Consider the following 72,089-nt stretch of genomic DNA (forward strand, 5'->3'; position numbering starts at 1 on the left):
TGTTTACAGCAATTTCTGGTAGATAATTTTCAGCAAGTCAAGAAAATATCTTTCCATTTATAGAAAATTAAGAGTTCTTTCCTTGTTTAATCAGAAATGAATACTCAATTTTAACAATATCCTATTAGTGGGTCCAGCTTTGAGTCTCTTAAATGAAGATGACATTCTATTTTTATATGGCTGATTTACATATTTCAGACACTATTTACTTCTAACGTAGATACACTTTATACTTTCCTCTTCTTCTTTACCACACAAATTCAGACCTATTAAACCATGCTCCCTGAATTGCAGTCCCAATTGTCGACCCAGATGGAATGTTCTGACATTGTTTTGTTTATTTGTGTGGTAGGACCACAAATAGCCAGGGAGATTCAAGGCAATCTCTCTGTAAGCACAGTGACAGAATTTCCTTTATAATATGCATTCAAAATTTTTATCCAACCTAAGTTGTTGAAATTGTGAATCGGGTAATTCCGCTCCTGTCCCACTTTGTCTTCTCCACGCTGCACATCAGAGCTTAACCTCCTTCTTACTGACAACACCTGCCACATCACCTCAACTCGTCTTAAGGGACTGCACAGTTTTTAAAAAAAGCAGAGGGGCACCTGGATGGCTCAGTTCGTTGAGTGTCTGACTCTTGGTTTCCGCTCAAGTTGTGGTCCCAGGGTTGTGGGATCGAGCCCCACTGAGCGTGGAGTCTGCTTGGGATTCTCTTTCCCTCTTTCTCTCCCCACCCCCCTCACGTGCTCTCTCTTTCTAAGATAAAATCAAATAAAGCGCAAAGAAATAACGAAAAACAATTCTCAATTTTACTTTTTACATCCTATCTTTATCACATTGTGATCCTGGTAGCACCACTACCCAATCTACTTATTCAGTCGAAACCTTGAAAGTCACAACTGAACGCCTTTTACCTCAAATCCTTTCACACCTTTATCTCCGCTGTAGCACATCAAGAACCATGGTGATATAACTCCAAAATTTGTTCTGAACCTGATCACCTACTTCTCCCTACACTATGGCTTCCCCCATACCCTCTGATACCTTCTCCCCCACCTCCACCTGGACTCCTGCGATGGACCCACGCTGCCCTCTCTGGTGCCTTTCCATCCAGTCTACAGAGCAACGAGGTCCTCAACTTGAACTATGAATCAGCCGATGTCTCTAGCCTGCTTAAGACTTTTCTCATGGTGTGCCCAGCCCAGCACAGCCTGGTCTCTACGTAAGTTTTCACCTTCATCTCTTACCTCTTTCATTCATTTTGATCACAGTTCTCATTTATAACAAATCAGAGTCTTTGCTGTATGCCTGTCACCACTTAAACACTTATTATATTTTATTTTCTGTTTCTTGCCGCCATTACTTGTAGTGATTCTGTTTGACACTCCCCACACACATCCCCCTTATGTATTATACTCTGCACTGGTTTGACTTTTCTTTTTTTTTCACTTGACACTTTATTTTTGAAATCTGCTCATATTTTATTGGAGTATTGATTTGGTTACTTTTTAAACTCTATAATATTTTATCATTTGTATATGGCAAATATTCTATGAAATATTCTCCTTGATCGGGTCATATTCTTTCCTGAATCAGGCCCTTTATGGTTGCCTTGTCTCTTCCTGGAATCTAGCCTGTTCAGAGAGAGTAATCTTAAGAGAAATATAGTCAAGGCAGTGAGCTCTACCATTAATTCCAATCAGAAAAACTGTCAGAGAATCATCCTAAAAAGGTTAAAAATATAGTCCTAATGCAAGTACTTAATGAACCATGCCAAAATTTCAACTTAGATATTACATTAGATAGTTCACACTAGATACTGCATTTTTAGTGGTTTCTACTATGCATATATATATTTGTATATTTCAAAACCAAGAAAATCGTCTTCACCCAGTCTTGCTTACAGAAACTTTAATGTGGGTAACTTATTCTCTCTTGCATTCCCCCAAATCTGCTAAAGCTTCTGTTGTGCCAGAAAGTGACTTTTCTTACTTTGAATGCTTCAAGCCCCAGAAGAGATACTATATCAGTTTCCTCAAAGGGCCTCATAGGCACTGGTCCCACAAAGGATTTACAATAATATGCATCATCAGCTTTTCAAAAGAGGTGTATTTTCAAATAGAATCCTTTGTTGTATAATTGATTTGTCTAGCTATAACCTGGCCAAAAAGGGACAGATTCTTACTGAATGCATGGAAATTACTACATTACTTTGAAAAACAAAGTCACTTAGTAGAAGTATTTTTGTGGAGTCAGTGAGAACAAGATATAAATCAAGCAATGCTTCACTTCAGTTTATACAAGCAGAGTCTACTGAAGTTGTAAAAAGGTCAGGAAGAATGTAAACAATGTCTTCGTATGCCTTTCAGAATATATACAGTAGCACAATAACAATAATATTCAAAAACAGATAACCACAATTATATTCTCCCTTTCTTACTATTATTACTGTCCATGTGATTATTTTTCAGTAAGATCTTGGATTCACAATCAGCTTTCATTAGGTCTTCTATTTTGAAATTGAAAACGAATCATGGAAATCCTCACTCAACCCCCTAAAGTCTTCTGACCATGTACTGAAATGATGTCAGTTCACACTGAAAAGTTTGCATCTGTGAGCCCATTCCTTGTAGTATGATAATGACAAGTACTTTGTTACAGTCCTTTATGCTGGTCTCTGAGATTGTCCTTTCTCATTTGGGAGAAAACAGATGTCACGTGTTGATGAAAAGTTAGATGTGCTAGTTAACTTATTAGAGTAATTAACAATATCTGAATGGAATATAGTAAAATTTCTGTATAGACAGGATAGAACTGAAGATGATGAAATAAATAAAGACTAGAAAACATGCTTGAGGAATTTTGCTGTGAATGAGGGTAAAAGGTCTGAAGGTAACATGGGGAAGGTGAGGGTTAAAGAAAGGGGTTTGGATGCTCTGCTGCTTTTTTTCTCCTTGGCTGCAGCAAGTTTAATAACAGGTGGGAAAGAACTACTTGAAAGGCTTAAACTATATAAGAGATAAGGGATATACTTTGGGTAAGGTCTATGAAAGAGAGAGAGATACAAGTTTCTGAGCAAAGGGATTAGTCTTTGATAGGAAGAAAAACTCCATTACTTTATCAGGTGAAAAGGAAAATAGGTTTCTATATTTGGTATCATAAAGTGAGAGCACTCCTGTCTGGGTCATCCATTTTACTCTATGCAATGAGAAATGAGGTCATGTTCTGTGAAAAATAGATGAGAAGGTTTAGAACTTTGAGGAGAGTAGGTAAGGCTCAAAATCATCAGTGTAGACATTTGGTGAATGAACTAAAAAGCACATATTAGAGAAATAGAGGCTAGTGTGGGAACTCATGTGAGTTTCAGACCTATGAAATTTCAAACGCAGATAGAATATTCACATATGCCTTTCATAAATAAAGTGTAAGCTATAAAAACAATTCTCAGTATATTTAAATACATTAATATCATTTAGAGTAAGGTCATTGACCAAATGGAATTCAATTAGAAATAAATAACAAAATGGTATGTAGAAAGTAACCAAATACTTAGATATTAAGTAATATAACATTATATAACACATGAATAAAAGGGGGATTCACTCAGTAATTTACAAATATTTTATTCGAGTGGGAATAAAAACATAATACACCCAAATCCATAGGATGCATCCAAAGCAGTGGTTGAGGACAATTGGCTTATCTGATACTTAAATAAGAAAGTAAGAATTCTCAAAATTTGTTATCTAAATTTTGACTTTAAGATGCTAGGTCAACAAGAAAAAATAAACCCAAAGTATAAAGTAGAAAATCGTAAATAAAGGGGTAGAAATCAATAAAATAGAAAAGACAAAAAATAGACCTAATAAACTCAAAAGTTGTTTCTAGGGAAAGATCAATAAATATGATAAATAACTTGATGGAGGAATTTGTTTTTATCTAGGATAATGTTGATATCAGGAAAGAGAAGAGAAAATCAGTAAACATTTTATAATTATTAAAGTTATAATAAAATAAAATTATGAACAGCCTTATGACAATAAATGCAACAACTTAGAGGGCAAAAGAAAATTAAAAGTCAGAAATTTTAAACTGACACAAGAAGAAATAGAAACTCTGTATATCTTTACATCTTTGTTTTTTAAGTTTATTACTTATTTTGAGAGAGAGAGAGCATGTGAGCAGGAGAGTGAAGAAACAGAGGAAGACAGAGCAAAGCCCAAGCAGTTTCTGCACTATCAGCATGGAGTCTGACTCAGGGCTCGAACTCACAAACCGAGCCGTGAGATCATGACCTGAGCTGAAATCAAGAGTCGGATGCTTTACTGACTGAGCCACCCAGGGGCCCCTGTAGATCTTTATATCTTAAAGACATTGCATTTCTATTAAAAACCTTTTCACTGAGAAAATTACAGGGCACAATAACCTTACTAGTGAATTATGTAAAATATTTTTAAAATATACAATATGAAGCTTACATAAATGAATCAAAAATAAGAAATTGAATCTTTAAGAAACCTATTTCCAAATAAGATCACATTAGGAGGTACTATAGGTTGGGGCTTTGATATATCTTTTAGAAGGGCACAATTATTCAACCCATGACAGGAACCTCCACTGTTAGCATGCTATAGAAAACCATCAAAATTTGAAAAATAAAATACAATGTTCCATCTTTTTAAAAGAATGCAGAGTGCTCAGACAAACTCTAACTGGAGATATAAAATGAAATATAAGCCAGCTGCTCTGGGAAGTCTCTATTGATCTTTCCTGGGCATATTCAAGTACTTGCAGTCAGTTGACAGAGTGTCTGGGACAACATAATCTAAGGTGGCCTCACTCTCCTGTGTGGTACCTGGTCACTGTCCAACATGCTGGCCAGCCTGGCTCCTTCCAATAGCAGTAAGCTTCCAAGAGAAAGCAAGATCCAAAGAGCATTGTTTCAAGCCTCTTCTTGAATCACATCTGCTGTTATTCCAATGGCCAAAGCAAGTAAACACAACGGAGGCCAGAATCAACCCAAAGGAGTAAATAAAGAGGTGAAAACAAATAAGGGGCTTGAGGCAGACACACCCTGCGGTGAAACCCAATGGATCCCACCCTAGGCAAGCCACCATTTGAAGACGTGTGGCTCCTAACCAATAGAACCGGGAAAGGGTGATAGAATGCCACTTCCTTGATACTTCACCACAGATGACAAGTTTGATGGGATATCGCTGCCATGACTGACTGTCTGTCTTCTCTGACCAGAAAGGAACATCTTCCTGCAATTCTGGAAGAATCAGACAGCCGTGTTGCGAACTACCTATGAAGAAGGCCACAGAGCAGGGGACAGTAGATGACTTCAGGACCTGAAGCTGGCATCAAACTAAGAAGGCTAAGACTCCCAGACGTACAACTGGAAGGAAATGGAACATTTCTAATAACCTGAGTGAGCCTGGAAGTACATTCTTCTCTATGTAGAGACTCCAGATGGGCACACAGCCTTGCTAACACCTTGACTGCAGTCTTGTGAGAGCAGAGCAGGGTGCGGGGCAGGGAGAGTGCATAGGTAAAACATGCCTAGATTTCTAACAGAAACCTCGAGCTAATAAACTGTGTTGCTTTATGTCACTAAATGTATGGTGACTTGCTTCCCAACAGTAGAAAACTAATACAAGAAGATCAGTAAAAACTGTCTACCACAGTCAGTTATCAGCACGAGTCCCTATCCTTCCCTGCACCTGTATTCCTACGGTAGACTTCACGGTCTCTTTCTCACTGGGGTCATCAAAACATCAGCTCACCTTACAGCATCTCCAGGGAGGGCTGTTTTCTCTCCTGCACACTCATTAGGTTCCGCACACAGAAGCCAGGGCAAAGCTACAATTCATTACTCCTCTCCTGCACATGCAGCTGGAAACACACACACACACACACACACACACACACACAAATCTTACTAATTGCAATCATAATTAATTCATGAACGTCAACAGCCAGAGGGCTCTGAAAGAAGCCCGGCGACGTTTCTATCGTCCATTCACGCCTCTGCTCTCTCAGGTTAACTATTTTATACCTTCTCTGTTTTTCAGATGTCCAAAACCCTTGCCCCCATCTTCCCTCTCTACTGATGACCTTGTGATCTATATCATTGAGAAAACAGAGCAAGTGAAAGTTCTCTTAAGAGAATCTGTGCATACACACCCTACTTCAGAGACACCAGTAACCCACAGTGTCTCTGTGTGATTCAGAATCTCCCTTTAAAAAAAGTTTTTCTGGTTTTTGTTGTTAAATTAGGCATATTGTTCGTTGTGAACCAGAGCAATCACAGTAAACACAAAGTCTTTACGTTTACATTTTTTGAATTAAGTTCTTAATTAAAAACAGAAATCTAAAAATTCCATCAGCATTTTGATCTTAATGTTTGATTTGGAAATTCAAAGTCATTAGGGTCGTTGTTAATTTTTTTACAAAATGCATTTATGGATGTTGAATTGTCTATATGTTCTTAGAAAAAGGTAATAAAAGAGACCGTGGCTCGGGAACAGCAAACTAAAATTATTTTTCTTTTCTATAATTTCAGCTTATGCTAGACCTAGTAGTTACTTTTTATTGTTTGCAGCAACTTTTTCATGCTACAGTAGAGGGACATTTGCAAAGATATCAAGAGCGGTGTGAGTATTTGATATCTCGGAGGCCTGGTCTGAAACCTTTTTGGTGGAAAATTCATTAGCAGTTGCTTAGCAACCGAGGTATTTGGATGTACTATGAATCACTTGACATGTTTTCAGTGGAAAATATTGCCACAGGGAGTAAAAAATTGAGATTTGGGATTTAACTGTGAAATTTGGAAAAGCATTAATTGTTCCTTATTAGTAAAATATTGTATTTGAAAGACATTTTGGAAGGAAGATATTTAAGATTGAGTCGTATTGGATACACACACACACACACACAACCAAAGAAAAAAATTGTCAAGTAAAAAGAAAAACACATATTTCCTTATGAACCCTTGAATCTATATATAGATAATATCTATATATTATCTATATAATATCTATATAATATCAGGTTATTTTTAGAGAAAATAGTGTCTTAAGATTCACCATATAATAGGGAAGAGTTACAGGTTCACAGAAAATCAATGGCCACTTAAGGGGTGGAATCTCTCTGTAGATAATTACAAAGAAAGAAACCTTATTGACAGGAAATATCAGATCTTGATCAATCTATGTATCTATGTATCTATCTCACTTAGAACAAAAGCAATCGCCATGGAAGATGAGTTTGAGGAGAATAGGAATGTAGAATTAAAACCCCCAACTTGGAAAAAATGCTGAAAAATACAGAGGTTCTTAAAAATTTATCTGATTTCCTTAATAGCTGTGCTAATGAAACATAGATACTATTCTAAAGCATGTTTGTCCTTAACTTCTAACTTGCCACAGTATTTGCAGAGTCAGAAGACAGAAAACAAGCAAGTTCAAATTGCCTGCTAGGAGAAAAAATAAGCATCCACTTCCAGCAGGGCTCTCACTTGATCTCCGACTGGACGCTTGTGCAGAGTGTAGGGGAAACCCGGATAACCTGAACAAAAGAAGAAAAGAACAGAGGTGCTGTGATTTAACCAAAATCATCTTCAGAAAGGGAAAGTCCATCTAAGCGTGAAAATATCAGAAATAGTTGTGGTAGATCCAATCACCAACAAGAAAGCGTTTAACAGTACCGAGAATCAAAGAGGCAGTCATGCACAGGCATCAGTTGTCAGACAGTAAAGGCTAAAGGGAAATACGAAAAAAGAGAGAAAAAGCAAGGAAGAAGGTACGACGTCCTTGCCACCTTTCATGAAATGGCTCTGATCAAGAAAATTAAGTACTGCTGCAGCACTAGAAGAGAATATTCTCAAATGAGGAAATCTTGTACTACCGATTCCTATCCACAGCATGCAATCACAGAAATACGGACACACGAAGTCTTTACTTAGCCAAAGCATCTATTCGACTAAAACGGAAAATGAAAATCTAAGCACTTGCGACAGTAAAATTACCTTTGCCCTGCCACCAAAAAAGAAAAAAAAATAGAGAAGAAAAGTGTGTGTTAATCAAACACAACAATTTGATTAAATATCTTAAATAAACAGTTGGAGGTGTGAAAGAAACCTGGAACCAGAATTTCCAAATTGAAAATAGAAATGCAAAACAAAGGAGAAAAATTAAAGGAGATTAAATTATTTAAGGAACTATGAGGCAGAAAAGATCAACATAATTAAAAAATTGAAGATAATGTACAAGGTGCCCAAAGGAGAGTAGAATTAACTGCATATTTAATAAGGGATAATGAAGAAAGCCAGGAAGGGAAAACAGAAAGCAAGGATGTAAAAATGAAGAAAATAAAGAATTAAAATATTTGAGAGGAAAGTAGTTAAAATGGAAGGCAAATAAAAGGATACTCTAAATGGAGTATTCAAAGGAATTGAAATCATTTAACTATTAATATTTATAATTATAATTAATTAAATTTTCAGAGATAAAGGACATCTGAATCTACATTTTGAGAGGATTGCTGGAAACCATTCTTCAGAGCATCCTGTTTTTTCAAAGATATGTATATAGCATACAGTTTGGAAGCTAGATATGGTGTCTGTTTACAGAGCAAGTCAGATATGCTTACTGCTCATTATACAATATTTTCTCAGCTTCCTCTCCCGTAACAGAACCCACTGAAATGTGCAGGTGCCATCTGGCCTCTGTCTGTCTCACCCCGTAGGAGCTGTGGCTGTGGGAACCAGTGTCAAAATTTTGATACTCTGTGTACTGCTATTCCTGTGAATAAGGAATTGCCCTTCTTATGTGACCAGGAATCTTGTCTTGTGCTAGCATCCAAGAAACTGGCAGGCTAATTCATTAGCAAGCAGACAAATAGCATGATATCCCAGAACATTTAGGGTTTTTGATATAATAATGGTAAAACAATTAGACTTTAAAGAGGAGGGGTGTTATTTCTATACCTTAAAAGATGAAACGAATTCCAGATATGCAAAGTTGATTTAATTTAGGAAATCTAATAAAAATTATCATATTAATAAACCTAAGAATCCACAGATTCTTAATCCAAAGTATCCACAGAATCCACTTAATCCTAAGTATCCACATGAAGAATGTCCTAACACCAGCATTTTTCTTCATGGAAATACAGTAGATTTATATCCTCCAAGATGAGAAGCTTCCTACACTACAATTGAATATGTAAGGGGGAGGGTTATTAGGTGATGGAATTTGGAAAGATTAATCAATTAGTATGAAATCACCACCTTTTGTGGATATGTTTGTTTGGAATATATTGAGCTGGCAAGATATAAATTAATGTATAAAAACTGACAGTCTTCATATACATAAATAGTAACCAATTAGAGAATATAATGATAGAAAAACCCCATCTCCAACAGCAACAAGGAATGTTAACATTGAGGAATAAATTTGAGGAGAAATGTTCACAAACACACAGGAAGAAAGTATTAAAACACTACTGACAGATGGAAAGTAGCAATGAAAAATTAGAATGACATAACTGGTTCTTCAACAGGGTGGCTCTACATGCTAAATAGATTAATTTTCCCAAGCTTATTTAGAAATTTCATATAATCTCAATAATTTATACCAACCAGGTTTACTAGGTAGCAGGAGACAGTGAGAGAGGAATGTGAATCCCAGCCTGCTCTTGTGAGCCTGAATTCACATAGGTCCTGGTTTGTCTTTTTCCTACTTCAGAACTTTCTCAGAACCTTCTCTTTTTCACTGCCTGCCCAGCTGACCTCGTTCCCCATCACCCGATGCAGAAGTAACCATCTAAGAAATACTGTTTCATCAGTTCCCACAATTGCATAAATTCTAGTGATTTCATAAAACCCTTTTTACTTATCATATCATGATTCTGTTTCTCTGATCACACCCTGACTGATACAGCCATAGTTGTAGAACCTTGAAAATATTCTTAATCATGAAATGACCAGGTCAAAATTGCTCTCAATATTTATAAGGTATGCTGATTACTGCAGGAAGTGTTTGAGAAATCCACAAGAGTCCTCTTCTCCTTGTGAATTTCTAATTTTCAAGTATATGCATTTTATGGTGCAAGTGGTGATAATTTTTTTTCCATATGACTTAATTTCATTCATATATCAAATGTAACTTTTGTCTAAGTTTCATGTGTTTATACTTTTCATTGAACCTGATATTTTCCAGTCTTTCTTAAATAACAATTTCTGAAATAATAAAAAATTACTTATTTCATCATTACTTAACAATTACAGATTCTAGGACAAGAGTTCTTAGAAATAAAGCTGAGCAGAAAGATAGTGCCAGAGTAGGAGGGGCCTAGGCTTGTCTAGTCCCACAAAAACAAGTAGATAATTATCAAATACTTTTAAATACCCAAGAAATCAACCTGAAGACTTTCAGAACAAACTCCACAACTAAAGGGAGAGAAGAGACCACATCAAAGAAGGCAGGAAGTGAAGAGCCATGGTTCAGGAGAGAAATGTATCATGGGTGCAGCAGAGGGGTTGGAGTTGTGGTTATAGAGAAGAGCAAAAGACAGAGGAATACACAGGGGAATGCACAAAGCCATCGCTTGGTAAATGAGAGGGGATTTTTTTTGTGAGTCCTTGCAACCAGTGGGGGCTTAAAGCCTGGAGTTTTAAAGTTCACAGACTTGGCCAGAATTGAGCCCTGAGGGCACTGCACTAGTCCTGAAAAGAAAGCTTGCAAGCAACCCTGGGGGGCAGACAACCTGTAAACAGCAATCAGAGAGCACCTGGAGCACACAATGGGGAAATTATTTGGTCTTTTTGAAGTGTGTCCCTGAGAGAAACTTCTCCAGGAACAAAGGAGCTGGCCACCACCATTTCCCTCCCCTGCCCCTCAGCATAAATACAAAGACACCTGTGGGAAGTAGCACAATGTGGACACTGGTTGCCTAACTTGCTTAAACTAAGTCCCAGTCCCCTGCAACCAGGTGAATCTGCCCTTCTTGGTCATGCTTGCCTCAGTCCCAGTGCACAAGAACCCTCCCCAGAAGACCAGCAAAAACCCCAGCCCAGACCATGTCTCCCAAACAGAGTTTTTCAGGGCCTCAGTTCTAGTGGAAGTGGTGACAGATTTCATTTCACAAGCAGACCAGAGCACACCTAGTTAAAATTCACCGCATTCAGACTAGGGACCAAACACTGCCCACAGCAGGCAAGGAGAGCTTCTGCAGATTACTGGCCTGAAGGATAGAGCAACCAGAACACAATAATAGACATGCAGACACACCAGAAACACTCTCTGAAGCAGTAGGCATTGGGCACTGCATGACCTCTTCTTCATAAGGATACCAATTTCAAGAATAGGAGACATAACTGGCTTTTCTAACACAGAGAAGGAAGAGACTTAGACAAAATTCAAAAACAGAGGAACATATCCCAAATGGAAGAACAAGATAGGCCATAGCCAGAGACCTAAACAAAACAGACATAAGTAACGTGCCTGCTGGAGAATGTAAAGAAATGATCGTAAGGATACTCACTGGGTTTGAGAAAAGAGTAGAAGACATCACTGAGATCCTTACCACAGAGATGAACATTATGATAAGTGAGATTGGAAACTTGCTTGATGCAATCACCAGTCAACTGGAAGAAGCAGAGGAATAAATTAGTGACATAGAAGAGAAACTAATGGAAAGTAATACAACTGAAGAAAACAGAGAAAAAATAATTATGCAAAATGAGAATACACTTAGGGAACTCAGTAACTCCATCAAAAGTAATAACATGTATACTATAGAAGTTCCAGAAGAAGGAGAGAGAGAAAAGGGAGCAGAAAATTTATTTGAAGAAATAATAGCTGAACACTTCCCTAATCTGGGGAAGGAAACAGACATTCGTATCCAGGAGGCACAGAGAACTCCCATCAAAATCAACAATAGGCCAACAATAAAACATATTGAATTAAAGTTGCAAAGTATAGTGATAAAGAAAAAAATAGTAAAAGCAGCAAGATGAAAGAAGTCCTTAATTTACAAAGGAAAATCCATAAAGCTAGCTAGAAATTTTTCAGCAGAAACTTGGCAAGTCAGAAGGGAATAGCAAGGATATATTAGAAGTGCTGCATGGGAAAAATCTGCAGCCAGGAATACTCTATCCAACAAAAGCTATCATTCAGAATAGAAGGAGAGATAAAGAGTTTCCCAGACAAAAAAAATAAAGGGATTTGTGATCACCAAACTAGTCTTGCAAGAAATATTAAAGGGGACATTTTGAGTGGAAAGGAGAGACAAAAAGTGAGTAAAAAGACAGAAACAAAAAGCTATACAAATAAATATTTGCATCAAAAAGTTCACACACACAAAAAGGATATAATATAGTAATTGTGGGGAGGAGAGGGGAAAAGAATGGGTTCAAACTTGATTGAACATCAATTTAATGTAGATTGCTACTTACAGGAGAGGTTATATACGAACCTAGTGGTAACCATATATCAAAAACCACTAATAAACATGCAAAGGATAAAGAGAAAGGAAAACAAAAATACTGTGAAAGAAAATCAGCAAACCATGAAAAAGGGGAAGACAAGAAAGGATCAGAGAAAATGTCCAGAAACAACCACAATACATGTAATAAAATGGCAATAAATACATGTCTATCAACAATTACTTTGAGTGTAAATGGACTAAATGCCCCAATGAAAAGACACAGGGTGTCAGAATAGATTAAAAGAAAAAAAGACCCATCTATACATTGCCAACAAGAGACTCATTTCAGACCTAAAACACCTGCAGATTGAAAGTGAAGGGATGGAGAAACATTTATCATGCAGATGGATGTCAAAAGAAAGCTGGGGTAGCCATACTTGTATTGGACAAAATAGACTTCAAAACAAAGACTGTAACAAGAAACAAAGACGGGGAAATACAAGAAGATATAATAATTGTAAACATTCATGCACCCAACATTGAGACACCCAAATATATAAAACAAATAATAATAAACATAAAGGAACTAGTCAATAATAATACAATATTAGGGGACTTTAACACCTCAATCACATCAAGGGACAGATCATCTAAACAGAAAATAAGCAAGGAAACAATGGCATTGAATGGTACATTGGGCCAGATAGACTTAACAGATATATCAGAACATTCCATCCCAAAACAGCAGGATACACATTCTTTTCAAGTTCACCTGGGATATTCTGCAGAATAGACCACATATTAGATCACAAATCAGGCTTCAACAAATATGAAAAGATTGAAGTCATGCCATGCACCTTCTCTGACCATGATGCTAGAAAACTAGAAATTACCTACAAGAAAAAAAATCTGGAAAGACCACAAATATATGGAGGTTAAATAACATGCTTCTAAACAATAAATGGGTCAACCAGAAAATAAAGAAGTAAAACAAACAAACAAACAAACAAACAAACATGAAAACAAATGAAAATCAAAACACACGAGTCCAAAACATTTGGGATGCAGCAAAAGCAGTTCTAAGAGGGAAGTATATAGCAAGACAGACTTACATCAAGAAACATGAAAAATCTCAAGCACACAACCTAACCTTATACCTAAAGGTGCTAAAAGAAGAACAATAAATGAAGCCTAAGCCACCAGAAGGAAGGAAATAATAAAGATTAGAATATAAATAAATAATATAGAAACAAAAAAAAGAGTAATTGAACAGATCAATGAAACCACTAGTTGGTTCTTTGAAAAAATTAATAAAATTGATAAATCTCTAACCAGACTTATCAAAAAGAAAAGAGAAAAGACCAAAATAAATAAAATTACAAATGAGAGAGGAGACATAACAACCAACACTACAGAAATGCAACAATTATAAGAGAGTATTATGAAAAAAATGCCAACAAATTGGACAACCAAAAAGAAATGAATAAATTCCTAGAAACATATAAACTACCAAAACTAAAACAAGGAAAGAAGTAGAAAACGGAGAAAGACGAATAACTAACAAATAAATTGAATTAGTAATCAAAAAACCTCCTAACAGACAAAAGCCCAGGGTCAGATGTCTTCCCAGGCAAATTCTACCAAACATTTAAAGAAATAGTGTGTACCTATTCTTCTCAAACTATTCAAAAAATAGAAAAGAAGTAAAACTTCCAAATGAATTCTATGAGGCCAGCATCACCCTGCTACCAAAATCAGATAAAGACAACACCAAAAAGGAGAACTATAGGACAATATTTCTGATGAACATAGATGCAAAAATTCTCAATAACATATTATTAAACCATCATTCACCACAATCAAGTGGAATTTATTCCTGAGTTGCAAGGGTAGTTCAATATTTACAAATCAATCAATGTGATACATCGCATCAATAAAAGAAAGGATAAGAAACATATTATCGTTTCAATAGATGCAGAAAAGGATTTGACCAAGAAAAACATCCATTCATGATAAAAACAAAAACAAAAACAAAAAACCTACAGCTAATATTATCCTAAATGGGGAAAAACTGAGATCTTTTTCTTCTATGGTCAGGAACAAGACAGGGATGCCACTCTCCCCACTGTTATTCAACATAGTACTGGAAATCCTAGTCTCAGCAATCTGACAGCAAGTAGAAATACAAGCATCCAAATTGGCAAGGAAGAAGTCAAACTTCCACTATTTTTAGATGACATGATACTATATATGAAAAACCCAAAAGTACCTACCAAAAACTGTTAGAACTGATAAATTAATTCAGTAAATTGTTAGGAGACAAAATCAATGTACAGAAATCTGTTGCATTTCTGTACATTAATAATGAAACAGCGGAACAAGCAATTAAGGAATCTAGCCCGTTGAAAATTGCACCCTTACAATAAGATACCTAGGAATAAACCTTACCAAAGAAATGAAGAAGACCCACACTAAAAGACTGATGAAAGAAATTGAAGATGACACAAAGAAATGGAAAGACATTCCACGCTCATGGACTGGAAGAACGAATCCTGTTAAAATGTTTATTCTACACAAGGCAATCTACACATTTAATGCAAACTCTATAAAAATATCAACAGTATTTGTCACCGAGCTAGAACGAACAATCCTAAAATTGGTATGGAACCAAGTCAAAGCAGCCCTGAAAAAGAAAAGCAAAGCTAGGGGATCACAATTCCCAGACTTCAAGGTATATTACAAAGCTGTTGTGATCAACACAGTATGCCACTGGCACAAAAACAGACACATTGGCCAATGGAACAAAATAGAAGACCCAGAAATAAACTCACAACTGTAATTTCAACTAATCTTTGACAAAGCAGGAAAGAATATCCAGTTGGAAAAAGAATGTCTCTTCAACAAAAGGTGTTAGGAAAACTGGACAGCAACATGAAGATAAATACAACTAGACCACGTTCTTACAACATACACAAAAATAAATTCAGTATGGATTAAAGACTCAAATGTAAGACCTGAAACCACAAAAATCCTAGAAGAGAACACAGGCAGTAACTACTTTGACATCAGCCATAGCAACTTCTTTCTAGATATGTCTCCTGAGGTAAGGGAAACAAAATCAAAAATAAACTATTGAGACTACATCACAGTGAAAAGTTTCTGCACATCCAAGGAAACAATCAACAAAACTAAAAGGCAGCCTACAGAATGGGTGAAGATATTTGCAAATGACATATCTGATGAAGGGTTAGTATCCAAAATAAAGAACTTATACCAAAAAAAAAAAAACAAAGAATACCCAAAAAACAAATAATCTGATTAAAATGGGCAGAAGACACGAACAGCCCTTTTTCCAAAACAGACATACGGTTTGCCAACAGACACATGAAAAGATTCTCAACATCATTCATCATCAGGGAAACGCAAATCAAAACTACAATATCCTCTCATACCTGTCTGAGTGGCTAAAATCAACAACCAAAGTAACAAGAGGTGTTAGTGAGGACTTGGAGAAAGGGGAGCCCTCCTGCACTGTTGGAAGGAATGCAAACCAGTGCAGCCATTCTGGAAAACAGTATGAAAGTTCCTCAAAAAGTTAGAAATAGAACTACCCTAAGATCCAGCAATCGCACTACTAGGTATGCAAAGAATACAAAAATACTAATTCAAAGGGATACATATCCTGATGTTTATAGCAGCATTACCCACAACAGCCAGATTTTGGAAACAGCCCAAGTGTCCATCGACTGATGAATTGATAAAGTATATGTGATGTATATGTATCACATATGTATTGTGATTACAATGTATTGTATTACAATGTAATATACTTAGAGGTAAAAAAAGAACGAAATCTTACCATTTGCAACAACATGGATGGAGCTAGAGAGTATTATGCTAAACGAAATAAGTCAGGGAAAGAAATATGCTAGGAATCCACTTATATGTGGAATTAAAAAAAAGAACAAGCAAAAGGAAAAAAAAAGAGAGGGAGAGAGAGAGAGAGAGAGAGAGAGAAAGGCAAATAAAGAAACAGGCTGTAACTCTAGAGAACAAACTGATGTTTACCAGAAGGGGTGGGTGTAGAGATGGGTTAAATGGGTGATGGGATTAAGGAGTGCACTTTTGATTTGCATGGAAGTGTTGAAGCACTATTTTGTAGATCTGAATCTAATATTACACTGTCTGTTAACTAAATGGAATTTGAATAAAATCTTTTAAAACTTTAAAAAAAAGGATTCCTAGAAATACATAACACTTGTTTTTGTTTTTATGATTTTTTTTTCTTTCCGAGGACTAATCTTTCCTCAATATTTTACAGTAGGTCAACTAATGTTTTATTTTTCATATTTTTGTTAACTAATAATAACCATGGAGCTATAAATTATAAATAACGATGGGGGTTATCGATACCGGAATTCAAATAATCCCTCAATTGATGTATTATTAGTGCGTGATCTAACTATTAGTGAAAGAGAATAACAAGATTTCCTGCATACCAAACGCTCCTCTGACTTATCTAGGTATCTCACCTCACGTCATCCACACATCTCCCCAAGTGGACATTGTTATCAGTGCTATTCTGATTGAACTGAAGCTTGGAGAGATTAGTAAATTGCCCAAGATGAGACAGCCGGTGTGTTGTAGGTTTGACATTTGGCCCAAGGTCTATCTGACTCTAAAAGGTTATGCTCTTAACCTCTTCAACATAAAGCCTTCCGGAAAATAGACTCCAATCCTAACACCGGTATATAATTCCTTTGAGTCTCCTTAAGTAGTTTCAGTAACGTCTCTCTCCTGGCCAACACCAATTGTTAGAAAACACTTTCACATAACGTATGCTTTGCTATAACTTCTTCCTGAGTTTCCTCTGACTCCCCTCTGAAGCATCACAGAACATCCCCTCTGCCTACGCACATATGAGCATTCCAAAGGCTGTGGGTGAGCTCTACTGCACTTTCTCTTTTGGAAACAATTATCCTCACTTTTTCAGATGCTCCTTTCTATTCTCTAATCTCTATGATCCTTGCCATCAAAACCATAGCTTGCCATTGCACCTCCTTCTCGAAGTGAATTGAACAAGTCTTCCAACGAATTTGTCATGAAAGTGAAAATAAACAGAAACAGCAATAATTTAATGTTCACCCATTGCCCTTTAGGATGGCAATTGCCACTGTCTAACACTGAATCGGCCTTGCTTATGGACATTACTGTCACTACTCCATGTGACTATTGGTGAGGCATGGTGTTCCCCAATGCCCAGCTGAGAACATGAATCATAGTAAACACATATTCACTAGCGTTAGATTCATGACTACACATTAAGTGAAAATAATTTTCAAAGAAAACTTTTATGAAGAGCTGTATCCAATAGAGTTTATTTCCTATAGTTTGGAAATCTCTCTTGTATGTCCCTTGTGTCTGGCCTGGAATTATTACTCAGCTTTAAAGCAGTGCTCTCTTCAGTAAAGTATGACATTGTCTTTCAATTGGCTCAGGATATTACCTCAGGCACTGTCACCCTTCCTCCATTTCAACCATTTTTAAAATATTTTTTAAAGTTTATTTATTTATTTTGAGAGAGAGGGGGAGAGAGAGAGGAGCAGGAAGAGAGGGACAAAGAGAGAATCCCAAGCAGTCTTTGCACTGTCAGTGTGGAGCCAGACATGGGGCTCGAACCCACGCACTGTGAGATCATGGCCTGAGTGGAAATCAAGAGTTGGACGCTTAACGGACTGAGCCACCCAGGTGTGCCCTCCATGTCAACCATTTTAACTCTAGTGTGTTGCATGTGGTTTCGACACAATTGTTTCGCAAGGGATTTTCAGTATTAACTTTTTTTTCCCTCATAACTCTAGAAATTGTACCTGATAAATGCAGCAAAGCTTAGGAGTCCTACGAACCCAACATCTGCATTTATCTCGGACATCTGGCCAGTTGAGCTCGGTCATGTGTGCGTGATTCCTATTGTCTATAAGACTGAGTCTAACATGTTACATTGTCAGGCTTCAGTGTTCTGCATGCCTCTTTCCATGCTTCCATGCTTTCCATGGTTCTCCAGGATTCACAACTTCCTGGAAGCAGTATCCTTCTCCACTTTATTTAACAGACTTGTATTATCACCTTATTCCTGAAAGAATACGGATCAGGGGAAAGAGAGTCACTCTTACAAAGTTATCATAGTTTTTTTGTAAGAACCTCAGAACCTTCTTAGCTTAGAAATTTCCTTTCAGAGACAGACTCGGGCAGAATCATGTAATTGCTGTCATCAGCTTTTGTACTTCCCTCAATCCTGTGTCACATATTCACTGTACTCTTCTTGGCTGCACAAGAACCCCTACAAAAGTCTTACGCCTGGCACGTAGTTAATGTTTTAAATTCCAGACACCCTCTTGAAAATGTGTTTCTCTTCTATTCGGTTTTCTCATGACACTGTTTCCCCTGAAAAGATTTAGCTTTGCATATAGCTAATATATTGCTTTAAAATAAAATCCTTGAAATAATTATTTTACTAAAGTCATATCATCATATTATCTTAATTTAACTGATTGAAAAGTGACGTTGAAAGTGTAGGTCTCACAGGGGAAAATGTGGGGTCACCCTGGATGCCAGGGTCTTGCCACATTCCTCACGGTATTCTCTACGGCTGTTGAACATCACCTTTAGACCTACTTGATCTGTATTGATGTTGTTATCCCAAATGAGTATTGATCCCAATAGTTTAATAGTCCATAATTATTCTTTCCTACATATGCTCCATATGTCCATACACTCATGTGTCCTCTTATTTTAAAATAAAATCAGGGGCGCCTGGGTGGCGCAGTCGGTTAAGCGTCCGACTTCAGCCAGGTCACGATCTCGTGGTCCGTGAGTTAGAGCCCCGCGTCAGGCTCTGGGCTGATGGCTCGGAGCCTGGAGCCTGTTTCCGATTCTGTGTCTCCCTCTCTCTCTGTCCCTCCCCCGTTCATGCTCGGTCTCTCTCTGTCCCAAAAGTAAATAAAAAACATTGAAAAAAAAAATAAAATCAATCACTTACTTGAGTGTATTATATGTCTGTGTGTGTGTGTGTGTGTGTGTGTGTGTGTCTGTGTGTGCATACATATATTAATTTAAATATCTCTTCTATATGCCTTTCATCTTGTACAGGAGAATTTGAGGATTAAAGACTCTGCCGCCAAGTTATATCCATCCATGTGAGGAGCAGTGGTCAGATTTTATAATGATGTTCTTTGCCTCTAATTGCTTGTTGTTCCATACACTAATCACCCTCTGCCCGAGGACATTTTTCATGAACTCCCTTGGTGTACTCTCTTTTCTTAGCTTTAGCTTCAGTTCATGGCCTCTTATTTTTCAGTCCATTACCTCCTCAAATAATTTGTGGCTTACTGTTTTATATGTCCTTCAAAATTTTATTCAACTCAAATAACATTTTTCTCATTTTATATTCATTTGCTTTAAGGTTCTCTTATTTTCTCTGTGTAGTTCTTATCTATAGGTAAGGCATTAACTTTCATATTTTATTCACCCTCATGACTTATATGTTTAAGAGCCTATATAACACCACGATTATGTACTGGTTCTCTGTCTGACATGCATTCAATAGGGATGTGAACAAGAATTAAATACTGCCAATGAACGAATCTAAGTGATTTCCAGTGTAGAAAGCTATGAACCATCTATTATACTTTTGTTTTGTTTTAGGAGGTTGGAAAATAGGTTTGTGATAAAGACAAACAACCTCTAAGAAGGTAGTTAGGTGGGGGAAAAGTCTGACGAGAATATTTTGTCACGGTAAGGGATTTAGTTTTGTTTTGTTGATAATGTAGGCAGGATCTACTTTACTCATATAATCACAGCTGCATATCAGGGCTAGGGTTTCTTTTCCTGTTAGATCTTGGCAAAACATATAGAAAGTAAAAACTAGACAAGTTCAGGAAGTCATATGATAAAATGTATTCAATTAATTAATCATCCAATGACCCAAATTATGTCTTAAGGTTAAGACAAGAAACTGGGTGTTGATATATAGGTAGTAAATACACCAGAGAAACTGCACATTTTCACCACTTAGCTTAAACAGTTTTCACTTATTTTCGTCAACAGGCAACATGGCAATTGTGAGCAAGCAAGCTAGTGAGGAGAGTGGAAGATCCACGCTACCTTCAAGGGATTGACTAAGATCAGCCAATCTCTCACACTCACTCAGCCACCATTCATTCTTGGCTAGCTTGCTCAATGGTCTCCACTTAAAGATGTCTTAAGGAACTGGATTCCACAGGATCACTCTGTAGTGGCCTGCAAAGCAGCTCAGCACATTCCAGAAAGATGCACAGAGTCAATACTTGATGTTATCTGGCAGGCCAGACCTTTCTACTAATTGAAGCAACTTAGTATTCTTGGTGTGCTTCAGTGTTGATTGGTTCACAGTTGCGTCAACCATAATCTGATGATACATTCACACGCACATGTGTATGTATGTATGTGTGTATGCAGGTATGGTGTTCATTTCACATCATTCTTTATCAATATATTCTAGAGTTTTTCAGTACTGTCCAAACTTATTGCCTACTAGTTTATAGTGGTATTTTACTCTATTCGACCATGTGGTCATATGCTTAAGGGAAAAATAAAGGTTTATAGCTACACTTGAAGAAAACATGTCTATAAGCAAAGAAACATTTTGCAGTGGGAAAACTTGGCTGCGTTCAAGTTCACATTAAAATTCACCCCTATTCAAATCCACATAATTCACTTCACAATCATAATATATATTACTTGTTGGATTTTGGTAATAAGATTTTTAAAGGGTCAATTCTAAAAATGATAAATTAACCAAACATTTTAGCATTGCCATTTCAAAACATGTTTCTCCTGTTATCTAGTGAATTAAAATATCTTTATAAAAATATTTCTTTTGAAACCCAAAGCTCTCCCACCACAAACAAAGGTCTAACTCTAACACTTAGGCAATTTTTTTTTTCTCCTGGAAGAGAAAAAATTTTAGATCAAAACAAAAATTCTCAAAATGATTGGTATCCAAATGATTTGCATCTGAGGACAGCAAGAGCTACTGGTTGCTTACAGTGGAGGAAGTTAGGGGAAATAAAAGGTTACAAAGCAGTATTAAGGGACTTTCAGTAAAACTGAATGGAAAGTGGTATCAAATTTCACAGAAAACCCTTCTGAAATTAGGAAATTTCATATGGAAGTTGCAACATTCTTCTCAATAAAATACCGTAATTACACTCTGCTTTCCCCTCCCCCATCTTGTCATTATCCTCTCAGTTTAGATACTTTTCATGGTGAGCAGGAATCTCAGTTTTACATTTACAGAAAGAAAAATCAAAGGAAATTGCAATTGCCTCATAGCCAAAAATAAAATATAAATAAAAAAAAAACACCCTTTTTTGGGATGTGCCATAAAATGTTATTAGTAAGGATCATAAATAAAGTTTAATATTCAGCTGCCTAAAACCATTATCAAAGGTTGGCTCATTATAAAAGAATGATTCCCTAAATCAGAAAATAATTAGGTACAGAATAAAAAATGAGAAGGTATGTATTTCTGGAGGTCATGTCCTACCCAAAATAGCCCAAAATAAAATTGGCCCTTATGCGGAATTGAGAATTATGTTTCCAAAGACCTCTAGTATATAAAAGAACTATAACTGAATTTTCTTTGTGAAGTTGAGGTAAAATAGAAATGCCTCTATGGTAATCCGTAGTTTGAAAGATGACTAAATGGAGGCAGAACAAAGGCTGAGCCAAAATAATACGAAAATCTCTGGTTAGGCTAATCACCATGCCTTCTCAAAACACTTTTGCTGTAGAATCATAAAGTTTAGAAAATGTTTTGATCTAATAGAAACTCCTGATCATTTTTGTAATGGTGAAAACTGCCTGAGAGGAGAAGTGGCCTTTTTCATGTCAAATCAACTTTGGCACTAATAAACTGCACTAAAAGTAGCTTTAAGAAGCTTCCTCTAGACGTGTCACATACCATTAACCTGAGCAGGTCAAAATAGAAAGCCCTCCATGTGGAGAGAGGAGCATAATCCTCCTAAAGGCGAGGCAATCTGGCATGCTCTGTCTTGTTCCTTCTTGATTCCCTTCGATTTGCCACACCTAACTTCCACTGCCTTCTGATGATGCACAGAAAAGGTAATTTTTTTCAGAACTTTTGAACTTAAAAATATCTTTATTCTATTCTGACATATCAGTAGTGATTCGGGTATATAATGTGAAAGTGGATAATTTTTTATCAGAATATGAGAGAATTGTTCCTATAGTCCCATGCTTCCACTGGCATTATTGACTATAACCAAATGGTGTCATTTGCAATTATTTATGATGGCCTGTATAGTCATTTAGCTTTTAAGATTTACTCTTCACTTCAGGTCTGTTGCAAGTTTAAACCAATGTATTTTCTTATGGGTCCTTTTTCAATTCTTGTTTAGGGTATGGGCTTGACCAGTTCATTGGAGAATCCCAAATACCTATTACTGATAGGTCTTTTCTCTCAGGCTGCTGATTTTTCATAGACAGAATATTCCAATCTTCTATCAGGGTTTTTGGAGATAAAGGAGGCATTGAGAGTGGAGAGGCTCATCGTTCAATGTGTTGACTTTAACTTTATATCCTTGATGTCTGTTTTTAGTATTTCATCTCTATCTTGTCTTTTGCTGTGAATTTTGAGTCTCATGGCTTTCTTCTCTCTACAAAATAATCCTGCAATCTTTCAAGCAGGGTTAAAATAGCTGTGGTTGCATGACTCTTGTTCACTGTGTGTGTACGTGGAGCAGGGGAGAAGTTCTAGTGGTTTTATATGTATTTTTATTTGTTTCTTATACAGACTTTCAACCAGTCCTTTGAGTTAAGCCCCATCATATTCCACAAGGTCAAAAGTTTTTATTTCGTCTGACTTCTAAGTATGTGACGGTATGCAAGAAAATCCACGTTATACATTATAATTAGTATTGGAGTTGTGAAACATCAGGAATAAATCATTTAAACATGAGGATTTGGAGAAATTCAAAAGCTACCTCTTGTTCTTTAGTAGATGGGGGTAAGATACAGTCCAGTAGAAGAGATAACATCCAGGATATCAATAAATAAAAATGGGATAATCTATGGCGGAAAAAGTATTGAGGAAATTTCAAAGATAACCACAAGGGATAATCTTCCAGTGGCTGAGAAAAGTTGTACCAGTATTGAAGAGAAAACTGTACAAACACTGTCTTCACTTATGGGAAGAATTCTACTAGTAATAGAAAATCACTGTTCATTGTCAAGAATTGAGTTTTCTCTCTCCATTTCTTTGTGTCCTCTTTGATTCCTTTTGTCTGTGTTTTATAATTCTCAAAGTGTAGCTCTTTTACCTCTTTGGTTAGGACGATTTCATTCATATCTGGAATTTAATAAATAAAACAAATGAGCAAATGGGAGAAAAAAAAGAGACAGAATAATAAACAAAGAAACAGACTCTTAGCTCTAGAGAACAAACTGATGGTTACCAGAGGAGTGGAGGGTGAGGGGTGGGTTAAATAGTTGACGGGGATTAAGGAGTACACTTGTGATGATGTATGGAAATGTAGAGTCACTATATTGTAAACCTGAAACTAATATTACATCATATGTTACGTAATCTAAATAAGGAAAAAAAAAATTGAAGTTTCACATTGTAAATGATAGCTACAGAAAAAAAGGTACCGAAACCAAAACAAAACAAGCAAAACACAAAGAAACAGTTTCTGTCCAGTAAACACTGAAACAGAATTTTCAAAACATATGAAAAAGCTTTGGGGTTCCTGGGTGGCTCAGTTGGTTGAGCATCTGACTTTGGCTCAGGTCATAATCTCACGGTTCGTGAGTTCAAATCCTGTGTCAGGCTCTGTGCGGCCGTCTCAGAGCCCGGAGCCTTCCCTTCTCTCTCTGTCCTTCCCCCGCTCATGCTCTGTCTCTGTCTTTTTCTCTCCCTCTCTCTCAAAAATAGATAAATATTTAATTTTTTTTTAAATATGAAAAGTTTTATTGAAGACTTATTCTTCAAATTTCTTTTCAGATATTTCTGCTGTCAGTTACCCTCATGTTAACCGATTTGGTCACATCATAACCATTATTCACTTTGAACATTGATATGTAATGTTCTGCCTTTCAGTGAAATAGAACTTTTGTTATATCATAGGTATGTTTGATTCACAGACAGGAAATACACTAGATAGCAAACTGATTTTAGAAATAGAATTCCTAACAGCAAAACTTTTATTTGTGTCAGTTATGTTCAATCTTAAGACAAGGAATTCTTTGCCACTCTTTTCTGATCTGATGTAGGAGCTTTGTCCTGTGGTTTACTTCACATTCAGCAGTATATTTTGCCTTCAGCTCCCCCTAAAACCATACTGTGTGAGTTTTCAGGGCTTTTCACGCTGTCTTCGGTTTCACATAGCTATGAGTAAGCTTCCTGTAACAAATTCTTATTCATAAGAATGGAAAGGAAAAAAAAATACATTGCAAATCATCTTCAGGAGACTCATCATTCCTTTTTCCAACTTTCATGTTCTGGTCCAAGTACTTCCAAATATCCCCATCTCCTGAATTCTCGGTTTCGAAATTTATTGTCTGCTTCCTCTAAGTGGTGTCATATAAATTATATGAAATTGCCCTACTGCAGGATGGAAGAAACATTTTATCCCTCGGGAGAATAAAACCCTGACCACACTTTCATAAACACGGTGAAAGGTTTACTCTTTGAACAACTTGTTTCTGGTGATTTCTGTGCCACGGGAACCCCAACTACCACTCCAGTTTTCAGGTATAAAATATTTTTGCACTCCACAGATGCCATGCATCATTCAGGTCATGGGCTGTGCATTCTTCTACAAGGATTCGGAAACTCTCCAATTAACATGGTAAACGAGAATTGCATTGTGACCTAAATGAGTCAGGGTGGAATATTTCATCATTTTCCAAACCGAGTGACCTCGCCAGCTTTCAGACGGTTTCTATGACTCACGCTTTGGACAGACACACAGAGGTGGGGCTCTGCATCGGAGAGTAAGCCTGAGTGCCCAGTCACGTCTCAATATCCAGAACTGGCTGTGGGCTTTCCCTTCCGAGATACCGTTTGTGAAGTTAAAGAGAGATTCTGTCTCTGTCTCTGTGTGTGTCTCTTTCTCTCTGCCCCTCCCCCTCTCATGCTTTCTCTCTCAAAAATAGATATTTAAAAATGTAAAAAAAAAAATGATACTTAGCAAACTGATGAACAAGAACAAGAGAGTAAGCAAGTGCTTGTGTGTAACACAAGGGTAACAATGGATAACAGCAGCAATGGCAGAATGATACATTTTTATGAAATCCACAAAATGCTTCTTCAACACATTTTAAATTGTTTTTAACGTTTATTTATTATTGACAGACAGAGAGACACAGAGGGTGAGCAGGGGAGGGGTAGAGAGAGGGGAGACACAGAATCTGGAGCAGGCTCCAGGCTCCAAGCTGTCGGCACAGAGCCCGACGTGGGGCTCGAACCCACAAACCGTGAGATCATGACCTGAGCCGAAGTCGGTCGCCCAACCGACTGAGCCACCCAGGCGCCCCTTCAACACATTTTAATGTAACAACATAAGTCAAATATTATTTCTAAAGCATCATTCCTGGATTTATTACAGCAAAACAAACTAGATATAGAAGAAATGACAATTCCCATACTAAATACTTGTTGCTACTGGGCATGAAGAAGAGGTCTTAGGGGAACAGGACTGTATTCAGAGAAAACAATGTGTTAATAATGTTAGACTCTTTAGATTGTCTTTGAGCACAAACTCGCTACAAAGGAAAAAATCATACAGAATTTAAAAAAAAATTACAATGTCTATTTATTTTTGAGACAGAGACAGAGCGTGAGCAGGAGAGGAGCAGAGAGAGAGGGAGACACAGAATCCCAACCAGGCTCCAGGCTCCAGGTTCCAGGCTGTCAGCACAGAGCCCCATGCGGGGCTAGAACTCATGAACCATGAGATCATGACCTGAGTCGAAGTCGGACGCTTAACTGACTGAGACACTCAGGCGCCCCCAGATTTTTTTATTTGAGTCCAGAGTAGGTGAATTTGTATTGACTGTAGTCTGACAGATGTCTGAGGAACAAAATTCCTGATTAGATCCAGTTGGTATAAGGCAATGAAAACACAGTTGGATCAAATAGATTTTTCCCTGTAACATAGTACACAGACTTTATTTAGCTTAAAAAAACACACATGTTACGGAGAGGTTACAGAATGCTTGAGCTCTATCTCTACTAATTTAGGAACCCTCTTTGGTAAACAAGAGAACCCTCTGCAAGATCAGGCTAAATCAATAAAGATGGACCTTCCTGCAAAAACCCTACTTGAAGTTAAAAGATCATTTGCAGCCTTGGAAGGATAGGAAACTATTCAGAAGGAAAAATGCAGTCCCGTCTAAGCGGTTTGTTCAGTTAAGGGAAAAGCTTGATTAGGTTTCTACAAAGTATAATTAACACAGATAGCAGTGAATGAGACATAGTGAATAATATCTCACAAGCAGCAGGATATTCTAATAGCAGTTATTCAGTATGCTCTCAATAACAAAATAGCCCTCCAGAAACTCATCTCATTTCTAAGTATTATTAAACGTATATCCAGAAAGATTTTAAATACTTTTTGTAACACATAAATACTGATTTTTGAAAATCTTAATTTCTGTTAGCATTTTCAACGATCTAATGAGTAGTAGTCATTAAAGCATGGATGCTTTGCAATTAATATAACAAACTTTTATAAGCCTTTGGTTAGACTATCTCCATTTAGAAGAGAATGGGATAATTACACTACCCTTCTACATAAGTCTGAGAAGAATCCATACAAGATGTAAATATCATCCAAAAAGATTTCCTCAGCGTGATTACCTGGAGTTTAGAATCCCTCTTAAGCAAAATTAATATTGTATCTATATAAAATATAATATTAAATATATATAAATATAAATATTAAAATATTATATAACAGTTAATATTATATAAAACCTATACTATATCATGTATTTCTAAGACTTTTGATTAGTAAGAGTATAAAAAATAGAGTATGAATTAATTCGTTGTTTTGCTACTTAGTAAAATAGTAACTCTAACTCAAAATTGTATTCAGTGTATAAAATTCAATATACAAAGGGAAAAAATTGGTTTTCAGTTAAATGATTTCCTGAGCTGTCTACTACAATTTCACTCCCTAAATTAACTCTGACCCAAAATTCAAAATGCAGTTAATTAAATGTCATATATGTTTAAATCCACAAACCACAAAGTTATCATGATACCTTATATCTAAAACTTTCATACATTGAGACTACTTATTAAAATATAGTAATGGTTCCCCAAATATAATGAATTTGATATTCCCTATATTTAACCTCAAAAATATCTCAGTGTATGTTCACATGTATGTATACGGATAGAGGACAGATAGATATGATAGGTAGATAGATGATAGATAGATAGATGATAGATAGATAGGTGTCATTTTAATAGAAGAATAATAAGTAGAAAATAATTGAAAATCAAAGACTTGCTAATATTTTGAAAATTAGAAATCTAGGTAAAGAAGCAGCACGTTCTATGTTATTCAATAAAGTAATGTAGGACTGTTCTTTCAACAAAATATAGAAGGGAATGTATAACATTCACCAGAAGACTAATATCATTCACTGAATGATTAAAAAAAAGTATGGTGTAATTCAGTTTAATTCACGAAAGAAAATAATTTCCTTCTGATTTTTAATACTGAAATCGATGTGTAAAGTTTGATTAATCTTATTTAAACATTATTCTTTTCTTTTTTAAAAACTATGTAGGGGCGCCTGGGTGGCGCAGTCGGTTAAGCGTCCGACTTCAGCCAGGTCACGATCTCGCGGTCCGTGAGTTCGAGCCCCGCGTCAGGCTCTGGGCTGATGGCTGGGAGCCTGGAGCCCGTTTCCGATTCTGTGTCTCCCTCTCTCTCTGCCCCTCCCCCGTTCATGCTCTGTCTCTCTCTGTCCCAAAAAATAAATAAAAAACGTTGAAAAAAAAATAAAATAAAAAATAAAAAAATAAATAAAAACTATGTATTTATTTTGGGGCGCCTGGGTGGCTCAGTCGGTTGAGCGACCGACTTCAGCTCAGGTCATGATCTCGTGGTCTGTGGGTTCGAGCCCCGCGTCAGGCTCTGTGCTGTCAGCACAGAGCCTGGAGCCCGTTTTGGATTCTGTGTCTCCCTATTCCTCTGACCCTCCCCTGTTCATGCTCTCTCTCTCTCTGTCTCAAAAATAAATAAATGTTAAAAAAATTAAAAAAAAAACTATTTATTTATTTTGAGAGAGAGAAAGAGTGTGAGCAGGGGGCGGGGAGAGAGAGGGAGAGAGAAAACTCCAAGCAGGCTCCACGCTTTCAGCACAGAGCCTGATGCGGGGCTCGAACCCACAAAGTGTTGAGATCGTGCCTGAGCCAAAATCAAGAGGTGGATGCTCAGCTGACTGAGTCAGCAGGTGCCTCTAAACATTGTTCTTTTAAAAGTTATTATTTTTATAAAATCTTTCTTTTTTTAACTTTTAACATTCTCTACATTCTTTAACTTATTAAAATACGTGGTTTTTTCATTCCTGTTTGTAGTTTTAGGTTTTCATAGGATTTTAAAAGTGTTTTATTTTTTAAATGTTTACTTATTTATTTTGAAGGGGAGGGAGAGGAAGGAGCAGAGAGAGGGAGGAAGATAATCCCAAGCAGGCTCCACACAGAGTGAAGCCGAACGCAGAGATGCATCTTATGAACCGTGAGATTATGACCTGAGCTGAAATCAAGAGTTGGTCGCTTAGCCCACTAAACCACCCAAATGCCCCAGGCTTTCATAGGATTTTAAAAAGTTAATTAAAATTTAAACAAATGCCCATACGTTTTTTTTATAGCTGTACTTTCAGAAAAACTAATTACTTGTGTTGGAAAATATAGACTGAACAAACTGCTACCTAATACAAAAGAATATCGTGTCATCGATGTTAAATATTTTACATTAACCAGGAATTGTGATACCTTCTACCTTTAGCCTCCACATATTAGAATAATAATGTAAGGGGATATCATGTTCCACTCCTCTTTTATATCTATTTGAGGTAGTACCTGTGCATGTGGCTAAAAGAAAAATAAAAATGTAATGAAATTACATGATAGATGTAGAATTTTGAAAAATATTCGACAAGATTACACTCCAGAATATCTTTGCCTGTATTCATCTGTCTATCGTCTTCTTCCTCCTCCTTCTCATCATCTATCATTCCATCCAGGTAAGTGTGTTTATCACACAAACACAAAATCTGGGTGTGTTTATCAAGGATTACTTTGGAAGCTGGGGCACCTGCGTGGCTCAGTCGGTTAAGCCTCTGACTTCGGCTCAGGTCATGATCTCATGGTTCATGGGTTTGAGCCCCGTGTTGGGCTCTGTGCTGACAGCTCAGAGCCTGGAGCCTGCTTCGGATTCTGTGTCTCCCTCTCTCTGCCCCTTCCTTGTTTGTGCTTTGTCTCTCTTTCTCTCAAAAATAAACACTAAAAACAAAAACAGCAACAATTTTTTAAAAAATAATTACACTGGAAGCAAAGCAGAACATATATATTTCCCTTCATTAACCCTTATACTTTATTATCTGAATCACATCCTACTCACTAAATTTCCTGAGCAGAAGTCTCTGAAAGAAAAGCAATTCATAAGAACATAAATTTGGGCTTTGTATCTGTAAAGTGAGTAGTTGAGTTCATAACTTAAGAGATAGAAATTAAGAGTTAGTAAAGGGACTGGAATCCTGTATAATGTAGAATGTATAACTGTACAATGAAGAATTTCTTTAAGATTCTATAAATCACATCAAAATGAAGATAAACCATTTAAAATAGTGACTGTTATGTGTAGTACAAACAGAGAAACTTGAACTGCATTAGCATGGAGCAGTTCATGGATTTTATTATATCAAAAGAGGAAAATGAATAAAATGATAAATTATAGAGAAGTTTAAACCACTTCATGAATAACAAGTTACATAGTGAGTAAATTATAGAAATTAGGGTGTTTTAAGTGTGTGTACTCATGTTCGAAGTTGATACAAACACACAACAGCATCACTAATTTTAGTAGTTCAAATTCTATCTTGTTATGAACTATCTCAGCTATTTAATTTAAAAAATTAAAATTAGGACATGAAGAGTTACACGTGTTCACATGCTAACTGCTAAATAAATGATTTCCAAGGACCAGTAGAAAAAAATGAAAAAAAAAAAAAAGATTGCTTGCCAAATAGATAAAAACATTTTTATTTTCTTTTATTATTCTATTATTTACCATTATTTCTAGATAGAAATACAAAAATGATTATAGTTAAGCAATAATAAATATCTGTGTAATGTTCAATATGATGGAATACTATGTGAAAAATAGTTATATTAACATATGTATTATTTGTGGGTTAATACACTTCCATTGATAAACCATAATGGAAAAATAAATTGATAGTTATGCATGTATTGGTTGGTTTAACTTTCTTGTGTTACCCTTTTCTATGTATCTTTTAATCTTTACAATTTTAGGTTTATTTTATAGTTATGTAAAAGTAACTTAAATATAGTTACATTAGTACTCTGGGGGACTAATTTTGGAACTGCTTCAAGAAAAAAAATTACAATAATGTGACCATATTAAAGAAATTTAATGAGTATTTTTATATCACATTAATTAAATTTAAGTCTTATAAAATATTGATTTATCATTGCAATTTTTTAGAATCATCATTTTAGCTGGCATCATCAAGTAAATAACTGTTGAACAGTGTTATAATTGTTTAAGTTGATACTAATTTAAAAACAAATCAGGGGCACCTGGGTGGCTCATTTGGTTAGACTTCACCTCAGGTCATGATCTCTCAGTCTGTGAGTTTGAGCCCTGTGTCAGGCTCTGGGCTGACAGCTCAGAGTCTGGAACGTGCTTCGGATCCTGTGTCTCCTTTTCTCTCTGCACCACCCCTACTCAGCTCTGTCTCCCTTCGTCTTTCAAAATTGAATAAATGTTAATTTTTTTTTAAATCATAAAAGAGTCATCTAAGTCACAGGGTGTAAGAATTATGTGACTGCTGTTTATCTACACAGAGTGGAAAAATACTGGTCCAAGCTTTATTCTAAGTCATTATTTCATTTGATTTTCTTATGTCCAGTAACTAAACTTCAATACCTATTTTTTGCATAGGTTTTAGTTGGTTTAGTTAAAGTGTAGAATATTTTTAGTACATGAAATATTTTTGATGTATGGAATATTAAATTTTCTTCTCTCTATACATTGTTGAAAAATAAATGTGTTATAATTTTGAATTATTATATGCTCACATTGATTCCTGGGGACAAAACTCACTACTGTAATGATTGCTTCAATAATCAAATCTTGTTGAATAGTATTTTAGACAGCAGCATACAAACAAACATTAAAAAAAAACAAAGATATTTTTATAAAAATTGTGTTTTAATGGCCAGTTCCTTGGTCATCATGTATTCTTTGAAATAATGTAGGGTTTTAACCACACAAAAAAATGTACCTACCTTAACTAAATGGAGAATACAGTCATTTTGACAATTGTATTTTCTTAAATCAGAGTGGGGTTAAAGCAATGACCTTCAAACTTTGGTATCCATCAGAGTTTACAAGGAGAGATCTAACCATCTGCATTTTTCTACCAACAAAAATAAAACTCAGCAGACTGTGTGGTCATGCCACTGTAGGGAGAAGTGGGAAAATGATATGATGGGGAGGAATTAGCTAAGAAAGCCAGTCAGAACCAATATGCCATGCGGCTGAAATGGTACCACGGGCAGACTCAGTGGATACAGAGCTGCCGAACTGTTGTGTTGGAAAGGCACAAGCCGGAGTCCATGGTATGGGTGCTGGGCTGAGTCTTTAGGGATAACTTAATACTTCAGACTGTGGAAATCTAGAAGTTACAGGGGCCAGAATGCATTCTGGTTCTTTCAGTGTAGGAATTTTTATTAACAAAAAAATAAAGTATTCTGTAATCAAGTTTTAGGGTGTATTTTGTGGAGAATATATAATAAATCATGTCTTATACAATTTCGATAACTATAAAAGGATGATGGGGCTTTCAGTAAAATATAAAAACGGAAACACAAAGCGGGTAGAAAATTCTAACACATTTCCATTAGTTTGGTGTGTTTAAACATATCCTTTCAATGTTTAAGAATAAATTGTTATAACTAATAAATAAATGGATGAAAAATTCAATAAATATGAAATTACTATGATTGACATGAAAATTATAGTAATCAGTGTACCAGTGTTTTTTATTTAACAAAAAAGAAAAAGTTCTTTAAGAAAAATCACATTTAATGCTGTCCTTGTAAATTCTTTTAATGTTCCTTGAAGCTAACTTTAGGTACACAATGAGCAAATATATTTACAACAAAAGCCCATTTTCAAGTACCTTACTCTAAAGATGGATGGAGTTTCTGTTTATAAATATATCATAAAAGTAAAAACCATATAAAACTATACTAATTCTTTATTCTACACTGTGCATCATACAAAATGGACAATCGATAGTAGTTATTGATGAATTGACTTATTTGTCTTGGCCTTGTTCCTATTTTATAAATGAAAAAAGAAAATTGAGTATTTAAAAAAGAGACGTTTAATATAAAACATAAATAAATGCTACATATTCTCCTAGAAGAAAATTAAATCAAGATATATTGCTTTTAGAAGTAAGGACTTCTATAACATCAGAAGTTGTCTTGTTGGGGCACCTGGGTGGTTCAATCGGTTAAGCGTTGGACTCAATTTGGCTCAGGTCATGATCTCGTGGTTTTTGAGTTTGAGCCCCACTTCAAACTCTGTGCTGGCAGTGTGGAGTCTGTTGGTGTCCTCTCTCTCTCCCTTTCTCTCTGCTCCTCCCCTGCTCTTTCTCTCTCAAAATAAATAAACTTAAAAAAAAAAAAAAAAAAAAAAAAAGAAGCCATCTTGCTGTGTTTCTTTCCAGTACTTTTCCTATAGTTTTTATTATGTTAATCCTACATCACATATATATTTACTTTATTTCATAAGCACTTTCCTACAACACGAACGTTTCCCATAAACATTATAATGTCCACATAATATTTCTCATGGTGTGTATGGCCTGGTCTGCAGCCCATTAATTGCTGTGGTTGTTTTGATTTAGATCAAAATGTCTTTAATCCATTCTCTTACAGAGAATTTAATCCCTTTTCTTTCCAAAGCTCTTCTCCTATGTAAAGATATAATCAACATATTTAGATCACTTGTCACATGCTTTCATAGGCTATAGTGTTGCAAATGGAATTCCTGGCCACCACTTCTGAAGTTAGTGATATACACTGCCAAGTTTCTTTCCACAAGGTGGCAATCTATGATCCTCCTTTTAGAATGTCAATCCCTAAGGGCAGGAATTCCTCTCAGCGTGTTCCCAAGATCTACTATATAGAAGGAACTTAATAAGTATGTATGTCATTTATGAAAGAAGAAATGGAGTAATGCAATCTGTAATGCAATATTATCGCATTCCTTGAAATTACCAAATATGAAACGTGCATTCTCTGTTATCACAGATGAAAACATACTATGTGTTTTAATTTTATCTCATACATAGATCTCTGGCCATTGGGGTTTGCTTGAGGGGTGATGTGAGCCTCTCTTGCAGACAAGTGTGGGTTGAGGAGCCTCTAGCACCTGGGGTACCCAGGTGTTTCTCATTCCAGGACGACCCTGTCTCCCATTGGAGAAACGAGATTTCACGAGATAGACCTTCCTCTGGAGAAAGTGATTGGCTAGTGCCTGGGCCTGATTCAGCCATTCACTGAGCCGCCCCTGACGCTCAGAGTTTTCCAGCTCAGCCACTGCTTCCCTGTTCTACCATCGGGATCTGCACCCACTCTTCATATACCCTAAGCCTCTGATGGGCTCTAACTGTACCCCATTTACCTTCCTGGGAAACCCCACACAACACCCACCCAGACCAGGCCCTGGCCTTGGCCCACAGGCATCTCCTGTGGTGTTCAAAAGAGAAGAACATTTCCTGATGTGGGGGCTTAGGTGGATGGGCCAGCTCTCTCATCCGAGGGTGCCAGCAGTTAAGCTAGGACAGAAAGAGAGAATAGTGCCCTAGGGCTGTTCTTCAGGGAAAGGCTCCAAGACCTGGCAACATAGTCTCCCGGGAAAGTTCTAGATACCTCACAGATGCTGGAAGGAAAACTGCCCCTTTGGATTTGCAATGAAATGTAGCACTCAGATTACTGCAGCCTTAGACCTTGACAGATGTCAGATCGGGGCCCCAGATCTCTGTGCCAAAAGTCCATATCCACTACCTAGGGGCCCCTGGAAGGCTGTAGATTTACAGCTGGTTCATGCGTATTTCATCCCATTCTGGCTTCAGTAGGTCCCACCCCTTCCGAGCCTTGGGCCAGAATCCCTTCCCTGGCACCTGGCTAGGCCCGGAGGCAAGGCGCCAAGAGCCCGTGAATCTAAGTGACTCTAAGCGACTCTAAGTTCAGGGGCCTCCAGGACATAATCATACATCATAATTTTTCACAATGTAAATTTTGATATATAATTAGGAAGCCATCAAAGGCATTGAAGGATCGGTATTGAATATAGAACATAAAAATCTGAAAGTAAAAATTCTAGTAGAAAAGAAAGCAGTTTTGTGTGACACCTTCATGTTTTAGGGACTGTGTGTTCTAACAATAGATCACAACAATGATTAAGATTTTGATCAATGCTGGGGCACCTGGGTGGCTCAGTCGGTTGAGCCTCCGACTTCGGCTCAGGTCATGATCTCGCGGTTTGTGAGTTTCGGCCTGGCGTAGGGCTCTGTGCTGACAGCTCTGAGCCTGGAGCCTGTTTTGGCTTCTGTGTCTCCCTCTCTCTCTGCCCCTCCCCCACTTGTGCTCTGTCTCTCTCTACCTCTCAAAAATAAATAAATGTAAAAAAAAAATAAAAAAAAAAAAGATTTTGATGACTGTTGAAGAACTACCTCACTAATGACAGTATGAAAGATTGTAGAAAAGAAAAACTTTTAATGTTGAGCACAGGCTAAACATATTCTAATATTTTATTTGTTCTTTGCTACTTTTATTTTATAACAATACACAATAACAATAGAGATATTAAGAGGAAAGGTATTGCTGACTTTCATATGAAAAAAAAAATGCCCTGGGACATTGCATTTCTGACGTATTCTAGTTTCATCTTTTCCATGGACATCCATCTTATTTAACTGTTTAAAAATGATATTATAAACTAGTGTTAAAATAACTATTGGGTTATATAAGAATAGTTGCCATAAACATATCCCTTCGTGTATTTATTTAGGAATGCATTATTTGATCACTAACCTCCATCCATAAACCAAGGTTCTGAATCACTTGCTGAGATTGCACCCTTATGAACAATAAAATAGGGGAAACTGTAGATTTTTTTTAAGACATCCATACATTTAGGCAATTAGGAAAAGAAAAAGTGTTCATGAATATCGTGAAGTGAAATTTGAGAAGACAATAGATGCTCTTACTGGAAGAACCTAACGCAGATGAAAGTGAGGGCAGGTCCCATTGAGTGAAATGTGTGATGAGACATGGAATTGATTAGAAATGAGATAAAGAATGTAAAAAATGATTTTTAAGGAGAAGAAACTGCACGTTTAAAAATTTGGATGAAGATGAGAAAGTTCGGTTTATTTAAGACACCAAAGGGAGGTCAAGGTAGCAGATAAAACATTGGTAAGATCAGGTCACGTTCTATTGCACAAAGAAAGGAAGAGAATAAAAATAATCCTGTAGATTTGATCGTGAAATGAGAGTATTTTTGTCTTTTGAAATTATTTATAAAAAACACACAATAAATATATATAATATGAATGTACATAGGATAGAGATATGTAGAAATAATATACACATATGATAAAATTAAAATATGAAATATATATATATCTTTCAAAGTTGGAACGTCGCCTCCATGTTAAGTTATTTAATTTACTCAATGTATTTGAAGACTACAGAGAGTTTATTTAATATGTGTATATCGGTCAAAAATACTACTTTTTCATATGTTTCAGGAGAATCTGGTGTGACCATCAGGGGAGACTCAGCTTCTCCTTGACAAATCCCAAATTAATTATTAGTTTTTTAATTCTATTTTTAAAGTAAGAAAAGAAAGTTTCAGAAGTCCAGGTTGCAGATATGAGCCAGAGGGATTGTTCCATAAAGCCGGTATTTTTCTACCCTTGATAATATCAGTAACAATTAGGTAATGTTAGGTACAAAAATAAACAATTGAGTAAAATGACCATCTTTTTTACTGATTGGACATCTCTTGGAACTATATAAAAGGTCTGAGAATTCCTTCTCTTCTCTCAGCTACCTCCCTCCCAACTGTTGAATAGTAACAAAAATGATTTGCCAGTTTCCAGCCTTTTGGGCAAAGCCTGTTCACCACTACTCTTCCTCTCATGGATCAGCTTCTCTTTTTATTTCTAGGAAGATTAATATTTTTAGAGGCACCTTGGTGGCTCAGTCTGTTAAGCATCTGACTTTGGTTCAGGTCATGATCTCAAGGTTTGTGAGTTTGAGCCCTGCGTCGGGCTCTGTGCTGACAGTACAGAGCCTGCCTCTGATCTTGTGTCCCCTTCTCTCTCTGCCCCTCCCTGGCTTGAGCATGCTCTGTCTCTCAAAAACTTAGTCATCTTTTAAAAATAAATAAACATTTTAAAAAAGATTAATATTTTCCAAACTTTTCCTTCTTATTTGGGGCACTGAAAGGATGCCTTTATTATTTTATGTAGGTATTACAAAAAAGGAAGCACACAAAAATTCTCAGGAAAGAGCATTCCAGGTTTTCCTTTTTTTTTTTTTAATTAGGATGAAAAATTTCTTAAGAAATTAGGGTATCATTGGTCGTGGTGCACCCTGTTTTCCTTGTGACAATATGCCCATTCCATCTGTTCACACATGATGAAATTATTGACCTGTGGAAATGGCCAAGGGTAAACATGACATAGAACATAGTTTTCTCTCTCACTGTTTTTGCTTACAGACACTGAGGCCCTGCTTTGATAATATATCAACTTCACTTTGCCTTGGTCTTCTTAGCTATGTGTTACTTCACCAATATTTAAAAATATTTAAAAAAGAATCAATAATAAAGCTTTTCCATTCAAGCTTCTGTAGCCCACATGTGTGAATGAAAACATAGAGAATATGTAAGTTATTTAAAATGTTGATGACATTTCCACTAGGCAACTTGCATTCTGTATTTTTGTCGTCACCAGATGAGATTACATTTATGAGCACACACACACAAAAGTTTTATTGTAAAGCACACACAGATTTGACTTGAAGTGAATCCATTTCATAATTAAGTTTGACAGAGATAGCATTAAAAAGTAGAGTAGAGTAGAGTAGAGTAGAGTAGAGTAGAGTAGAGTAGAGTATAAAGCAGATATCCAGAAACTTAGAAGGAAAAATACGTACCGATTCTGTTAAAAGAAAGAAAGAAAGAAATAAAGAAAGAAAGAAAGAAAGAGGAAGGAAGGAAGGAAGGAAGGAAGGAAGGAAGGAAGGAAGGAAGGAAGGAAGGAAGAAAACGGGAGAAATCCATGGAGGCAAATTGCTGATTAAATTTCTCTTCTATAATATACAATTTTCTTTACACAAAAATAAGAAACAAAGACCTGAAACACTGGGGCAATGTGATCTGTGATCAGCATGAAAAGAAAGTTAAGACTTAGAAGGAAAGAAAGCTGTTAGAGAAGCTACAAGTAGAGAATCAGACTGGAATCTGAGAAACCAAATGAGAATTTTATAAGAAAAGTGAAAGAAACTGACAAATACCTGACAAAAAACCATAAAGAATATTTAAATAAATAGAGTTAGCATTAGGTAAAGAATAGAAGCCTCATCATCTCTGTTAGATTGTAAAAATCTGGTAAAAAAAAATTGCTCTTCCTCATATAACTTAGGTATCACTCAGAGGTTTTTGAGTTCCTGCAAATACTATCAAGATGATAATGTCTCGAAAATGATGAACCATCATTTCTTAAGACCACTGATAGGGGCGCCTGGGTGGCTCAGTTGGTTGAGCAACCCAATTCGGCTCAGGTCATGATCTCGTGGTTTTTGAGTTCAAGCCCCGCGTAGGGCTCTGTACTCATAGCTCAGAGCCTGGATCCTGCTTCACATTCTGTGTTTCCCTCTCCCTCTGCCCCTCCCCTACTCATGTTCTGTCTCTCTCTCTCTCACTCTCAAAAATAAACATTAAAAAAAAAAACTAACAAAAAAAGATCTCTGATATAATTTAGATATATAGTTATAAAAACTTTATATAAATATTCATTTATTTATAGTTAAGATAGGAATAGAAATATGTTTTTTTTTTAATTTTTTTAACGTTTATTCAGTTTTGAGAGATGGAGAGACAGAGCATGAACGGGGGAGGCCAGAGAGAGGGGAAGACATAGAATCTGAAGTGGGCTCCAGGCGTTGAGCTGTCAGCACAGAGCCAGATGTGGGGCATGAACTCACGAACTGTGAGATCATGACCTGAGCTGAAGTCAGACGCTTAACTGACTGAGCCACCCAGGCACCCCCAAAATACAAATATATTTTCAAAGGGGGAAATATAATTATATAGATATATATATATATCATTAAATTAGTTTAAAGAAGTATATTTTTAGACATAATGCAAATTAGTAACAAAAAGTACACCTTAATAACTCTCGTCTTCGAGATAGAGTTTTTTTCCAAGTGAGTCTTACCTGGACCCCTCTATTTGTAATTTATGCCTCTTGCAATCTGACAGATGATATGTTTGAGTGTACCTCTTACCCTGCATGGTCTTAATGTTTTTACTATAAAGATGGCTCTCTGAAAAGAGATGTCAACACTGTTAAATTGAAAGCCATTTCATTTGTTTTAATTTATATGAAACTGAATTATATTTTTGGCTTCCACTTAGTGGAAGGTCATTAGAGTGTAATTGTCCCATCAGCGATAGTCAGAAAATGTAGGCATGAAGCCATAAACGATAAATTCATTTCACTGATCCTTTGGGGTTTGTTTTAATGCCTTTTTGTCTGTTAGCTTTCCAACGATGTTGGATATCGTAGACAAGATGAAAAGCAGTGATGATTGGTCATATTCATAGTAAATTCATTTTTTTCAGCTGGTTCCCAAATGAATATTTAATATTACCATGGTGAACAGCGTTTCATGCCTACTAATATGAAGGTGACATTCCTGTTTTTGTTTTTGTTTTTATTTTTCTTTCTGTCCAGAGTCATTACTGCCTAGAGATGGTTGTGGTAATAGTTTAGGAAATGGAATTAGAGGATGCTTAATAAAATGGTGTTTTGCTGATATCCCTGAATATTGTTTTCTTTTTCTAGCTGATTTCTCACAATGAAAATACTAAATACTATTGTAGCAGTATGAGGATTTTGGGAATCTGAGCTGCTCTGTAGAATACTGCACCAAGTTTGATCTCAGATGAACCCTGATACTTGTCACACCTACTATGTTCAGAATCCCCTCCAAAAAGAGTGGCTACCAGGGATTATTTTCACATAGGATGCTGTCCTCTGAATCATGTGACCTGGATGCTTGGGTCAAAGTAGACTGAGATTGGTCCTTAAAATAAAGGGCAGTCGTCATTAGCCTAAATCAGTGATATGAAGTCTTGCCAAAGAACATGCCCTATTTTGATTGTGACTCATTAGACCAATCTGATCTTCTTCAGGGAGTTTGGACACAAAACACACAGACACACAAATATAGGACATAAAGACAACCCATAAGGGGCACCTGGGTGCCTCAGTCCATTAAGCGACCGAATTTGGCTCAGGTCATGATCTCATAGTTCATGGGTTTGAGCCCCACGTTGGGCTCTGCACTGTCAGCACAGACAGACCTGTCTGTGAGAAGCTGTGAGTACAAAATGTCCTGAAGTAGGGAAAGCAAAGTAAGAAGTCACTGGAAGTGTTATCAGATGTAAGCAGAGAAGAGAAACAGAAAAGCCACATGACAAAAGTAGCTAAGTGAGTAATGCAGGGCTGCTATTCGGCTGGCACACACAGGTATGGCCACTCTCTCTTTTAAGCATTGAAATACGTTGAAAATAATTGGCAGATAGCTGCTTCTCAAAGGTTCCTATGCATCCATTCCTGGCCACCAGCTACCCTGGCCACTGTCCTATATCCAGAAACTAAAGTGCAAAGAACCTTTATTCTGATGGATTGAGGATTGTGCCTTACTGATGATTAATTATTTCCATTTTTACTCCTGCACATTAAGGTGCTATGAAGGCTTGCCCCTGAGGAAATAACGGGGTCCTGATCCATATTCTGTAAGACCTCGCAGGTCTGTAGGAGGCTTGATTACAAGGTTGTGTCAAGTGCTTATTCACTTCTCTGACACATTATCACAAAAAGTGTCTGTATTTGAAGAAATTTCTATTCTTTCCAATCAGATCAGGTGAGCCTGACCATAATACAGGTTACCGAAAATATAAAGTTGGCTTCCAAAAACAAAAACAAAACCTGTTTAAGGAGACTCAAGGTATATGGCATTACCATTCTTATGCTGAGTTGTACTCAAAGCATAAATGTCACTAAACCTTCCCACACTTCCAAGAGCTAGATATACATGTGAATTACTTATAGTTTCATTAGTAGTTTTGGTTAATCACATTCTAGAGCACAGTGTTCTTAAACAGATAAATCATAAGAGAAATTGAAGTACTTCCATCGTTTTCTGGTTACTTATATCAGCCATATTACATATAATGGAAATTATTCCATAAAACATAACTACAAATAGTGCATATATATATATCTTTTCACGTGCATATATAAAATGTGTGTGTGTGTGTGTGTGTGTGTGTGCACATGTGTCTTTATGCAATCTGTGATACAATAGAGACTCCTAGATCACAGGAATCCAAAGTCTCTTCTCTTTCCTGAATACACAGTTAGACTTCACTTTCTAGTTTCCCCTGAGGTTAGCAGTGACCATGTGACTGAGTAGTTGTCTGTCACAGCAGAAGTGTTATATGCTACTTCCCTGAATGACCCACAGAAACTCCCTCAGGGTTCCTTTATCTTTCTGGCTGGCTGGACTAAAGACAACTTCCAGAGTAAACTTGGAAGCCAGGAGTGGAAACGGAGCACACGCCTAGGGACGCCCTGTTGCTCTGTTTACTGCATAGCACTGCTGTCTCAGAAAAAAAAAAAATTATTATATTTTAGATATTTTGTAGTTTTGGGTCTACTTGCTATAGCAATTACTCTATCCTAACTTGTTCATGGTATTAAATAGTAACCCTTAGAAGAGAAGTTTAGCTCGTAAGAGATTTAGAACGTGTGATCCATAAAATAAAAGAATAAATTCAGTATCCTATTGAGTTTATGTATAAAAAGAATAATGTTTAAATCTTGGTGATACCGCTAGGTTTCCGGCCAAGTACTACTAAAAGCTATGACGGAAGTTACATGAGAGCAAACATCCCATTTTATTTTGGTTCGATAATGTACACCTTGCACTCAGAATGGTTCTTGACATATGGCAGTTTGTCCATAAATATTTATTAAATAAATACGCAAGAATTGCGATTTATGAAGATGATCTGTTAATTTTCTAAAATGTTTTTCTTAAAATTGAGCTCTCAACTTTATCTGATGATTTCCCAACATGGCAAAACTTAAAATTGGGTAATTTGAGGACAGTATTTAAAAATGAGGTATGAGGGGGTGTCTGGGTGTCTCAGTCATTTAAGCATCCGACTCTTGATTTTGTTTCAGGTCATGATCTCATGTTTTGTGGGTTCGAGCTCCACATTGGGCTCTGTGCTGAAAGTGCAGACCATGCTTGGGATACTCTCTCCCTCCCTCTCTGCCCCTCCCCCAATCATGGATATGTGTGTGTGTGTGTGTGTGTGTGTGCGCGTGTGCACACACACACACGCACACACACATTCACTCACTCTCTCTCTCTCTCTCTCTGTCTCAAAATAAATAAATAAACTTAAAAAAATAAGGTGTGAGCACGGTGACCAAAGTGCAAACAATTCACAATGAATAAATAGCACAGTGTCCTGTAACTAGTAAGAGAAACTTACTGTCATCTTGCAGAAACTGCAATCTTCAGGCTAAAGATTTAGCTATCTCCCAACAACCCTACAGAAACGATTCAAAGAAATAAGTACTTCAACCTCACTCCCCACATACCCTCCAATTCCCACTTGTGGTGACCAGTGGCTGACCCAAGTAGCCATTTCTGGACAAGTATTCTTATACCTGGTAGGTAATAAATAGATATGAGGAAGGGGCAACATAATGTGTGGGCTTGTTTATCTATTTTGAGAGAGAGAGAAGCAGAGGCGGGGTCGGGGGGAGAGAGAGAGAGAATCCCAAGCAAGCTCTGCACTATATCAGTGCAGTTGAGCTCTCAACTTTATCTGATGATTTCCCAACATGGCAAAACATGGCCAGAGGTGGGGCTCGATCTCAGGAACCATGAGATCATGACCTGAGCTGAAATCAAGAGGCAGACTCTCAACCAACTGAGCCACCCAGGTGTCCCTAATACGTAGTATTTAATCACTCCCGCCTTGACGTGTAGTTTAAATTCTAAAGCATGAGATAAAGATGAAGAAATTAAAGTGATAGGATACAAAGTAACTTCTACTGATAAAGTCATACAGAAAAACAAAAATTAGATGTGCCCACAATTTGCTTTCCTCTCCTGGGATGAGCATGTGGGAAAGCCTATCCTCAAGAGAAATTGGATCTTGAAACTCTCCCTTAAATATCCTGAGCCCCAAAAGTGAGGATAGAGGAAAACAGCCACTTAAACTTTCTCAAGAAGGAAGGATTGAGTCTGAACACTAAAATAGTGGACGTGTAGGAAAATACAGCCTGCTCAGGCATGCAGACTGGAAAATGTGAAGAAAGTTTCAAGCCACTTACGCTCGTGCTCAGCATTTTCTCCAACAATTCCTCCTTGTCTGTTTCCAGACCTCTTCCTCTTCATTAGCTCTCTCCAATCAGCATGGCGGACACACAGTTGTCTCCTCCATTCCAAAAGTAAATATATTTCCTATGGATCCCCTTCCTCTCAACTAAAGCTTTTACTGGCCAAGTTTTACAAAGCAATTTTCTTTACGCTCTGGCTCCATTTTCCGACCTCCTGCAACTCTACTTTTCAATTTGTGGGCATTTAGCTTCCACTGTTCCATTCATCAATCTATGTTTGCTAATATTAAAAAAGGGATCACAGGTCCAAAATGGAGACACTGGTGCCAAGCCCATGTCAACAAACCAAGACTTAGTAGTAACCTAAGGGCAGTTTCAGCCTCTCCCAGGAGTGTAACCTTTAACTGGTCAGTCTGGAGTTACTTGGTCAGCATCAATGAGGTAATCCACTGGATAGACCCCATCTGTCCCCCATAGGAAGGTGACCTTGTTGGCAACCCATTCTTTCCTTGTCTCTCTCACCTTTCTGACTAGAAAACCCTTCCATTTGGTACAGCTTCTTGGAGAGCCTTTTTATTTGCGGGATGTCAATTCATGAATTGTTGTATAAAACCAATTTGCTATTTAAATTTACTCAGTTGAAAATTTTGTAACACTAAGATCACATGAAAGTTCCTATTTCCAATGGCATTTTTCAGGTCTCTCTCTCTCTCTCTCTCTTTCTCTCTCTCTTTCCTCTCTTTGTCTCTCTCTTAATTTAGCCTCTCTGATGTATCAACGGACTCAACCACACCCTCTTGGAAAAATTCCTTTTCTGTGACATTTCACCCTTTTCTTCCTCCTTCTGACATTCAAGCTCTATATCTCAGTGTTTGTGGCATCTCCTCTTCTATTGGGCCATTAATCATTTGTGTTACTCAAGTTTGATCCTGAGTCTTTCATTTTTTTTTAATCTTAAAACTACACTCCAACCACAGACCATTTTATCCTCTCTCTATGGCTTCACATATATTTGTATCTTTAGATCTGTATACTCAAGTATTTATTTGACATTTCCACTTTTAAGATCTAAATTGATATTAAAGCCATGTTCATAAGTTCTTCATAATCTAAATTAAATCCATAATCTAAACTGATTTCCAAACTTCCATCTCAATATTTCATGACTTATTCCTGCAGTTAGTTGTATCAGTAATCTGAGGTAGGAATGAACATTTCATTCTTTCCACCTCCTACAGCTGACAAGTCATAATATTTTACTGGAAATAACTAAAAATAGATATATTTTACTCAACTGCTTATGTCTTGCTTCATTGATTCAGGGAACAGGGGAAATAAAGTGATAGATAAAACTGAATACATTTCAGAGGGCTCCAAGAAAAGGTAGCACCCAAGTCATATTCCTAGTAGAGACAAAGTCATGAAACTAGATGTGGAAAGTGCTTTTGCTTGTTTGTTCCAGGCAGAGAGAGAAGAAAGAGGCAATGATCCTATGTAGTTTTGAATTTGAGATATGATGAAAGACAAAGGATTGGAACAGAATAAGGGAGAGGAAAACAGTAAGGGCAGAATGGGGAGATGTATCGAAGCCATCAAATTGGAACTTTCTTATGGGAAAATAACATATGGTTTATGGTTTTAGATGAGTATTTTTGTTTCCTTTTAAAATATTTCTTAAAGTTTGAGAACAGTTTTAGATTTACAGCAAAATTATAAAGATAATACAGAGAATTCCTGTATACCCCACATCCAAGATCTCCTATCATTACCATCTTATATTAAATAAACCAACAAATACATTATTATTAACTGAAGTCCAAACTTTATTCAAATTTGCTTAACTTATACTTAATGCACTTTTTCTCTTCTAGGACCCCACCTAGGATACCACATTACATTTAGTTGTCATGTCTCCTTAGACTCCCTTTGGCTCAGTTTTTTGTTTGTTTGGTGGGTTTTTGTTTTGGGGTGTGTGTGTGTGTGTGTGTGCGTATGTGTGGGTGTGTGTGTGTGTATTTGACATTACTTAGTTTTGACAACTTTGAAAATTTTGAGTACTGCTCAGATATGTTGTAGATTGCATCACAAATAGAATTCTCCTGGTGTTTTCCCCCATGATCGTATGGGTTTATGAGCTTTTAAAAGAAATACCACAAAGGGAAAATGACTTTTATTTCATTTTCTTATACACATGTATGAAGTAGCACAATGCTACTTCAGGTGAGGTGAGGTAAGAGAAGGTGAGGTAAGAGAAGAGATTCTTGTCCTGTCTCTGATCTTAGAAAGAATGGATCCAGTTTTTCACCATTAAGTATTATGTTAGCTATAGGCATTTTGTAGATATCCTTTCTTTTTAGTTTTTTATAAGTGCTTTAATTTTTTTTTTTAATATTTATTTTTGAGAGAGAGACAGAGCGCAAGCAGAGGAGGGGCAGAGAGAGACACACACACACAGAATCTGAAGCAGGCTCCAGGCTCCAAGCTGTCAGCACAGAGCCCAATGCAGGGCTCAAACTCACAAGCTGAGAGATCATGACCTGAGCTGAAGTCAGAGGCTCAACCGACTGAGCCACCCAGGTGCCCCTAGATGTCCTTTAAAAAGTTAGGGAAATTCTCTTCTATCCCTAGTATGCTGAGAGTGTTTGGGGTCTTTTGTTTTCTCATCATGAACAGATGCTAAATTTTGTGAAATGCTTTTCTGTATTGATTGATCTTTAGTTTACTCTGTTGCTGTATTGGAACACACTGATAGATTTACTAATGTTGAATCTGCCTTACATCCCAGGAATAGGTTCCTATTCCTCCACAGAAACTGGGGGGTAGAGGCATTATCTTCCTTGCTGGTCACATGTCAGTCCTACTCTCCTGAAAAAGACAGTCCTGGGTTGTAAACCTGACAAGAAGCTGTTTAAAAAAAGATTTACATACATCTCAAAGGAGTAGAGTAAGAATTTGCAATTGCAGGCTTACAAAACAAATGTTCTAAAAAAAAAAAAGGAAAAAGGGAGGTAGGGTGTCTCTCCCATTATTTTAACAGGGAAAATCATTTTTATTTTATTTTTAATTTTTATGTGACCTTGCAGTTGGTGGTGGTGGAGGAAACATTATTAGGTTTGGCTTATGCTTTATTTTTATTTTTATTTTTGTTTATATTTCTAAAGATTTTTTTAAAAGTTTTCATTTATTTAAGCAATCTTTATACCCAAAGAGGGGCTCAAACTCACAACCCTGAGATCAAGAGTCACATGCCCTACTAATGTAGCCAGCCAGGCACTCCCCTGTTTTTCCTTTTTTTGAAAGATTTTTATTGGGTTTGGTATATATTTTAGAGGTCAAAATGACTGAATTTGCTGATGGATTTTGATGTTGACATGACAGTTAAGAAATAAGGCAAGATAATTGAACTAAGTAATCGGTGAGTTGTAGCGCTATTCATTACAACGTGAGCACAGGGAAATGGGAACCTGGATTACTCCCTGTTATTTGTTAGGTTTCAGTGAATTATTTGATGTTGAAATGGAGCTGAATTTGGGGCAATCGGGGATTCAGAGCAGAGGTGATGGCCCCAGGCATACCATCTAGAGTCATTGTAATGTAGATGATTCGTATAGATGGGGTGCTGAAGATCATCCAGAGAGTACAAGTATTTACCTGAAGGAATCTGATGAAAGATTAGGTCCCAAGGAACTCAAACATTTAGAAGACTAAGCACAGAGAATGAGAAGAGGGAAATTAGGAGAAAATGAGGGAAACATGGAGTCTTTGGAGGCAATTAAAGAAAGACGTTCAGGGAGAAAGGAACTGGTATGTGTCAAACCCTTCCAAGTCTTTGATTCTATCCTCACTTTACAGCACTCTTTCTGTGTCCCCCTGGTGTTCAAACACACCTCACATGCACCCTATCCCTTATCTTCTAGAACCTTTGAGTCCCCTGATTTTTCTTCCCCAATACAATCTGGATTCCATCTCCTTTTCACCTGATTTTTCAGGGCTCATTTTAAATCTCTCTCTCCTTCAGAAAGAGCCCCCCCCCCCAACTCCCCCTAATCATTTAGATCTTTCTGGTAGGTAAGCTCATTGTGCCTCGTAGCTCTCTGTCATAGCACTTAACCACCTTTCAACTAGAAAACTTGTGTAGATTTTTTAATACCTCTTGCCTCCAATAGATAGATTATAAGCTTTAAAAATTCAGCAACCAGATGGTCTTGTTCACTTCTATTTTCCCACCACTTGGCACAAGGAAGCATATTTGTCGTATAAATGACACAATAAATGAAACAAATGGCAAAGTATTTTGGCTTTTACCGGACTGTTTAATGCAACCACAGGAAATAATCTTTCCAACTTGCTCCCATGCAAATGAAATGTACATTTATTTAGTCAGTACTTTAAAAGTCAGTAGAGGTTGTGGAAATAAATAAAGGAAACTTCACTTAAAAGGTGATAGGGGGAGCTCTCGCCCACCTATCCTCCACAGCAGCCTGCATTACCAGCCAGAAAAAGGAAGATAAGAACTATCTTGACAAGGGAGGACATTTTTTCACAAAAGAATTTTATCTCTTGCTTCTAGGAAAAAGAAGGAAGATCTCTCCCTGCCACGACAATGCACTAAGGGCAGTTTGCAGCCAGTGAGAAACCACCGCAACCTTGAACTCTTCTTCTCCAATGAACTTTTGTTTAAAACATCCCTCCCGTATTTCCTTCTAAAACCTAATAAAAACTGACCTTCCCTTTGTCTCTTTAGATTTGCCTGTGGTGCATTATAGCTTACTTGTCCTGAATTGCAATTCCTCTGCTACTCCCTAAAGTAAACTCTGGTAAAATAACTGGCTATTTTACTTCTAAGGTTGACAATGTTAAGATAATAATAAAGCCACTCCACTCAATTTTTTTAAATGTGTTTTTACTTAAAAGAGTCATTCTGCAAATGCATCACATCAATATGCCAGTAAGAACAAATACCATGTGACAATTAAATTGATTTCTGCATCTCATCGATTAAAGTGAACATTGCCTTCACACGCCAGTGAGTTCTCATATCGTAAACAGTAATTAAGATATTAATCACAGAGATTCTCAGATGGTTGTTTCAGTGGAGAGATTTTCTTTCTTTCTTTCTTTTCTTCCTTCTTTCTTCCTCCTTTCTTCCTCCCTCCCTCTCCCCTTCCTTTCTTCCCTCCCTCCTTCCTTCCCTCCCTCTCTTATTCCTTCCCTCCCTCCCTTTCCTCCTTCCTTCCTTCCTTCCTTCCTTCCTTCCTTCCTTCCTTCCTTCCTCCCATCCTTCTTTCCTTCCTTCCTTCCTTCCTTCCTTCCTTCCTTCCTTCCTTCCTTCTTTCCTTCCTTCTTTTTTATCAATCTCCCCTTATTACATTACTAGTGATCCTACCCATTATGATCTGGAGATTAAACACACCATATAATCATTTCCATAAAGCCTGTTAACGAGGAAGTTTCTCTATTTTTATTTAGGTAATGTACTTGCATAACACTGACTTGCAGTGTAAGCCATAATAGTTCTACTGAAACGAAATGAATTTTTTTATAGGATATTCTCATTGCACATAGTAATGTGATTGCTTCTTTAATTAAAATGATTTCTTATTTGCCAAGGAAAGACAAACAGCAGTAACACAAAAAAAGAAAACCAAAGCAAATTTAGGCCTTGATAGCTTTACTTCAGATAGTATTGCATTCTAATGCAAGAGGCTCGTGGATATTATCCCATTAGAGATTCTCCGAGAAGTGACTAATTCCATTAAGCAATGTGTTGCTAGCACCACTATGTGTAACATGCAAAACACATGTTGTTCTTGCAAAGCAAATTGGGCATCAGTACATATGAATATGAATTTTAGCTGCTAAAATGAAGATAGCCCACTTGCCCTGGGTGGCTAAGAAGTTCTATACTTTAAACATAAAGAACATATATTTTGGGGAAAAAAAAAACAGCTATTTTTACAAAATCATTCCAGTCAATGAATAATGAAAGAAGTGCTCAGGCAAGTATGCGCTGTGAGGTTAAAGCACTTTTGTGTCGTGGCTTTTGGTGTCCATTTCTTCAGTTTCATTTGCATCTGGATAAGCAATATCTAACTCTATTAATTTATTATTAAATTTGAAAAAAATACTTTTGTCTAGACCACTTAAAAGTGTAATATAAAATTGTTTGGCCCGTTGCGTTGCCCTCCATTGAGTAATAATCTGCATGTTGAATTAAATGATCTCCAGAAGTCTTTAAAAACACATTTTTTTTCACATCCTAAGACTTGCAAAGCTATGACTCTGTGTTCATGGGTGAAAGAGAGCTGATGATCATCTCGGACTGAGTGTGGACTCAGCATATGTTTGGTGGGCACATCTTGCTGTCCTCTGAGGTACCTCCAAACCTGAGACACTTCAAGTGGGAAATACTGGAGTAATAAATTAAAGATTAGGAGAAAACACTGGAGTATTTTCCCCAGGGGAAATACTGAAGTAATAAATTAAAGATTAGGAGAAAACAGACACAAAATTAAAATAATATTCTAAAGACTTTGCATCAAATTAAAAGTAGAAAAATATTTCAGTAACAAAAATAACGATACTCTTCTATTATTAAACATCCTATTTCCCCCAAATTAATATTCTTCCACTTGTGGTTAACAATTTCTTGTCCTGGGGCGCCTGGGTGGCGCAGTCGGTTAAGCGTCCGACTTCAGCCAGGTCACGATCTCGCGGTCCGTGAGTTCGAGCCCCGCGTCAGGCTCTGGGCTGATGGCTCGGAGCCTGGAGCCTGTTTCCGATTCTGTGTCTCCCTCTCTCTCTGCCCCTCCCCTGTTCATGCTCTGTCTCTCTCTGTCCCAAAAATAAATAAAAAACGTTGAAAAAAAAATTAAAAAAAAAAAAAAACACAATTTCTTGTCCTTCTCCTACTGTCTGCTTTCTGAGTCCATGGTCTCAAATAACAGTTGGCAAGTTAGACGTCAGTGAGAACACTGGGGGCAAATTTGATTTCAAAATAAAGACAAAAAAAAAAATCTCTTCAACCACACACATCGCTGAGGCCTTTCAGTTTACAATGATGTAAAATCAAGCTATGTCTTTCCCAAGGGAAAAAAATCAATAATAGAACTCTTAGTTTTCCTTTGATTAATAGATGTATAGAATTAATGTGCTCTTAGCAATTTGCTCTGTCTGGTTGCTCTGTGTGTGCGTGTGTGCGTGTGTGCGTGTGTGTGTGTGTGTGTGTGTGTGTAAAATAATAAAATATCAAGGAGCCCTTGGGTGGCTCAGTTGGTTGAGTGTCTGACATCAGCTCAGGTCATGATCTCCCGGTTTGTGAATTCGAACCCCACATCTGCTGCCCAAAGCCGACTTAGGAACCTCTGTTCCCCTCTCTCTGCCCCTCCCCTGCTTGAGCTTTCTCAAAACTAAACATTAAAAAAAATAATAATTAAATACTAAAAAATTCATAAACATAAAGGTATATTTGCCCAATAATTATAATGTGAACACTCTTGTAATTGTCATTTAGATTTAAAATGAAAAAATTGATAACAATTTGGAATTCTTCCTCCAATATGGAACTCTTCCAATAACAATCTCCCTGTACACTGGAACTAGCTATTATTTTCTAGAACTGCACTGTGCAATAGGTTCCACTAACCACATGTGTATGTGTTTAAACTTAATATGAATTAAAATAAATTAAAAAGTTAGTTTTTCAGTCACAATAGCCACATTCCAAGTGCTCTCATGTACCTTGTGGCTTTCGTATTGGACGGCAAAGAGAATATTTCCATCATCAAAGGAAGTTCTGTTGGACTGTTCTGGTCTAGAAACAAAATACTTCTAGGACATAGTAAACTTTAAAAATTAAATTTCATTGTAGCAGGATTCTTGTGCAGAATTATGACACCGAAGCTTTTCTTTCCAGGAAGCAACTTTATTCGTGACAGCAAAGGGTCAGTTGGGTTCATATCTAAAAAGCTGAGCCCCAGAGCTGCATGGTGTAGCCTTTTATACATTTTCTACTTCTTTGTTTCCCATATATGGGTAACATATACACATACAGTCTGATCGGGTGGTCTCATGTTACAGGGTCATGAGGGATGTCACGTATGCACATGGCCAGGTTGCCTTCCCTTGTCTTGAGGTCTTTTCTCACCTCATCCCTTAAGGAGGGGACTTTACTAGGTCATTCCTATAGACCTCATGAAACAAACAAACAAACAAACAAAGGCCAGATATTATTAAAATTAGAAAAGAGAGACTTCATTTCACATGAAAATTTTGTTTCGCCATATTGGAAGTTCACGTTGACCGCCATTATACAGGTTCTAACAAGCCTCAATAATGACATTAGGGTCTCTCGGCCTGTCTATCATCATTTCTTTCCTATATTATTACAATATTTTCTAGCTCATTGTTCTGCTTGCCCACATGTCCTACTACAATATCTCCTACAAAGCAAGAGAGTGACATTTCTAAAGCAGATCACTCCCAGACTCTGTGCCCTCCACCAGCCTTCTTTTTCATTCTGAGTGAGAATCAAAGAGCCTACAGTGGTTTGTGGGTCCCGCCTGCCTCTCCCCATTCACTCTCTGTGGTTGTCTCAGTCTCTCTACTGCTCCTTCAACACAGGTGGCCCGTTCCCACCTTGACATAGCACAGGTTGCTTTTTCTCTCCGTGGTACTCCTCCTGTGGATAATAGTGTGCTTCAGTGCCTTCTCTCTTCTAAATATTGTCTCACATGTCATCTTGTATGTGGGACTTAGACATGAAACTAATGTTTATTAACATTTGTATCTTTACATAAAAATGCAATTTCCATCATGGCGGAATTGTGCGTTTTCTTGAATGCTGTCTCACTCTGTCCTTTGTATAATATTTGGCACATAGAGGGGTGCCTGCGTGGCTCAACTGGTTAAACATTCAACTTTTGGTTTTGGCTCAGGTCATGATCTCACGGTTCATGGGATGGAGCTCTGCATGGGACCGTGGACTGACAATGTAGAGCCTGCTTGGGATTCTTTCTCTCTTTCTCTCTTTGTCTTTCCCCTGTTCACATGTGTGAGCTCTCTCTCTCTCAAAATAAATGAATAAACTTAAAAAATATTTGGCACTAAGATGGCATTGAGTAAATGTTTATTGGATGATTTTTTGAACATAAAATCATCATAATCCTAAATATGTTCATGAATTGTCCAGTGTAAGAAAAGTATACATGTGCACTAAGAAGAGAGGATTCTTGAGGATAAACTCAAAGAATATAATCTGTCAGTAGAATGTTAGAAAAATTACAATGGCCAAATAGTAATTAACAATAACACATCATATTCAGTTGAACCAGATGCTCATGATGGTGTAAACAGTATGATCACTTCCTTTAGTGTGACCATGAAAGTCACAAAAATATCAGACAAATAATTTTTGAGAATGGCATTGCAATGAGTATACTGCAATTACACGAGCAAATCATTTCTTTCTAACTCCTTCTAAGCTTTGTATTGCCACCATTCAAAAAAGAAATGATTATTTTCCAATTCTGATTTCTGTGTTTCAACTTTAGATAAACAATTTTCAGAAAGGACCAGTTAGCTAGGTTTTCTTGAAATTTAGTACAGACATTTGTTTGCCTTTACTCAATTGTGACTGTAAAAATAAATATGATATTTTTACAGAAGGGACATTTCAGAAATGCTGAAAAGCATTCCATCTGATACCACATACAACTGAAATTCAAAACCAGAGAAGAGAAAAAGAACCATGACTATCTCCTTCATATAGTTTTAATTATTTTGTATTACTGTTTCATATATGCTTCCCCTAACCCAGAATTCTGTATGAAAGATCATAAGATTTGGAGATATGCTCAAAGAAAGCAAAGAGCTATTTGGTGCCTCTCATGATGACCTTTTAGAGCATAATTGCCCATCCATTTTGGGCTATCCGTCTATTTGGGTAAAATGATATGAGTGGGAAATGCTCTACTGTGTGTATATCCAGTTTTGCATCTCTTTGTTAAAGCTCATGGAACACTCAATCCAGAACAACCACACACGTATTTCTATGCTGAGAAATACAGCACACTCCATTTACAACATATCCCATTTGAAAATATATGCGTACATATCCTTTCTGAGAAGTAAATATGTTTTTTCCCCCTAGCAACCAGAGACGTTTTATCACTATAATTTGCCCTTCCCTTAACTCCCTGGAAGAGTCTATGCTTAGGTTCTTTCTCAGAGTAGGAGTTATTACCGGAGATAAATTTTATCTGAATGACCCATTTGTATGGCAAGAAAGATATTTAATTAACATCTCCTTTTCTTCTCATTGCCTTGTGGACTCCCTTCCTCCCCTTTGAAACCCCAGAGTCCTACCCTATTACTTAGCTCAATATGGCATATACTTCATTTTACCTTTCTGTCCTTGAACCTCTCATTATATGGGATTCCTGTATGCACAAAATTAAATTTGTTTTTCTCCTGTTACTCTGTCTCACGTCAATTTAATTATACATAAAAAGAACCCGTGAAGGATAGAATAAAAAGTTTCCTCCCCAGCAATCCCCACACTCTAATGGAACTTTCAGTATTTAAATGGTTTTTGGACTTTATTATAGCTTTCTAAGTCTGATTCTAGTGTAGCTTGTACTGTAGTTAGTCACATCATTTTTTAACTTCATACAAACTCAATAGGCATCTGAAACATTCCAGCTTGCTATTAATAGCCTGCTGGACATATTTATATATCAAGGACTCATATTAATTTAGAGTGGGTACCAGGAAATCAATGTTAATGTATCTTGTGGTGACTATTCAACTTTTAGGAGTAAATAAAGTGAACACAGTTAAATATGAATTGATATATGTCCTATAATACTAATTAAATTTACTAAAATCATTAAAAGAGAAGTTAAAAGTAGACTTATCTCAGAGTGAGCTCAGATAACTCTTCAAGGCTATTGTTAGCCTGATTGTCATTTCCAGACAGGTTACTGCTACCATAGCAAATGACATTTGGGGAATGGGTTAGTGAAATCAGTTAAGCCCATAGAATATACTATACATAGCTAATAGACGTACCATTTCTGCTTAAAGTTTAATTGGATCTGTCAATGCACTGCATTCAGAGACTGCCAAGTACACATCTGTAGCTGAAGAAGTTGAATGTATAACTCATTGCAATGAAGGAGATCACAGTTATAGGGAACTACAGACATCACAACAAGAGGCTGTTATCAAGCACTAATTATAGGATTTAATCTCATGCCAGGTAATTTTGGGGAGACATCAAGAAGTTAGGGTTTTTCATAATATCAGATGCTATCAGGGATTGGGGACAAATCTATCTTTCCGTATCTTATAAATCTTGTCTATATGGTGGTAGAGATGAAGAAAGGCCAAAGCTGTGATTGGTTAAGAAGTAGAAGTCATTTTGTTAGCCAGGATAAAGGGATGTTTAATGTTCATATTATGGTTCGTACACTCTTCATGTTTGTAAATTTGTTAAAACATGATTGCAGAGTGAAACTATTTTGTCTTGATCCAGCTAGGCCACAGACAGAGCTTCTGTGATATAATACTGGTTGTGTTCAAGAGAAGAATACCAAGATGTGGCTGTGAGGGCCAGAACAGCTCACAGAGGCCAGTGGCTGCTGAGGGGAGCAGGTGTAAAGTGTGCCTCTTTGGCACAAGGATTATTTTTTGCTGAAGGCCATCAGAACCCCACAGATTCAGGAACAGCTCTTTACTTCCATCTCACGGCCTAAATTTACATTGGAAATGGGGCCTGTACCAGAAAGAGATCTATTCCTAGAGATTCTTTTTTACTGAAGAAACTTATCTACCAGGGTAATCTTTGTTTTCCAAATATCTCCTCACCCTTCCTGTGAAATGGCTCCCTTCTCTTCGTATCCCCGGATCCCTACCCCTTTCTGAAGGTCTGAATGGTATATGTCTCAAATACCTGGCTGCCCCTTTGGTCTTATATTTTTATGGCGATCCCATATGTATGAAATTTGGATTTTGTAGGTGAGATATCAATAACACTCAATTATTTAAAGTTAAGAAAACAAAATAAAGTTCATTAATGAGTTCCATGGCATATGTTATACAGTGATGCAAACATTTATTATTTTATGTGTAATATACTAATTTACCGTAATAAATCATTGTTCAAAGAAAATGCTAAATTTTTTCAATCTTAAACATTTTCAATCTAGATATCTCATGATGACACAATCATCAAGACCTATGATATATATGATTTCTCTAAAAACGTCTTTCTACCATGATTTCCTACAAATATTCCATTCAACAATCTTCCAATTTATTTATTTGTTTTTTGTTTGTTTGTTTGTTGTGATTTGCACTCTTTTAACTGCTGGAATTGATTTTTGGAGTATTGCCTTTAAATAGGAATTACGCCACTTCTAATATATTGTGGTAATTATATAATAAAGATAATTATGGAGTAATGATAGCAGTAAAATTTTCTTAAGTCATATCATGTTGTAATGACTAAGCATTTGCAATTTATTATAAATATCTTATTTTTCTATTAGCTCATATCTGGCACAAGGCAGTGACCCTTTACTAAATTTGTTTGTTTCTTTGTTTATCACATACACCAGGTCACTTAAATGAGCTTGTGATACACTTTAATTAATTAGAAATTAATTAATTTCTAATTAATTAGAAAACATTTCATCTTTACAATATTTAGCTTTTCTGTTTCAAATAATAAGTAAGCTTCTTCATTTACTATTTGTCTTGTATTTAGAAAATCTAGTGAACTTTATTGTAATAATTGCCCAGTTAAGACCCTTCAGATTTCTTGAGTATATAATCAAAATTTTTCCAAATAACAAGATACTTATTTTTTTCCCCAAAAGATTCTTTTATGATTTTATGTATTCTATTAGTCAGAATCATAACAGCTTTGTAAATATGATATAAACTAATATCTTAAGATCTTTGTTAGACTGTTTCTAGTATATTTTCACTATATCTTTAACATTTAAGAATAGAATATTACTATTTATGGGCATACAAACAAAACCATATTACATAATCTCTTCAACACTCTAGAACAAACTCAATCCCTTCCTTGAATTTATCTTTATTTCTAAAATTATATCAAATAAATTTTGCAAATAGTACAACATAGTAGAAACAAAACAGAATTTCAAACCAAATATGGGTGTTGTGGTAATTTTTATGTTATTACTCTCAAAAAATTCTTATATTTAATTAACGGTAAATATATGATTTTATGGCAAACTAAATGTTTTACCTATATTTTTCTTAAATAGAAGTTAATAGTCCTTAGTTATGTTCATAAAGCGTATCATCATTGTGGGATTATCATTATATGGTTGGTAGACAAACAGCTTGAATCAAACAAAATAGAAAGAAGCAATTAATATATAATAAAAGTCATTGGGGTGTTAAAAATTTGGTTTAATGAAAAGTTGGCCCAACATATTGCTATTATCAAATTGAAAAACCAAAGCAAATACCTAATACCATTTCTTTCCCTCACTAAATGCAATTCCCTGGTTACTTTATTTCAGGTTGAGAATATACACTATAGTAACATACATTTTATTTTCAATTATTATTGTTTGATTATGAAGAGCAGGCTGAATTCTAAATTAACTAGGGAATTTGACTTAAATTAACAGAAGACTATTAAGCAAACTATCAGTCTGATGCTAAATATGATTTTACATATCTGTTAGTCTGCTTTTTAAAAATATTCTGAACATTTTTATGAATGACAACTTGTTCATTTATTTTTTTTTAAATACTAACATATTTCAGAGATAATTTAAGTGGCAAAGTAGAAGTGGATTAATCAGACTTGGTCTCAGGCAGAACAAAAAGATCAAAATCTAAGCTTCTAATTTCATATTGAATTACTACGTTGCACACCTGGAACTAATATAATAGTGTATGTTAATTTTACTTCAATTTTAAAACAAAACAAAACTAAACTTCCAGTCGAGAAATAAGTTGAGGATCAATATCTAGTTTCTAAAATGGAGTAAAAAAAGTAAAATAAAGGGGCTCCTGGGTGGCTCAGTTGGTTAAACATCTGACTTTGGATCTTGACTCAGGTCATGATCTCAGGGTTCTTGGGTTCCAGCCCAGCATCGGGCTCTGTACTGAGAGCATAGAGTCTGCTTGGGAGTCTCCCTCTCTCTCCCTCCCTCTGCCCCTCCCCTACACACTGTTTCTCTTTCTCAAAATAAATAAATAAACTTTATAAAAAGTAAAAACTTAGAATGAGACATGAAACAGATTATGTGCATGAAAAATTTAGCCCTAGCAAAAGCAAAATAACAATAACAACAATAATAATTTTGTCTATTAAAATTTGGTCTACAAATTTTGTTTTTGCTCACTAAACTCTGGAAGAGTCAGTCAGTTGCCTTTTTTAGAAATATCAAGTGGGTATATTTTCAGTTGTGTGTAAATTTCCTGAACTCATAATACAGAAGAGAATTTTCAAATGTCCCATAATTAATATTATCATATGAAAGTCTATTTCAATAAATTTGGATGAGCAAACCATAACATTAGGCAGAACGTTAATATAAAAACATGCTCTCAATGTCTTTGTACAGTAGTGATAGATTTGAGGAAATTATTTCCTTTACTATTCAAACATAAACTAAAGCAACAAAAATATTTTGAATACATATTTATAAATGATCTTGATAATCAGAATATTTTCTTCAACAATTCTGTTGATTATTTAATAGAAACATTTCAAAATATATTTACTTTGATAATTAACAGTAGAGAGCAAAGAGGGAGTGATGTTTCTGCGGTAATTTGCATGACAAATAACATTTTTCAGGATGCTTACTTTGTTTCACAAATTATGGCATAAATTCAAAAATCTGGTGAAAATTGCCAAACGGCCTTGTTTATAGCGCTATGACAAAACCCCAATTTTCAGTAGTATCTTTTTAATTGTCAAAATAAAATTAAATGGGGAGAAATATCTTGCCAAGTTAAATGAAATCATCACCATTGAACAGCAAGTAGAGAGATATTTATGAAAGTATTGAATTGTCATTTATGCTAAAAAGTTTTTTCTCAGGCCAGCTAGTTTACTTTGCATACGAAAGACGTGAGGTAATACGTCAAGGACTCTCCCATTATTAAGAAGCAAATAATTTTTAGAAATGGAACTTGAATAAAGTTTAAAAAATTCTCTTCATTGTGAATTTGTATAGCCATTCTCTTTTTTTTTTTAAATTTTTTTTTTTTAAACGTTTTATTTATTTTTGAGACAGAGAGAGACAGAGCATGAACGGGGGAGGGTCAGAGAGGGGGAGACACAGAATCTGAAGTAGGCTCCGGGCTCTGAGCTGTCAGCACAGAGTCCGACGCGGGGCTTGAACTCACGGACCGCGAGATCATGACCTGAGCCGAAGTCGGCCGCTTAACCGACTGAGCCACCCAGGCGCCCCTGTATAGCCATTCTCATTTGGCACTTGTTTTTACCAGAGCTCCAGCGTTTAATGTCACGATTTGTACTTCCATCAGCTAGATTTATTATTTTAAACACTTGAATAGGTTTTTATCAAATATATGTGAGACCAAAAATATATTTGGGCATGTGGCTTTTGAGGCTCAAACTATAAAAATTAATTAAAAAAAACAATATTTAGAGCACAATATGTTAAAATAAATGTCAAAACTCCAATCATAATCTTTTTGGCCCACTCTTGCAAACCGTTTAAATCATCATTACGAAGAACAAAGCTGGAGGTATCACAATACCAGATTTCTAGATATAACACAATGCTGTCGTAATCGAAACAGTATGGTACCACCACAAAAACAGACACACAGAACAATAGAGCAGGATAGAGATCCCAGAAATAAACCCACAATTATTTGGTCAGTTAATCTGTGAAAAAGGAGGGAGGAATATACAATGGGAAAAAAAAAAAAAAAAAGCTGTCTCTTCAACAAACAGTGTTGGAAAAACTAGACAGCTATGTGCCCAATAAAGAAACTGGATCATTTTATTACACCATATACAAAAATGAACTCAAAATAGATCAAAGATCTAAATGTGAGACCTGAAGCCATAACATTCCTAGAAGAAAATACAGGCGGTAATCTCTTTGACATCAGTTGCAAAAATATTTTTCTAGATACGTCTCCTTTAGCAAGAGACACAAAAGCAAATTTAAACTACTGAGACTGTACTGAATAAAAAGCTTTTACACAGTGAAGGCAACCATCAATAAAACAAAAAGACAGTGCACCAAATGGGAGAAGATATTTGCAAATGATGTATCTGTTAAGGGGTTAGTATCCAAAATATATAATGAACTTAAAGTACTTAGCCCCCAAACCCAAACAATCCAATTAGAAATGGGCAGAGGTGGCTGGCTTGCTCAATTGGTAAAGCATGTGAGTCTTAATCTCGGGATCATCAGCTTGAGCCCCATGTTGGGCCTGGAGACTACTTAAAAAAAAACAAAAAGGGCAGAAGACATGAACAGACATTTTTTCCAAAGAAAAGATACATATGGTCAACAAGCATGTGAAACAGTGGTCAACATCACTAAACCTCAGGGAAGTGCAAATCAAAACCACAATGAGATGTTACCTCACACCTGTCCTAATGGCTAAAATCAAATCACAAGGAACAAGTACAGGTGAGGATGTGGAGAAAAAGGAAGCTTTGTGCACTGATAGGAATGTTAACTGGCACAGCCACCGTGGAAAATAGTATGGAGACTCCTCAAAAAACTAATAGACTTGTTTTCACTACGGAGTCACTACCCAAAGAAAATGAAAACACTAATTTGAAAAGATATATGCATCCCTCTTTTTATTACAGCCCAGTTTACAATAGCCATGATTTGGAAGCAACCTAAGTGTCCACGGATAGATGAATGGATATAGAAGAATGGATATAGAATGGATATATATAGTATAGAGTATTACTCAGCCATAAAAAATAAGATAAAATCTTGCCATTTGCAACAACATGGAGGGATCTGGAGGGTATAATGTTAAGTGAAATAAGTCAGTCAGAGAAAGGCAAATACCATGTGATTTCATTCATACGTGGAATTTAAGAAGAGAAAAGAAACAGAAAAAAAGAGACAAAGAGAAAAAGAGCCTCATTTAAATATACAGAAAGGGTAAATATATGTGAAAGGGTTAGATGAATGGGGGGATGGGTGAAATAGATAAAGAGGATTGAGTGCTCTTATTATCATGAACACTGAGTTATGTATAGAGTTGTTGAGTCACCATATTATACACCTGAAACTAATATAAAATTGTATGTTACCTATACTAGAGCTAAAAAAAAAATTAGAAAGATGTTTAAAGATGCAGGTCTCAAAAATTTCAATAAATTTATTGTCTTATAAATATTCTCATGAAGCATAACTTAATAATTCTCTTTCCACGACATCTCAAAGTAGTTTGAAATGCGAATTTGGTAAAGGATAGACACTCTTTATTATTTAATACCATAAGACTGAATTCACTTTCTTTAGAGGGATCCTGTATGTATGTTACTTGTCTTTTAAAGATTTTTTAATGTTTTTATTTTATTTTTTGAGAGACAGAGCCTGAGCAGGGGAGGGGCAGAGAGAGAGGGAGACACAGAATCGAAAGCAGGCTCCAGGCTCTGAGCTGTCAGCACAGAGCCTGATGTAGGGCTTGAACCCACGGACACTAGATCATGACCTGAACTGATGTCTGACACTCAACCAACTGAGCCACCCAGGCATCCCTGTACGTTTCTTGTCTTTATTTGTCCTTTATGTTATAAATGTTATAAACCCCTTGACAATTAATTCATGCAAAGTTGCCTTAAATTTTTTTTTGTTTAAAGTTTATTTTATTTTTGAGAGAAAGAGAGAGACAGAGCATGAGCAGGGGAGACACAGAATCTGAAGCAGGCTTGTGACTCTAAGCTGTCAGCACAGAGCCCAATGCAGGGTTGGAACTCATGAACCATGAGATCATGACCTGAGCTGAAGTCGGAGATTTAACCGACTGAGCCATCCAAGCGCCCACATATTTGTCTTTTAAAAGGCAGTAATATTATTGAAATATATGGAGTAAATTACATTATTATTTATATGATTCTTCTTGAATTGATAGTTTAAGCTTTAATTAAAATAAAAAGTCATATTTAAAATAAAAAAAACATGTTTTGCATAATTATTTGTCTTTTTAACTCACATAATAAAAGTGGATCAGGAAAATTCTATGAAAGGAAAGGAAAATTTGCTTTCACGTGATGGCAGTGAAAGATTATTCTCATTATATTGTACAAATATTCAGTTTGTTTTCTGCCCAAGCTATTTTAAATAATTACATTTTTACCATTGTTTTAGCAGATTTAAATTCCTTGCTTTATCAATTTAATGATGGGCACTATATTCAGTAACTACTACATTAATTATACTTAGAAGTGTAAATGATATAAGGTTGTCTTAGTTGTCTTTGTGCTAGGGCAAAACACCTTTGACTGGATGGCTTAAAGAAGATATTTATTTCTCACAGTTTTGGAGGATGAGAAGTCCAAGGTCAAGACACCTGTGGATCCGGAAGTGAAAGTTCAGATAAACATAGTGAAGGGAAATAAAAGAAATCTCAGAATTTAAGTTACTACAAAAATGAGAGAAAAAACAAACAAACAAAAAAAAAACCCAACCAAATCTGGGGACTAGGGGCAGATCCATCTCAAAAAGTTGTTCAGACAAATAATTTCACGTAAAAACCAGCAACAGGGAAGGATCAAGACACAATTACATTCTCAAGTATCATCAACAATAACATCATAAATAGAAAAGCATGCCAACAGAAAGACATGTTTACAAAATAATTCAAAACCGTAGCTTACAATTTCAAAACTAGATATAATATGGTAGGGAAATTATAATATGTGAACTAGCATCAAATAAAAAGGAGTGAAATTCAGAAGTGAGAGAGTCTACCTCAAGAAAAACCATAGAAATAGAAGAAATAAACCACGTCCAAAATGAAGCCTAAATTAGAAAGAAAATATGAGCTGAAACATAACAGATCCTGTCCTTAGAGAAAGAGACAGTGAAAGGAATTGAGAAGAAAACATTCTAAAAATAAGAAGAAATGGCGATACCCATTCTGGCCAACATGGAGTAAGTAAGACCAGATACTCTCCCACTTGAAAAGTTTTAATATGGACAAAATGTGTTGGAAAATAGTTTTCAAGACTTTGGACAAGAGAAAATGGAGAGTGATGCCAGAGCAAGAACCAATGTGTTGTGCATGCTTTTCCTATTAGGAAAACTCTTTTCTAAAATATTGCCGGCTATACAATAACCACCCTGGAAAGACAAGAGCCGATTGCTCCATATGAAATAAAGGAATGTGTTTATACCTTAAGACAGAAATTAAGAGTCACAAAAATTTCCCTAATAAAAACGGACAAAGCTTTTTATTATAAGCTTGGAAAATAAATTATATGTTGGCAAATATATAATTGGACAATATAATATATATATTGGCAAATAATTATATAAGGATCAACTTGTAGAATTTATCTAGTGCAAGCAAATCATTAGAATAATTACATGTGTTGACTAATTAGGTTTAAAATTTTAAGTCTTAATTGTCTACTCTCTGGTCACATCCAGTTTAGAATAATATAAGAACATAACACTTAATTTTTGAAGGTCTTGAGTTTTTGTTTTTAAATATTTCATGAAATGTGTGATTATTTTGAAGTTTCTATTTCTCTATATTAATTTCATGGGTCAAATGTACTGTCAGTATTTCTGTGAATAATTTAACATCACGAAAATGTTCCAGTAAGTTGAATTTTAATAACGGATGTCTTTTTAAAGCAACTGTCTTGCAAACCTCAGGAAATGCTCCACTGCATATCATTTGGACTTAAAGACGCCACCTCTGATTTGCGGGTGCCAGTTTTAAATAGCATCTCTTTGGGGCTCCTGGGTGGCTCAGTGGGTTAAGTGTCTGACTCTTGATTTTGGCCCAGGTCATGCTCTCGCTGTTGGTGGGTTCCAGCCCCACATTGAGCTTTGTGCTGTCAGTGCAGAGCCTGTTTGGGATTTTCTCTCCCCACCCCCCACCCCCCCCCCCCCGCCTCTCTCTGACCCTCCCTTGCTCTCTCTCTCCGTCTCTCAAAAAGAAATGAATAAACATTAGGAATATAAATATCATCTCTTTGACTATACTGATTATGTTACTCTGTGACATAATACTACATATGATTTCCAAGATCCTTAATTGACTGTCCTTGGACAACAATAAAATCAAGTGAATTTATTAAGTCATTTTTGATTACTTGGGCATTTCTGAGGTTAAGAGGTTAAGGTAGATAGAAAAGTGCAAATACTGATTAATGTACTATACTGCCCATAGACACATTTTATTTTCTTTTTGTCAATCTCCAACTTAATGATAAATTAAACTAGCAGGTGCTCTTATGATAAAGTGATAAAATGAATACATGACATGTGAACTAAAATGGAAAATTTAAATAATGTTGTCATTTCACCATGAAATTGATGGTGTATGTGGAAGTACATAAATATAAAAGTATTTTTACAGGTTTTAAAAATTAAGAATTAGAGCGACAAGAAAACCAATAGATCTGGAAGAAATTTCTCTCTGCTGCTTGGACGCCATGGGTCCCTTCCATCAGCAAAAACTTCACTTCCTGAATCGCTCGCTTTTTTTAGCTTCCATGGTGATTTTTGACATTTGATTCATATGTTTAAAAATGATCTTTTCTGAAAAAGTTAGAGTCCTCATAACTATTGTTATTTGATTCTGTTTGTCTTAAACATTGCCACTCTGATGAATTAAAGCTAAAACTTAAATGATTTTTTTGTCTATAGTTACATACGACCTCATAGCCATCTATTTGTGTAATTAAAAAAAAAAACCTCATTTGAAAGGATATTTTTGACATTACCTTCTCAATTTGAGTGTGAGGGACTTGTTTACTATTTTGACTGGTTTCACGGGTATATACACATGTCAAAATTCTTCACATAGGTATTTTAAATATATAAAGTTTATTGTATGCCAATTATACCTGAGTTAAATTTTTTAAAAGTGCATATGCTTGCATCAGTTTACAATAACATTAAGCAGATATTAGTATTTTGAAGTCCACACATATTTTATTCCTTTGGGATATCTCTGTAGCACTTGATTGAAAGTTGTGGATTAAATATCAAGCAATTGCAGACAGTAACGATTCATATGTATTTTCTGTCTCGCATTATTTTTTTGGTACCGTATGCATTTAGGTTTTTGGTTGATTTTTGCTAATGAAAAGATCAGATAAATAAAACCATTTTTATTCTTGGAAATGCTCTTCAGAGTAATATACTATGCTGCTCTGTCTTGTTTTCCCTAGAAACTGTTGAAATGAAACAGTTTCTCATGTAAGGAAAAGAAAATGAAGACATTATTTTACGCCTTAAAGAAGAAATACATGGTCTTTCATGAATATGAGTTTTAATGACAGGTTAATTTAATAAATCCTCCTAGAAAAAAGATGTTTTTAGGATTATTCTTCGGACTGTAATGTCATCAGGAGTGAGACTTTTAAACTTTTTATTAACATAGCTATTTCTTCAATCACTATCAGTTTTCTTTCATTAAAAGGTGTTGAAAACTAGATTGCTTTAATTTCTTATATAAAGAAATGACAGGTAACAGAAATAACCATAAATTTCCCTTTTCATTTGAACTGATATTTCTTTTCTTTTTTCTTTTTAATAATGTTTGTTTATTTTTGAGAGACAGAGACAGAATGTGAGTGGGTTAGGGGCAGAGAGGGAGAGGCAGAATCCGAAGCAGGCTCCAGGCTCTGAGCTGTCAGCACAGAGCCCGACGTGGGGCTCGAACTCAGGGACCGTGAGATCATGACCTGAGCTGAAGTCGGATGCTCAACCGACTGAGCCACCCAAGCACCCCTTCTTTTTTATTGAGATAAAAACACATACAGTAAAATTCACAGATGTTAAACAGTTTAATGAAATATTTCAAATGTCTCCATTCAACTTTGTCAAGATACTGAATGTTTTCATTCCCACAGAAATTTGCCTGACCCTTTACAGTCATTTTCCTCTGTGCCCCAGAGGCAATAATTTTCCTGATCCCTTTCATCAGACATGAATTTATCTTGAAAACCTTAAATTTAATAACATCTTAGTTATTTAATGCTGTGAAAATTTAATTTCCTTCTGTAAATATGAGCTTCTTTCTTCCTTGGTGAGTTCTGCCCGTTCTACTAGTTTTTCATCACAGCTAAGAGTCATGAAATGACAGAAGCAATTAATCAAATGCATATATATGTATATATAAAACTATATATAAAGTTTAGATTTATAGTTGATAGTCTCATCTTCTGAATTTAAGGGTAAATAGAAAAAATCATTGGGGATAGTTTTGTTTGCTGAGAGTAAGCTAATGTTCATCAGAAACATGCTGTCTAAAAGACTCATCCTTTATGTCTGAGGAATAGTGTTGTAATTCTGTAATACGATGCTAAATAAAATTTGAAATTTTATAAAAGTATAAGAAAAAGAGCTAGAAAGGGAAAGCAGAAGCTTCATTTGCAATAATATGAAAAATTATATATATATGTTATATATATATGTTATATATATATATATGTTATATATATATGTTATATATATATATATGTTATATATATATGTTATATATATATATATGTTATATATATATATGTTATATATATATATAAACAGAAAGCTAAAGCATGAACAAATTAATTTCCCTCCTCTGTGAAAGAAACGGAATTTTTAGAACCTATTAGGCTATGTGTATATATGGTATGTATATGTTTTAATACACAGTATCAGACTAAATGGATAGCTCTGGACCGGATATTTGCCAGAAGCCAGATACCCAAACCTGAAGTCCCTATCAAACACTTGGAAATTGGGTGGGGAATTTCTAGGCACTGGAGAATATCTAAAATTAAAACAAAATCCCCTTACTCCCCTTACTCTTGTGATTTTGTTTTACCTTTTTAACACAATAGATGATGCTGCGTTATTGAATATCAAAATATGATATACCCTTGCTCTCACTCTGCTATCACAAATGGAGAAAGCAACTCAGAAAGAAAGCTTGCACACCACTCTGGAGGATTTTTTTTTTTCCCTAGAGTCTACTCCGTACTCCATTTAGACATTAAAAAACATATATAATAATTTTTTTTCAGAGTTGTATTCTTATATATGTAAAGGGGCTTGGATAGAAATGCTTTGTCTGTGTTTTGGGCGGGTCGCAAAGGTTGAAACTGGTGCACCCAGTGACAATATCTATGTAACCTAAAGCAAGGAACTGGAGGTTAGAAATCTAGTTTTACCCTGCTGGTGATCACCAAGTGAAGTAAGTCCGTACTGAAGCGAGGATTTCTTTGGAAAAAGTGTTCCATGTGCCGTATGTCCCCACAGCCCTGCTGTGCTGTAGGGGGGAATAGAAGAGGCACCTTTCCCTTTGCCTTAGGCTAAGTGGATGGCTCTTCAAGGTAAACACTTATAGGATCTGACAGGTATTTCCTGGCATTTTGGCCTGAGTTGACAAAGACAAAAATTGTCAGAACTAGCCGTGGGACCAGGTTTGTGAGATTGCTTTGGGCAAAGTGCACCTGGGAGAGGAAGCCCAATCTTGAATCCTAACCAGAAAATTACCTAATGCAGTGATTTTCATGGCCTGGTGCTTTGACCAGCGGCATCGGTACCACAAGGAAGCTTGTGAAAAGTGCAAATATTGAGACCCCCATCTCCGTGTTTGTTTTTGCTTTTGTTTTAATTGAAAGCTTGTGATTAACAGACTTTCCAGGTGATTCTTACTCTTGGTAACACCTGAGGACCACGAGGCTGCGGAAATGCCGCTGGCCTGGCGAGGGTCTGCGTGGGGAGGCCCGCCTGTGGCCCGATGCACAGAGAGGAGACAGTAGGTTGCATCAAGAACATGGATGTCAGAAATCCAGCGGGAAGCGCTCTCCCAGGGAGGGACCCAGGGCAGGAAGACCCAGCAGTTTTGCGTCCACAAATTCCCGAGGAATCAGCTCGAGATTACACCGCACTGGCCTTTCCCCTAATCCTACCCCAGAGCCCAACTCAACCTTGACGATGGAGGTGGTTCTCTGACTCCTGGGTACACCTCACGACCAAAGTCCGGAGGAGCTTTACAAACACTTACACAAGGTAAATTGAAGTTGAAACTGTGGGTGGAGTCCTGTTAATTCTGATGTAGTAAGTGGAAGATGCCCTGGGGGTAGCAGGAAGGCGACCTGGTAAAGACAGAGGAGAAAGAAGAGAATGGCCTTATCCCATTCTCTGTCCGTTACAGTACCCCAGCCTGAGGATAGGGTTGAGGGTAGGAGGAGGAAGCTTTACTAAACAGAGCTTTTATATTACTAACTTCATTAATATTTTTATTCACTCAGCCAATACTGGTGGAGACCTTCTTGTACAGTGTTGGGGATAAGAAGTGAATGAAAAGCCGGTATCGGTGTTCTCCTGGAGCTGGCATTCCAGTTGAATAAGGGAGATGATAAACTAAGAAGAAATATAAAGTGGAGCCAGGGAATAAAGACGGCATGATCTTGCTATCACTCAGACTGGTCAGGAAATACCTCTCGGACTGAGAGGACTGACATTGGAGAAGAAATCCAAATGAAGTCAGGCCTAAATAAATCAGAATGTTATGGCGACTGTAAGAGTCTGACTTTTATCATCTTTGAACACCCGGGAAATCGATGGGACTTAGCCCGTGATTTCTTTCAAGGGCATGAAGAAACTGACAAAATGATTTTAGCAGGGTGTGTTGGGAAATAGTAAAGTTATGTCCTACTTACAATTTATACAATATGGCTCATTCAATAAAACTGCTGCGTATATTTGATGCACCTGCATCGTTATAAAAGAAGCCACTCTTGTTTTGAACACAAACAATAAAAAATGATGCTCTGCTGAGGCTTTTTAAATATCTTTTTTATGACATTTGTGAAATAAGTATAAGATATTGAATTATACAGCTCCAGTCAAGTTTGTATTCATTTTATAAATAAATACTGTGTGCTTACAGTGTGCTCAGTACTGTAACGGGCACTATGGGAAAAAATATGTTTTAGTCCATGCCTTCAGGAAGCTCATTTACAACAAGGGGCACATTTAATGGAAGAAACTAGATCTTTTAATTCATTGCATGATTATTTATTAACCCTCAAGGGTTCTAGCATAAGATGACCAAAACCAAAATCGGATAAGAAAGGAAAAACTTTATATCAGCGTGACCTTCTCTCCACCTTCCAGCAGTTAGCAGATAATATATATGTTACCAGGACTTTGGTACTTGATTGGAAAAATGAGACCAAGAGGGAATAATAGTAGGAGGTAAGGTCAGAGATTTATTAGCAGTTCTGAGTTTTTGAAAAGAGATGGCCTAAGGATCCATCAAGGAAACAGGAAAGTCAAGTCTGAGATTGGCAATCTCTTTATGTGAGGATCATGGTCTTGACACTTTATGTGACTACTGTATGAAGACCAGCTTATATATGTAGTCTCTGCCCTCATGAATCTTACCATATTAAAATTAAAAAAGAAATGCTGCACATGTAGTTCATATTATGAACATGAGGTCTAGGACCAGAGTCCCTGTAATTAAATCTCAGGGTTTCGTCCATTGGTTTTATGACTCAATTTTCTCATCTGTAAAGTGGATGTTCATAACAGTCCATAACATAACAGTTCCTACCTCTCAGTATTATGAAGATTAAATGTGTTAATGCTCGGAAAGGCCTCAAGGAATGTATGGAATATTGTCACTGTCCGCCAACATCAGCCAAGGTGCTCCTCCTCCTCTTTCCCTCTCTTTTTCTGTGTGTTCTTTTTCCTCTGCAACGACCGTCTTGCTGACTTGCTGAGGCAATTATATGTACACCAAGTTTTGACAAATGGCGTTTATTGGTGATGCTAAAAGAGTTGCTTTTATTTGAAAATATGTAAAAGAAGATTTCAATGTCAAGACGGAGAAAATAGACATAAGATGAAGATTTTTCTGAAAAATATTACTCATAGATTATGTAATTGGAGCACTTTTTTACAGTCTATTTTGAAAGTGTTCTTCTAAAGCCATCTTTCTTCCTCAAACGTGCTGATGACTCATGTAGCAGAGATTTAACAATGCAAATTAGTACACAAAGATTTAATCAGAAAATTCTCTAAGCATACCCATCTATTTTATATAAGAAAAGAAATGAATACATAATCTAATTAAATGTAGAGCCAAACGATTTTTTTTGGGTTTTTTGATTTTACTGACTTCTGAACAACATAGCATTAGAGTTAGAATTAATATCACATTATAACTAAGTTAATTACGAGACCAACAATAACAACAAAACATTAGTTATAATAAAAATATTAATTCTATTCGCACTGAAAATATTGTAGTTTATTTTTTGCCTTGAACAGAATTCTAAGCGCTATAATTATCGGAAGCTTGTTTTGTCAAAAGTGGTATGAAATTTGTTTTCATTCCTTTCAATAAACACTTTGATTTGAATAGATTTAAAAAAAAAATTTTTAACGTTTATTTATATTTGAGACAGAGAGAGACAGAGCATGAATGCGGGAGGGTCAGAGAGAGGGAGACACAGAATCTGAAACAGGCTCCAGGCTCTGAGCTGTCAGCACAGAGCCCGACACGGGGCTCGAACTCACGGACCGCGAAATCATGACCTGAGCCGAAGTCAGCCGCTTAACCGATTGAGTCACCCAGGCACCCTGATTGATTTGAATAGATTTTAAACAAGGTTTTGCATATATATTTTCAATATGTAAAAAATTGGATGAATACTCTGATAATAAAAATAGAAAAGTGTAATTTTGATGAAATCAAATGGAATGAAGTTGAAGCATAATATATATGCATTTTATTGAAAATTCCCAGTTATTATGAATTTTGAGATAATTAAGCCATATAATATAAACTGTGAAGGCAGCAGCAGAAAAAAGCAATTAAACTTACTGTTGTCTACAGTGCAAAGTGTTTGCATGATTATGGGGGTTAGAATAGAGGAAGCAGGAGAGTGTTTATGGATTTCTTTTGGCTGTAGCATCTACTCACATTTGAGAAATGAACTCTTCAGTGTGACAGTTTTCAAAGCTATTGTCTCACCATACATCTTGTCTCCTTAAGTGCCACACCACGAACAGAACTGCATTATATCCAGGGAGGATGTTATTTACTTTTACAGCAATGGTCGCTCATGGTAACACTGGCATTTGACCTCATGTGTTTTGATCCCATGTTGAGAATTATTTTCTCTACAAAATGTTAAATTTCCATAGGGCTGCCATATTTTGACTGAATGTGCTGTAGGTGAGGATCTTTTATGAGAGATTGTTGTATATTACTTTGAAGGAGAAAACAATAATCTGTTCCAAGATCAGCTGAGGTACATTAACATTTGCAAGAGTTTCTTTGAGCAGATTCCGAATCCAATTGGACATGCCAAGGGGCGCCTGGGTGGCTCTGTCGGTTGGGCGTCTGACTTCGGCTCAGGTCATGATCTCACGGTTCGTGAGCTCGAGCCCCGCATCAGGCTCTGTGCTGACAGCTCGGAGCCTGGAGCCTGCTTCAGATTCTGTGTCTCCCTCTCTCTCTGCCCCATCCCCACTCACGCTCTGTCTCTCTCTGTCTTAAAAATAAATAAAACACTTTTTAAAAAATTTTTAAAAAATTATGTCCAATTTTAACTACCAGGTCCACACTACTGTGTGGAAAGTGGGTAAGTATGCTTGGGACAGGAGCTGGGGAAGGCTTTTACAGGGCAGATGCAGAAATAAAGCAGCTTGGCTACAGCTCTAGTGGTTGTCGTATTTGGAAAAATCTGGTGGACTATTTGTAATTAATTATCTTCAGCTTTGCTTTCCCCAGCACAAAAGGAATTGACTCTGGCTGAGGTTCCAGTTTGCTTACTTAAGCTACCAAGACATTAGAGCCATATAAGTCTAATTAATTGTACATAAGTCGTCTAATTAACACACGGTGAAATTTTTTAAAAAGTGTATTTTTTAATCGTTGTCTTATTTTCAGTTTGGGTAATGTTTTCTTACTTCCTATTTTAAATAAAGAAACTAAACCTTATTCCCTTGGTCCGGGACTTTCTGATTTTTCTGAGAATATCCATTCAGTAGATGTTTATATGGTACTCCTAATATAGATACATGACCATTAAGATTTATATGCTTAAGAAATAAAACAAGTGAAAGTTTTACTTATAACTCACCTTTCTTTTTTAGTGATATTAGCATATATCTAACTTAAAAATCTGTAAACGTAAAATGACTTTGAATTGAAATCTACAATATTCCATTTTAGGATAGATCAGAAATTGAAAGGAAAGACTGAAAACAAACAAAAAACAAAACAAAACAAAACAAAAAAACAAAATCCATGCTGCCGAAGGGCTGATGTGTTAAGAAAAAAAGACCCAGTGAATTTTACAATGTACCTGCCAGATTTACAGTCTTGGA

General features: G+C 36.3%; 1 long non-coding RNA gene across 1 annotated transcript; it reads left to right on the forward strand.

Moving 5' to 3' along the window:
* The first annotated feature begins 22,497 nt into the window (after positions 1 to 22,497).
* On the forward strand, positions 22,498 to 48,241 carry LOC131489754 (uncharacterized). Its single transcript, XR_009250716.1, has 2 exons — positions 22,498 to 22,596; positions 48,071 to 48,241. It is a non-coding gene; the product is annotated as an uncharacterized LOC131489754 (long non-coding RNA).
* The last annotated feature ends 23,848 nt before the right edge of the window (positions 48,242 to 72,089 follow it).

Source organism: Neofelis nebulosa, chromosome 11 (assembly GCF_028018385.1).
Source record: "Neofelis nebulosa isolate mNeoNeb1 chromosome 11, mNeoNeb1.pri, whole genome shotgun sequence".
NCBI classification, from domain to species: domain Eukaryota; kingdom Metazoa; phylum Chordata; class Mammalia; order Carnivora; family Felidae; genus Neofelis; species Neofelis nebulosa.